We start from the raw sequence: 72,089 nt of genomic DNA, 5'->3' as shown, positions 1-72,089 counted from the left end.
CCTTTTGGCCACGCTTTTAAAGCGTGCCAAAAGAGTATCAGGATATGGCCACGTTTTGTAAGCATAGCCGTAATGTAACCATGTCTCCACGCTTTTAAAACGTCCTTGTTTCTCTCTATGGCCACGCTTTTGAAGTGTGGCAGAAAAAAAAACGTGGTCGTTTCTCTAATCAATTGCCACCCTTACAAAAGTGTGGCCGTTGATCCTTTTCGCCACGCTTTTGAAGCGTGACAAAAAAAAAGTGGCCGAATCTCTAATCTACCGCCACCCTCATAAAAGCGTGGCCATTGACCACTTTTGGCCACGCTTTTGAAGCGTGGCAAGAAAAAAGCGTGGCCATAGGCCTTTTTTCTTATAGTGCCGTTGAAGATCCTCCTTCTCCAACTCAAGCTGATGCCCTTCACACATCTCCTGTGGCACGGAGCCCTGAATTATCTACTCAAGATGCAAGAACCATCCGTTCTCCTTGAAGAATTACAAGTCCAGAAAAACCATTGAACTTCTTCCTCACGTGGTCTAGAACCATCTGCTGAGATACCTGAAATTACCTCCACACCTTCAAACACTGAACTAGCTAAACTTGTAGCAGTTCTAACAGAAATCATTCAAGAAGGGGAAGTGCCTATCTCAACTCCCATTCCTACAGTGCCTTCATCATACAACCTTCCTTATAAACCCAATCAACACATTTTTCAACATCTATCCAATCTTCTGGAACTTTTGACACTTACTCCTTCAGAATGGACCAGTCAATCGAAGCTGAATTCCCTTCTCTCAGATATTTTGAGTTTTTTCCTCGAATTCCAGGTTCCCCTGTACTTTCTCTATAGTGAAGAAGTTTACAAAAATCTCAAATAGCTGCATCACTGTGCAATATAAGTTGCAGGATGCTAGAGAAAAAATAGCTCAAATCAAAACTGAGTTAGGGAAAGTCAATGCAATTCTTCAACCGATGAAAGAATCTTACCAAGAATATGATTTAAGGGTCACTGAAGCCCTCACTGCTCAAGCTTATTATAAAAAACAAGAAGAAGATCTTGAGGCAGAGTTAGCCTGAATTGAGCAAAAATTGGCTAGAATTCGGCAAAAAAACGCTAATTTAACTTCCCCCTTAGCCACCGTTCAACAACAACAACAAAGAATCTTCAATGAGCTTTGTGTTGTAGAGGCCAAACAAGAGAATTGCATCGAACAGCTCAACTAAGCTCAGAGTGAAGAACACAAACAAATAAAAAAAACTAAGCTCAACTAAGCTTCGTTCCATCCGTTTGAAACTTTTACTTATGATAATAACTCTTTTTATGTTCTCTTATATATATTTATATACCTAATCTTAATCTTGCATGCATCGATACTATTTCAAATATTTCTCATTTATCGATTTAATCACATTCCCAGAATCAATATCCTTAATTCGATATGCATTTCTAGAGTACAAATCGATCACTTGAAAAGGTCCTTCCCAAGTATGGGACCATTTGCCAAGAAATCTTGACTTTTTTCCATTGGGAATACCACTTTTAAAACTAACTCACCTATATTGAAACATTTCTCTTTTATTCGATGATTATAGCTTCGAGCAACACCTTCTTTTTGTCAAATCATATTTTCAAGCGCCATCATACGGTCTAAATCCAAATCATTCAATTCCTCATACATTGCATTCCAATAATCATTGACTGGCAACTCATTTTGTTTCAATACTCTCAATATATTGAGATTAATCTCTAGTGGTAAAACTGCACTATGACCATATACTAATTTATAAGGAGAAGTACCTGTTGACCCTCTTACTGAGTTTCGATAAGCCCACAATACCTGACTCAAAGTCTCATGCCAAGTTCCAGGTTTGCTACCAATTTGTTTCTTGATCAAATTAATCAATATTTTGTTTTCTGCCTCGACTTGCCCATTGGTTTGCGCATAATATGGAGTTGAAGTTATCATATTAATATTTATCGAGGCTGCAAAATTATTAATTCACTGACCATTAAACATAGTCTCTTGATCAGTACTCAAAGTTTGGGAAATTCCAAATCGATGAATTATATATTCCTCGATAAAGTCTATCACTTCATTTTGTCCAGCCTATATTAAAGGAACAGCTTCAATCCATTTTGTGAAATAATCAATCGCTACTAGAATGAACTTGTTATCTTTCGACGAAGGAGGATGTATCACCCCAATTAGATCCAGGGCCCATCCTCGGAAAGGCCAAGGTTTGATAATCGAATGCAATTCGGATGCTGGGATATGTTGTACCACTCTATGGACAACTATTTTGAACTCTTTTGACAACTGTTTTGAAACTAACTGAGAATCCCAAGAATTTGAACCTCTAAAGCCCCTTCTGCTACATTATTCAAACAAGGATATTTTAATTCAAACAAAAATTCTGATGGAACTCCTTCTGGTGAAATAATTAAAATCCTAACCCTAGCACCATCTTTATGTTTTGAACCATCAAAATATAATTTTCAATAGTCGATGTGCAGATCAATTATGTTTGCCCCCTGGTCATTCAGATTATCCGAATGATCTACCAGAAAATCTGCAATGACCTGACCTTTTACAGCTTCTGCTGTAATATATTGCAAATCAAACTCTGTTAAGGCTAACATCCATTTTCCTAATCGAGCCCTCAGCATAGGATAAGTTAGCATATATTTAACTAAGTCAGTTTGTGCAATTACCTTCACCGATTTTGCAACCATATAGCACTTTAATTTTGTGCAAGCATAATAAAGAGACAAACACAACTTTCCAATGGGTGAATACCTTGTTTCTATGTCATTTAATACCTGACTACGATGATAAATGGCTCGTTCATGTCTGTTTTCATCATCTTGAGCCAACATACATCCAATTTTATTCGTGGTTGCTGCAATGTACAACTTTAAAGGCTCATGAGGACGAACATTTTCCATTACTGGGGCTTTGGACAAATAAACTTTGATTGATTCAAAAGCTTCTTGATATTCCTTTGTCCATTCGAATTGCGTTTCACTTTTAAGCTTTACCAAGGGTGCAAATACTTGAGTTCGACTCGAGAGATTCGATATAAACCTTCTAAGATAGTTAACTTTTCCAAGGAAAGACTGCACCTCTTTTTTCGATCTAGGAGAGGATAACCCTAGGATTGCATTTTCCTTGTTCTTATCAATAGCAATCCCCGTTTTATGGACAACGAATCTCAAAAAGTTTCCTGATGAAATGCCAAATGCGCATTTTAAAGGATTCATTTTTAATCCCTTTCTCTGCATCGTATTAAAAGCTTTTCTTAAATGGTCCATATGTTGGTCTACTGAATTCGACTTAACCATAACATCATCGATATACACCTCCATAAATTTCCCAATATACAAATGGAAAATAGCATTCATGGCGCGTTGGTATGTAGCACCAGCATTTTTAAAACCAAATGGCATAACCACCCACTCGTACGTCCCTAACGCTCTAGGGCATCAAAAAGTAGTTTTAGACACGTTGACAATGAGAACTATTATTAGTCTAGATTTTCACAAAACAGAATTCCATCGTTGAAAGTATAGTCTATACTAACAATTAATTCTCAAGATCAAATGTTTTAAATTCAAATTATAATAACCGAGATCGAGAGTAATTCAACCTCAGGTCGTTCTCCCTAGGAGTTGCAAGTGTACATTTATTGGCTATGAGAGAATTGGGGATTGTGAATGCAAGAGAGCAAGGGAATGTAAATAGCAAGGAAGTAACTTAGCATGCAAGAAATTAAATGAAAGCAAGTAAAGGCAATGGAAATGGAAATTAAGTGCTAAAAAGGACTCTTGGTAAGAAGTGGGTAATCTAGGTTTCCTAACCTAGTTATGGACCACAAACATGGCAATTGTGTGGAATCAATCCAAATCAATCAATCCTCCTTGAGAAATAGTCAAAGAGTGTAATTGATCTCAATCCATAAGTCCTAGTCAACTCACTAATTACTTAGTGAAAGACTAGCGTCAATGGAAACCAAACCAATTAACTATTCTCACACAATGCGGAATGGACATCCATAACTCAATTCCACCCAAACATCCAATTTCTCAACCAAGAGTGTGAAAACTAAACATGCAAGAAATTAAACATCAAAGCAATAAAAGTCAAAGCACTTAAATGTCAAAGCAAGGAAGATTAAAGTGCAAGAAACCTCTTGGCAAGTAATTGAGAACTAAGGCTACCTATCCTAGTCATTAGCCACAAATATATGATGATTATGAAGAGTTAATCCTACTTAGTCAACCTTACATTGAAGATAAGCCAAATAGGCATAGTTAATTTCAATCCCTAAGTCCTATGTCAACACTAGGGGTCACATAAAGTCAAGGGAAACCAAATTAACTAACTACTCTAATATATCAAACAAGAATGGACATCAATGACTCAAGGGACACCAAAGTCAACAATTCCAAGCTAAGAGTGTAGAAAAACTAAGTGAAAACTAAGCCAAGCATTTTATCAAACACTTGGTGTGCATGAGAATAAAATAATATTAAATTGCAATAAAATAAATTCTAAAACTACCAAAGCAAGAAAGTAGCAATAACAACTAAAGAAAGCCATAAATGAACATAAAACATAAATTGCATAAATTGAAATCAAAGAAATACAAGAGTGTTCATAAAATGGAAAATGACATAAAAGAGGAATTAACAAAAGAGATGAAGATAAAGACAAGAGAAGCATGAAAACGTAAATGAAACTACATCAAAACAAGAATTAAAGTGCTGAAATTAAAAGAAATTAAACTAAACCTAACCTAATTCTAGAGAGAGGGGGGAGCTTCTCTCTCTAGAAACTAAGAGAAAATCATGTAAAAGCTAAACCTAATTGCCCCCCTTCATTCAGCTTCACTTTGGCCTCATATAGCTTCAAAAATGAGTTGGACTGGGTTCTGGAGACCCAAAAATTTCCCCCAGCGATTTGCATTAATGAGCTGACGTAATTCAAGTCACGCGTACGCGTCCCTGTCCAAAATATCATGAGGACTTTTGAGGGTTGTAATGGGGCTTAGGTAAGGGTAGGATTAATATGGTTAAGTGGGCTAATAGATTGGATCTTTGATTAGCTCAAGTATCCCACCTAATCTTATATATCATCCTATATTCATAACAAAACAATCCTAACTACCCCATTTATCCCTTTCTCACATTCACTCATGCATTTTCTTTTTAGTTTAACCACATATGCATCTCTTATTAACATTCTTATTACCATTTCTTTTATTTTCTTTTTTTCTCTTTTTTTTCTTATATATATATATATATATATATATACAAAGTATGTACATCAAACTTTCTTTCTTTATCATATAAGAGAGATGCATATGTTTTGAGTAATGAATGCATGAGTGTTTACCCATTTTACCAAATATTCTCAATGAACACCCAAAGCACTAACTACCAATGATTTCCCACAAATTCTCCCACACTTGATTAACATACATACTCAAACCTAAGCTAATCAAAGATACAATCAATGGACATAATGATTTTTCACTTAGGGTGAATGATGTGCTCATAATAAGAACAAAGGGGAACTAAAGGCTCAAAAAGTGGTTTACAAAGATAGATGCAAGGGTTGACCATATGGGTAGTGAGCTATACAAAGATGGCCTCAATAATACTAAATGCAATCCAAAACAACAAATATAGGACATATAGACTAAAGCAAATCTAAGATCACAATCATAAAAGGAGTTTATAACACACAAGAACAAAATTTGTGATTGAAAATATGCAACCACACACTTTAAGCTCAAATCTCACTTGGTATTTGTTCAAGCTCTTTTCTATGTTCCATAAAAGATGCTTCAAGCAAGTTCAAAAATAAGTTTTCAAATCTAATCAATGGAATGCCCAAAAAGAGATTTCTTAAAAATTCTTTGTTGTTTTACCAAAATTATTTCCTATATGTATGTATGTATGTATGTTGTGATGGATGCAATTTCAAAATCTTTCCTAGTTATATTCCTAATTTTCAACAAGCAAAAATTAACATGAATAATTAGGACAAAATTGAACTAGGCACTATGTTATTCACATCATCCAATCACAACTTCTATCTATAAAATATATACTAAGGAAAAGATGCATAAATGCAACATGCAATAGCTAGATATAAACTATGATATATATACCAAAAGAAAATGCAATGCAACAGTCAAAAATACTCCAAATATATACAAGGATCCTACTAAACAAAATAAAAATAAAGTGCAAAGTGTTTGGGAAAAAGAAAGTTTACACCCCCAAAATGACGAGTCCTCCCCCATACTTAAGCGTTGCACGGTCCTCCGTGCATGAACATGATCTGGGGAGAATGTCTCTCAAGAGCTCCACCTTCAATTGGCGGATGCGGGGGCTCAGGTTGTGTGGAAATCACCAAGTCCAATGTATGCTCGGCATCTCCCTCCTCGGTGTTCTCCTCCTCTCCCGGCTCCTTGCCTCTATGTCTCATCCTCGAAAAGAACAAATAAAGTATAATTAGGAATCATAGGGCAAGTAGCACAAAAAAGGTAAAGGAGAGAGTAAATAAGCATCTAATTGAGGAATTTTACATAGTGGTGTGGTATGATGAAAATGATGGGCCATGTGTGTACCCCATGTGTGCACGGTTAGAATACACACAACGGCCGGTTAAACGACATTCACACCATCAAAAAGTAAGAATGAGTTCCTCAATTAAATGGCCTAAGATGTAAGCAATGGATGAGTAACATTTAAGCACATGCAAACTTAAGCAACAACAATCAATAGTGAATTGAATGTTGGAATTATTGGATATTAAAGTTTTGCAAATGAAAGAGCAAAATTGATAGAATAGCACAACAAACAATAACCAATACAATGATGAAAAGAAAATTACTTATTCACCTTAGGAAAAATCAAATAATCACATGTTTAAGGTGTTTGTTACAAAAAGTGACAAGTCTTGATAGGAATCAAGTCAAGTCAACTCAAACAAATGTAAAGCATTAACAAGAAACAAGGACCTCGTGAGGTGATTATATTGACTTAAAAACCATGATGAATACGCAATTCAATTCAATTCACTAAATTTCATATGCACTTATAAAAGTTTCACCTAATATGTAACAAAAATGTAAATGTGTAAATCTAATTAGGTGATAGTAATTGAAGGTAAAGTACAAGTGCATTGATGAAATTCAATCAAGAAGCAACCCAATCAACATAAATCAAACACTTGTAACTTATTGAATCAACGAACAACTAAACAAAAACTAATATAATTACTAAAATAAAAATGAAATGCAAACAAAATAAAGTAGAGCAAGTAGAGAAGAAGGTAAAAGGGAGAGAAGAGAGGGGTGAAAGGAAGAAGAAGAGAAGAAGTAGAGAGAATGGAAGAAAAGAAGTGTAGTGGTGAGAAAACAGGGGCATGCGTCCGCACAGATATGTGTGCGTACGCACACTAGGCGGAAAAGGGAAGGTGTGCGAGCGCACACTCTATGCGAGCGCTCCAGGCAGAAGAGGAATCAAGACGTGTGCGTGCGCACGGGGCTGTGCGTATGTACAGAAGGACTTTTTTGTGGAAAGGATCACGTGTGCGGGCGCACACAGGTCTGTGCGCATGCACAAGAGCGTAAGAGGCAGGGGTTCACGCGCACAAGTGATGCACGGAAACTTGTCTCTCAACAAAATTTCTCTCGGCAAGTATACCGAATTGTCGTCAAGTAAAAACTTCCAATAGAGTGAGGTCGAATCCACAGGGATTAACGGATTAAACAATCAATGATTAATTGATTATCCTAGTTAGACGAATCAGATTGAAGTGATAAGCAACAAGGAAATGTAAATTACATGAATGTAAAGGAAAAACTATAAAGTGCAGAAAAGTAAAATGGCAAGAAAAGTAAATGTAAGAACTAAAAATAAAATGAACATTGGGATCAAGTTCATTCTCATCTGATCTCCTTGGCAATCTTAAGTGATTGGATCCCAATTCCTTGGCAACCCAATCTCTCTAAGCTTGAACAATTTTCCAATTCCTTGATTTAATTGCTCATGGGAAGAGATGAAGTTTGGTCACTGATTATACCACATGTATTTCTAAATCAAAGTTTTGGTAGGATTATATGTCACTATATCCATCCAAACCCCAATTTGGTCCAACATGAGAAAGCAATTCTAGCATGATCTCCTCATCCCTTTTCCAAGGCTCAGAGGAGATCCAATTATGGAGAGTTTCTTTTCCAAGAAAACTAACCAATTGAATTAAGATCGAAAGCTTTCTAGTAAATCAAGAGAAAAGAAAGAAGAAGAAGAATGAAAACTGTAATTGATCCATCAAATTACAACAGAGCTCTCTAACCCAATGAAAAGAGTTAGTTGTTCATTGCTCTATTCAACAGAGAAGAAAAGAAGTGCAGAAAAATAAAGATGAAGATTAAAACTGAAATTGAGACTTCAACATTCATAATTGAAAAATTACAAACTATAAAATGAACTACTACTAAGGAAAGAAAAAGAAAGAAAAGTGTGTGAGGGGAGGGAGTCCGAAGACCCCAATACAGAATCCCCCCTCCAATCCCGAATTCCATTGAATGTAAAAACTAAGGCCTTTATATAGGCTCTCCTAAATTACAAAATGAAATGAAACTAAAAGTAAATTACAATTAAATAAAAATTTCTATTCTCGATGCTTCTTGTGACCTTGATTGGTTGACACATGTGGGCTTGCTTCCTTGTGGTTGGGTGGTCCTTGAAGAGAAGTGAATCAAGTTGAGGTCCAGGTGCTAATTATTAGTGCTACTGTTAGCGACACTAACGCTACAAGCGTGGCGTGAGTGCTGAAGTTAGTGTGGCTAACGTCACACTTGCTACCCAGTTATTGTTTTTGGGGCTTAAAAGATGCCTCTTGTTTGTACTCCAATTTCATGCCCACTATAGACTATTATATATTGTTGGAAAGATCTAAATGTCAGCTTTCTAACGCACCTAGAATCACCTCGATTGGACTTCTGTAACTCAAATTATGCTCCCTTGAAGGGGACAGGGTCGCTGGCGTAGTCGCTGGCGTTATTGGCCAAAGTGATTGCCAATAACGTTAGCGTTCAGGGGATTAATATTGCCAGGTTCTGGAGCTCAAACTTAATTTCCACCCCATACTATTATATATTTTTGGAAAGCCCTGGATGTCTACTTTCCAACGCCTCTTGAAGCGCATCATTTGGAGCTCTACAACTCAAGTTACATTTCTTGGAAGGTGAAGAGGTCAGCTGGCCTTACTACAGGTTGATACCATGTTCATCTTTGCAGTTTCGGGGCAGGTTTTTTCCCTCAAATTTAGTGTCCACCATGTAGTGCCATATATTCTTGGAAAGCTCTGGAATCCTACTTTCCAATGCCACTGGAATCACCTCATTTGGAGCTTTGTGGTTCAAGTTATTCTTGTTTGAAGAAGGCATGGTCAGGTTGCCGGGTGAGATTTTGCCCACGTTAGTGGCACTAATGTGGCCACTAACGTAGGCCTTCTTTGCTTCGCAAACGTTAGTGGCGTTTACTTTTTCCACTAACTTTCACAGCTGCCTCCTTTTTTCCACGTTAATGCCTACGTTAGTGGCACTAACGTGGGTGTTCTTGGCTTCGCAAATTTAGTGGCGTTCACTTTTTCCACTAACGTTGGAGTTTCCCTTTCCTTCCACGTTAGTTTCCATGTTAATGTAACTAACGTGGAAACTAACGTAGGTCTTCTTGCCCTTCGCTAACGTTAGTGGTGTTTACTTTTACCACTAACGTTCCAAACTTTCCTTCCTTCTACGTTAATGGCCACATTAGTGGTACTAACGTAGCCACTAACGTGGCTCTTCTCTGCTTCTTGTTACCTGAAATCAATCAAACAAAGTGCATCAAAGTCTTGCTCTTAATCATGAGATCATGCATCATCCATTTTATCATTCAATTCATGCATAATTCTCATGAAATCATTCAAAATTCACAATGTTTGCTTAAATCATGGTATGAATGCAATTTCAACCAAATACTTTCTTATTTCCTAAGAAAATGCATAAAACCAACCTAAAGCATACAAAAAAATGGCTAGTAAAACTAGCCAAGATGCCCTGGCATCACAACACCAAATTTAAATCTTGCTTGTCCCCAAGCAAGAAAAGAACTATGCACAAAGAATTCTCTTAATTGGAATGTATTGAAGAATTGCTTATGATGCCTTAGTGGGTGAAGTGAATAAGTGATAGTGGGGTGAACTCTAATTTGTATGCTTATGCAAGGATTCCAGTGCTCATTAGTCCTTACATTTTGGAAGTCTTAGATCTTAGGACTTTCATTCAAATGATATTATGGAATCCTCTTTATAGATTGTCACCTTTGAAGCAGCACTTATTTTCTAGCATTTTTCTTTTCTTTTTGTATCTTCACCTCGACTCTTGGTATCATGTCTCAAAGCTGCTTTTTAAGATAAGCTTTCAATCAATACTCCCAAACCAGTTAGTCTAAGGTATTAGGTGTTGAAGCACCCCTTAGGATATACTTGCTCAAGCCTCTCTCTTTGACACAAATCCACCACAAGCATTTAACTAGGACAATAACTCTTTGAGTTCTTGTTTCTTTCTTTTTCTTCCTAGTAATTGATACTCAGAGCCTTGGGCTTGTTCTTTGTTTTTCTTTTTCTTTTGTTTTCTTTTGTTGCTGCTTCTTGGATCAATAGATGTTTGAGAAATTCCATAATACTTCTTTAAACTTCAATTCTTGTCTATGAGCTCCCATGCAAGTTTTCACAAACATGCAACCTCAATACACAATCATACAATCAGAACCTCCACTCTTCTTAATCTTTTGCTTGCCCCAAGATTTATAGAATTCTTCAACATTTTCCTTTCAAAAGAATGATTTCTTTGTTGCATTCTTAGAGATATTGGGTGCAAGTAAAGTTCAAGATGATAATCATGATATCAGAGCAACATGTTACAAATTAAATATCAACTATGCTTATTTCACAAGGAGTAATCACACATGCATATAAAGAAAATAGAAGACAATCATGCAATTAAAGTGCTGGAAATAAGTAAGAGAAAAAAGGAACTTTACCACCTTGTAGTTCATCTTCATTGTTGTTGTCCTTTTCCTCCTATTCTTCCCCTTCCCATACCAAACTTAGAATGATTGCTTATCCTCAAGCAACAAGTAAAACAGTGGTGATGGGGTTTATGATGGATCATGAATGTCTTAGAATAAAGTGTGAGTATGCATGTGTTTCAGCAAGCAAGATTAAGGATCACAATAAAGGCACAAGAACTAAAAACAAAAACATTGTGATGGCATTAATAAGTGGTGTTGGCATGGTACTTTGCATAAAAGTTAAGTGGCAACACCAAACTTAGTGTGACACTTTCATTTTAGAATGATGCAAATACCCAGTGAAGATTGAAAATCATGTTTTTGCATGGCAACACCAAACTTAGAATGCAATCATATGCCAAATTATTGAAAGTAAACTAAGCAAGGAAACAAAATGTTACCTATGGTTGGGTTGCCTCCCAACAAGCGCTCTTTTAATGTCATTAGCTTGACATGTTGTTCATGACTTTCTTCCTCTTCTTCCAGTTTGTTAAGAGGAATGACCTCAAGAGGAAAGAGGAGCCAGTTAATGCCCCTTGTTTTGAGTGCCTCTCCCCAGCAAGCTTTCTTTTGTTGTTAGCTTGAGTGAACTTGCTTGTTGGGGTAGGGATGAGATAGCTTTTGGTTGAACTTTTCTTCTTCATGGATATTGTCCTTCTTTTCTTGGTCACCATCCTCTTTTTAGTGCTCATGTTGATTGCCTTCACCACCTTGATTTCAGTACTTGGGTGTTGTATGATGGTTGGAGCATCCTCTTCATCAAGAGCTTCTTGAATTGGTGGTTCAATGAACTTATCCTTTATGCAACTCTCTGTTTTATTGGAGTAATGTGGACTCCCTTGATTGACTTCCTCCCTTTCTTCTGCATGATGTTGTATTGAGCCTTTTGGGAGTGAGTTTGCATGTTCCTTTGTCACCCTTAGTAGCCTCTGTGGATATGGAGCTTTGGGCTTATATACTCTCACAACCTCCTCCTTCTTCATATGAATCTCACTTGGTATGGCTGCCTCTTTTTCTTATTCTTTTGATTCCTCCCTTGTTCTTGACCTTTGAATGAACTCCTCTATTTCTAGAGAGAGTGAAGTGGTCTCTCTTTGTGATCTCAGCTCTTCAATGAATTATTCTTCAGAATAGAGTTGTACATTCTGTCTCAATTTTTCTTCATGGTCTCTTTTTGCTATTTTCTCCTCTTTGTTTGTCTTTATCATTTCTTCAAGGAGGAGTTCTATCCTAGCGAGTCTCTCTTCTTCTCTACTTTTTTTTAGTTCTTCAATGATGAGTTCCATCCTAGCAAGTCTATCTAAAGGAGGTTGGGTAGGTTGTAATGGTTGGTCAGGGTTGGCTTGTGAATGGAATTTGTTGTTTTGTGGTTGTGTGTTCTGAAAGTGGTATGACTCTTGTGGGTAGTGGATTGAGTTTTGTGGATGGTGAAATGAATTGTATGGATTTGGGACAGAATTTTGTGCTGAGGTATACTCAAGTGATGAAGAATTTAGGCATGTAAAACTTAGAGGTGAGGTTGGATAATTGAGAGGTGATGGCTCTTGATGAATGGGGTATGAATGAGTGAAATATCTTTGATTTTGATCTTTCCAGCCACAACTTGAGTAGTGATCAATTTCACTAAAATATGGACCATTTTGTGGCTCTGGAAAGTACCCCATTTCATGTTCTTGATACTCCCACCCATCATGAGCATAGTAAAGTGAATCATTCTGTGGTGGTGGAGAGTTTTCCATGAAATTTGATTGACTAAAATATGATGGATGCTCCTTTCTTTCTTGCAAAAAGCTCTGTCTCAAACAATAATCACAAAAAGAAATTAGAATCTCCATTTTAATAAATGAGGGATTCTTAGTGAGGCAATATCACAAACAGTTAGTTAGCAAAAGAAAATAAAGAAACAAAAGAAAATAAAGACAAAAGAAAAGTGTCTAATCTACTAAATCAATCAACCGGTAGTTTGTTAATCACAATTAATCCCCGACAACAGCACCATAAACTTGATGCACGGAAACTTGTCTCTCAACAAAATTTTCCTCGGCAAGTATACCGAATTGTCGTCAAGTAAAAACTCACAATAGAGTGAGATCGAATCTACAGGGATTAACGGATTAAACAATCAATGATTAATTAATTATCCTAGTTAGACGCATCAGATTGAAGTGATAAGCAACAAGGAAATGTAAATTGCATGAATGTAAAGGAAAAACTATAAAGTGCAGAAAAGTAAAATGGCAAGAAAAGTAAATGTAAGAACTAAAAATAAAATGAACATTGGGATCAAGAGATATTGCAATCCTCCAGATCAAGTTCATTCTCATCTCTTCCTCAATCAATGCATTCATTGATCTCCTTGGCAATCTTAAGTGATTGGATCCCAATTCCTTGGCAACCCAATCTCTCTAAGCTTGAACAATTTTCCAATTCCTTGATTTAATTGCTCATAGGAAGAGATGAAGTTTGGTCACTGATTATACCACATGTATTTCCAAATCAAAGTTTTGGTAGGATTATATGTCACTATATCCATCCAAACCCCAATTTGGTCCAACATGAGAAAGCAATTCTAGCATGATCTCCTCATCCCTTTTCCAAGGCTCAGAGGAGATCCAATTATGGAGAGTTTCTTTTCCAAGACAACTAACCAATTGAATTAAGATCGAAAGCTTTCTAGTAAATCAAGAGAAAAGAAAGAAGAAGAAGAATGAAAACTATAATTGATCCATCAAATTACAACAGAGCTCTCTAACCCAATGAAAAGAGTTAGTTGTTCATTGCTCTATTCAACAGAGAAGAAAAGAAGTACAGAAAAATAAAGATGAAGATTAAAACTGAAATTGAGACTTCAACATTCATAATTGGAAAATTACAAACTATAAAATGAACTACTACTAAGGAAAGAAAAAGAAAGAAAAGTGTGTGAGGGGAGGGAGTCCGAAGACCCCAATACAGAATCCCCCCTCCAATCCCAAATTTCATTGAATGTAAAAACTAAGGCCTTTATATAGGCTCTCCTAAATTAAAAAATGAAATGAAACTAAAAGTAAATTACAATTAAATAAAAATTTCTATTCTCGATGCTTCTTGTGACCTTGATTGGTTGACACTTGTGGGCTTGCTTCCTTGTGGTTGGGTGGTCCTTGAAAGAGAAGTGAATCAAGTTGAGGTCTAGGTGCTAATCGTTAGTGCTACCGTTAGCCACACTAACGCTACAAGCGTGGCGTGAGTGCTGAAGTTAGTGTGGCTAACATCACACTTGCTACCCAGTTATTGTTTTTGGGGCTTAAAAGATGCCTCTTGTTTGTACTCCAATTTCATGCCCACTGTAGACTATTATATATTGTTGGAAAGATCTAAATGTCAGCTTTCTAACGCACCTAGAATCACCTCGATTGGACTTCTGTAACTCAAATTATGCTCCCTTGAAGGGGACAGGGTCGCTGGTGTAGTCGCTGGCGTTATTGGCAAAAGTGAGTGCCAATAACGTTAGCGTTCAGGGGATTAATATTGCCAGGTTCTGGAGCTCAAACTTAATTTCCACCCCATACTATTATATATTTTTGGAAAGCCCTGGATGTCTACTTTCCAACGCCTCTTGAAGCGCATCATTTGGAGCTCTACAACTCGAGTTACATTTCTTGGAAGGTGAAGAGGTCAGCTGGCCTTACTACAGGTTGATACCATGTTCATCTTTGCAGTTTCGGGGCAGGTTTTCTCCCTCAAATTTAGTGTCCACCATGTAGTGCTATATATGCTTGGAAAGCTCTGGAAGCCTACTTTTCAATGCCACTGGAATCACCTCATTTGGAGCTTTGTGGTTCAAGTTATTCTTGTTTGAAGAAGGCATGGTCAGGTTGCCGGGTGAGATTTTGCCCACGTTAGTGGCACTAACGTGGCCACTAACGTAGGCCTTCTTTGCTTCGCAAACATTAGTGGCGTTTACTTTTTCCATTAACTTTCACAACTGCCTCCTTTCTTCCACGTTAATGCCTACGTTAGTGGCACTAACGTGGGTGTTCTTGGCTTCGCAAACGTTAGTGGCGTTCACTTTTTCCACTAACGTTGGAGTTTCCCTTTCCTTCCACGTTAGTTTCCACGTTAATGTAACTAAAGTGGAAACTAACGTGGGTCTTCTTGCCCTTCGCTAACGTTAGTGGTGTTTACTTTTACCACTAACGTTCCAAACTTTCCTTCCTTCCACGTTAATGGCCACGTTAGTGGTACTAACGTAGCCACTAACGTGGCTCTTCTCTGCTTCTTGTTACCTAAAATCAATCAAACAAAGTGCATCAAAGTCTTGCTCTTAACCATGAGATCATGCATCATCTATTTTATCATTCAATTTATGCATAATTCTCATGAAATCATTCAAAATTCACAATGTTTGCTTGAATCATGGTATGAATGCAATTTCAACCAAATACTTTCTTATTTCCTAAGAAAATGCATGAAACCAACTTAAAGCATAGAAAAATGGCTAGTAAAACTAGCCAAGATGCCCTGGCATCAACAGGCTGTTTGAACGCTCCCACCAGAGTAGTTGCAATTTGGCGTGCGGATGCACACGTCTATGCGGCCACACAAGAAGCGCGAAAAGGCATGCGTGCGTACACACGAGAAGGTGCGCACGCACAGGTCACAGAAAATAGGGGAACACGCGCGCACAAGGCGTGCTGGCGCTGCGAACAGGGGGTATAAAGGCTTGTGTGCGTACGCACAGTTGGGTGCGTATGCACAGGAAGTGAAAATTTGTTGTTGTGTGCGTGCGCACAAGGCTATTCGCACGCACATGCCCTGTTTTTCCCAAAAAATTTCTTAAAAATTCTAAGGCACCAAGCCTTAGCTCAATCAAAACCCAACACCAAAACATGCAAGAACCTATAAATTCATGATCCAAACTAAAATTAACATATCTACACTCAAAATTAACTAATCCTAAGCTAACCAAAATAAGCAAACATGTAATTAAGCCAAAATATATACAAAGAGAAGAGTTAGAACAATGTTACCAAGCACTTTTATTTAATGTCTTTAAGTTAGACAATTGGGAGAGCCCTTGCTACGGTGGCTTGTGCTTGATTTCCCCCACCAATGCTAGAATGTTCAATGTCCTCCGGGATCCCAATCCTAACCATCAACAAAGACAATCATAAAGTAAGCTATTTACATATTAACATATTTACAATAGCCAAAAACATACACCATTGCAAATTCCTGGCAACGGCGCCAAATTTGACAATGAGAACTATTGTTAGTCTAGATTTTCACAAAATAGAATTCTATCGTCCAACAATAAATTCTCAAGATCAAATATTAAATCCAATACAAAATAACCGAGATTAATTAAACCTTGGGTCGTCTTCCCTAGGAGTTGCAATTAAGTGTACATTTATTGGCTATGAGGGAATTGGGGGTTGTGAATGCAAGAGAGCAAGGGAATGTAAATATCAAGGAAGTAACTTAGCATGCAAAAAATTAAATGAAAGCAAGTAAAGGCAATGGAAATGGAAATTAAGTGCTAAAAAGGACTCTTGGCAAGAAGTGGGTAATCTAGGTTTCCTATCCTAGTTATGGACCATAAACATGGCAATTGTGTGGAATCAATCCAAATCAATCAATCCTCCTTGAGAATTAGTCAAAGAGTGTAATTGATCTCAATCCATAAGTCCTAGTCAACTCACTAATTACTTAGTGAAAGACTAGCGTCAATGGAAATCAAACCAATTAACTATTCTCACACAATGCGGAATGGACATCCACAACTCAATTCCACCCAAACATCCAATTTCTCAACCAAGAGTGTGAAAACTAAACATACAAGAAATTGAACATCAAAGCAATAAAAGTCAAAGCACTTAAATGTCAAAGCAAGGAAGATTAAAATGCAAGAAACCTCTTGGCAAGTAATTGAGAACTAAGGCTACCTATCCTAGTCAACATATGATGATTACGAAGAGTTAATCCTACTTAGTCAACCTTACATCGAAGATAAGTCAAATAGGCATAGTTAATTTCAATCCCTAAGTCCTATGTCAACACTAGGGGTCACATAAAGTCAAGAGAAACCAAATTAACTAACTACTCTAATATATCAAACAAGAATGGACATCAATGACTCAAGGGACACCAAAGTCAACAATTCCAAGCAAAGAGTGTAGAAAAACTAAGTGAAAACTAAGCCAAGCATTTTATCAAACACTTGGTGTGCATGAGAATAAAATAATATTAAATTGTAATAAAATAAATTCTAAAACTACCAAAGCAAGAAAGTAGCAATAACAACTAAAGAAAGCCATAAATGAACATAAAACATAAATTGCATTAATTGAAATCAAAGAAATACAAGAGTGTTCATAAAATGGAAAATGACATAAAAGAGGAATTAACAAAAGAGATGAAGATAAAGACAAGAGAAGCATGAAAACATAAATGAAACTACACTAAAACAAGAATTAAAGTGCTAAAATTAAAGGAATTTAAAATAAACTTAACCTAATTCTAGAGAGAGGGGGAGCTTCTCTCTCTAGAAACTAAGAGAAAAGCATGTAAAAGCTAAACCTAATTGCCCCCCTTCATTCAGCTTCACTTTGGCATCATATAGCTTCCGAAATGAGTTGGATTGGGTTTTGGAGGCCCAAAAATCACCCCCAGCGATTTACATTAATGAGCTGACGTAATTCAGGTCACACGTACACGTGGGTCATGCGTACGCGTCCCTGCGCAAAAATCCATCCACGCGTACGCGTCGCTCGCAAATCCTCCTTGTGCGTACGCACGAGCACTTGTGTGTACGCACGCGTGCTGAAACTTCCAAACTTCATTTCTTCATGGTTTCTTCCCTTTTGCATGGTCTTTTCCTCACTCCTTCAACCCACACTTGCCTTGGAACCATGAAATCACTTAACAAATATATCAAGGCACCAAATGGGATTAAAGTGAATTAAAATTGACTAAATTAAGTGCAAAAGAGCATGTTTTCACATTTAAGCACAATTTAGGAAGAAATCACAAAAGCATGCTATTTAGATGGATAAATGTGGATTTATGTGATGAAATATACTCAAATCAATCCAAAATACATCGTAAACTTTGGACTCATCACACGTCATCTTCCACAATGAAGATCTAGTTATATGCCAAATAACCGTCCATAAAACTTAAAATCTCATTACCTACCGCAGAATCGATTAACATATCTGCTATGGGAATAAAATATTCATCTTTTGGAGTAGCATTATTCAAATCTCAAAAATCAATGCATACTCTTAATTTTCCATTTTTCTTTATTACAATAACAATATTCGAAACCCATTCTACATAACGTAGTACGGTTCGAATAAATTTGGCTTTAATCAAACGTTCAATCTCCTCTTTAATCTTTTGATTAATTTCAGGAGCAAATTGCCGAGGCGTTTGCTTCATAGGTTGAGCATTTGGTTTTAATGCTATTCGATGTTCCACAATAGAACGATCGAGACCAGGCATCTCATGATAGTCTGAAGCAAAACAATCTTTAAATTCATGCAAAAGATTGAATAATTCTGGTCGAAATGAGGCTTCAAGGCCCTTACATATGTAAGTAATTCGAGCATCATCAACAGATCCCAAGTTAATCTCTTCTAAGGGATCCTGTGACTCAAAACCCTTTGTATATTCCTCATCCTTTACTGAATATTTTTCAAAACCCAAGGGTTCCAAATCATAGATACAATCAAAAGACAAATTAACAGATTCATTGGGATTGAAACACACTTGATTATCTATCAACCTAATACTGATATGATTTTCAATATGATGTACTTCTGCTATATCAGCAACAGTTTGATTGACAACATCATTAAAACCACGAAAACAAAAAGAGTTTAAACCATGACTAAATTTGATTGACGGAATCGAATCTATACTATAAATAGAGGAAGATGATGCTACATTCCTAAAGGATTCGACTTTATCAGAAGAATCACTTTTATTTTCAACTGAAGAGAAACTACTTAAATACTCATTTAAAGTTACCAGGTAATTCAAGACTCCTTGTTCATTTCCCATGGAAGAATCATCTTCAACCTACCACTTACTCCAAACAATCCCACCCAGTCGGAGGAAAACCAAGTTGCAGATAACGAAGCTTCATGTTCAAACCTTCTGAAGTCAAATAGCAACCTTCACAATTGAAAGAATTGAGTGCCTTATCAACATTCAAAGGCTTTAGCTTAGGACTATACACCCTGAAATCAATATGTAACTATTCAACGTACAAATTTGAATCAGCCTTGAGTATTTTAGGTTTTCCATCATCTATCCAAAGAAGGACACTTTGATGCACAGTGGACGGTACAACCCCAATTCTGTGGATCTAATCTCGTCCCAGTAAGGCATTATAACTAGACTTCGAAAATACTACCACAAAGACATTGTTTCGATCAGAGGATCCAACCTTTACCCCGAGAGTAACCAATCCCTTAGCAGGGGTCGAAACACCACTGTAATCTGTCACCGAGATGTTGGTAGGAATTAGATCATCAGGGTGTTTCTCCACCTTCATCAACATTCTCTCCACATTCATCAATGAAGACTATTTATTTTGATCCCACTCATGGTTGCTATAATGTGTAGTGGACGCATATGAGACTTCTGCATTTCAGAAGGCCTTTGAAAGTAAATGGGTTCATCTTCATATCGAATAAACAAAAAATCCTCTTCATCATCAACGTCGTAATCCTCCGTTGGATTACCTTCATATTCTCCCAAATACTTAGTTGGGATAATCGATATGGTACTAACCATCTCGTCTTCTCCTTCCTCGAAATACTTCTCATCTAAATCAACAATATTATATTTATCACCTTCAAAAGCAACAACCACAGCTTTACCCTTATCCAACTTTCCTGGAGAAGGAATACCCTTTGGATGAGTTTTTCCATCAACTGGGAACACTACCCGAGAATGCACAGAAGGAGTTGTCCCTTTAGCTTTATTGTCCTGAGACACTTTGGACATCGGATGTCCTCTCCTTCTTCTGCTCCTGTAGTATCCCCTGACTCGGCTACAAAAGTAAGGATATCGACCTCGAGGAGGACCTCTGTGTCCCCACTGTGGATTACGCTTATAGTAAGCATCCCTGTTCTAAAACTCTTGATAGTTTCGAATCCATTGTACACCCATGGCTTGAGAACGGTTTATGGGCGCAACAACATTCCTCTGAGGACCACTAGAGCTTTGTCCCTCTATTCGTCGAACAGACTGTTTCTGACGAGCTTGCTCTTCTCTGTGAGCCAATTCCTTCTTCATCCTTTCCTTCTCAAAAATTGCTACAGCCTCAGCATCAAAAACTGTGTTGCATCGAGGACATAAAGATACGTCCCGATCCTTCAATTTTTGCTGAACTAAGAAATTCAACAACCCATCTCCTGCCCCAGGATGAACAGATTGGACATCCGATTCAACGTTGTCCAAGGCCATATCGAAGTCATAAGACATCCCCACCATATTTACGCCAAAATATGGCTAAGTAAAACTGGCCTCACTATTAAATGGATCAGAATCAACCTTCATCACCTTTTTCCCATCAGCGAACTTCAATCGCCCTTCCATGATAGCCTCTTGTATCAAGTCCCTGAAACAGACACAATTATTAGTCAAATGACTAGTTGCTTGATGGAACCTACAATAATGTCTCCCTTTTAAATCTTTTACTGAAAGCAAAGTTCTGCCTTTAGGTAAAATCAACTGTTTATCTTTAAGCAACACATACAAAATCTGATCAGATTTCGACATATCAAAACTATATCTCTTTTCACTTTTCTATTTTGAATCATTCGACTTCTCACTGTTAGGGATTTTCTTAAGTAAAGAACAAGCATAACGCGGGCCTTTTTTAAGTTTGGCCAAATCAACTTCTGCCTTTAAATTGAACTCCTCATCAGAGGACTCCATTGCTACATAAGAAAATTTCTCTTTTCAAGGAAAAGTTTATTCTTCAACCTCCTTTCATCATTCTTATATTTCTCTTTTTCTTTCCTCAGAATCTCAACCTGCTGAACTCTTTTAGCAAATGAGCCAAGTCGGGTATATAAACATTAAGCAATTTTCAACGTATATAAAATTCTAATCTCGTAACCGCTATTTTTACCACTTCACTTTCAGGGAGAGACACATAACATCTACTCCTATCGTTTTAAAATGAATCATATAATCATTAATGTTTCACCATCTTCACATTTCAAAGCAACTAGATCAGTAACGGCCACATTCATTTCTCCCTGGTAGAATTGGGCATGAAAATTAATTTCTAACTGAGCCCATATTGTTATCGAATTTGGTCTAAGATTTGAAAACCAAGTAAATGCATTCTTCATTAACGAAGATGGAAAAAACTTCTTTTTCAAATTTTCATCATTGGCTAGATTTCCAATCTCGACCAAATATCGAGCAACATATTCAGTAGTCGATTCCCCAACTTCTCCTGCAAACTTTGTAATTATTTTGGGGTTTTTTACTCCTCTTGCCACTTCAGCCATTTGAACATTATGAGAAAAACTGAGACGAAATGGAGTCGATTCATGAATCCTATGTTGAATGCAACCCTATTAAGAACATCTTCCACAATCCTTGTAACCTGATAACATTCACTGACTGGATTAGCATGTAATCGAGCCAAAACATCATCGGCATTTTGACCACAAGGAATTAACTAAGGGTTTTTTCTACCTCTAAAAACATCATTTTCATTTTGAAATAAATTTTCAAATCCCTCATTATTTCCTCTTGCTTCCTGCCTTTCCCCTTCATCATAATCAACAAGTCGAGCAATTCGCTCGACTTGCCTTGCAAGACGATCGAACTTCATTTCGTTATCATCCATCATAGGATTCAGAATTGTGGTCATCTGTTGAGTCAATAAATTGACCAAATCATGATTACTTTCTTCTTACTATTGTCAAATTGCTGCTGTTGAATTAGCAGCATTCGATGTAGAACCCATATTAAAATCTCGAGAATACTTAGAATGTAGTTATGGAATTTGAACATTGTTTATTCCACTTGCACTTCCAAATCAGATTGAAGGGCCAAAACTACTTACTGGTGGCGTATAGCCTGGAGGAAGGCCATAAGGAGGCCAACCAGTAGTTACTTGGGGCTGAATTGGTATTGCACTACCAAGTGGGCGAATATTACGCCAATTATTTCTAGCCTGCACACTAGTAACCGCTACACTTTCACTTACAATAACACCTTCCGAACATGAAGCAACGTCCGAAGGTTGTACCACTACTAGTGCATTGTCATTTGTGGATGAACCACCATTCACATTCGAAACTTCATCTGCCATGTATACAATCCTTCCATTTCTTAATTGCATACAATATGGTCACATAAAATCATTCGACACACTTAACTTCAAACTATCCCACCAGGCGTGCCAATTTGTTTTGTCAATTTTTAGCAAATCAATGGTGGTTCAATATCTAATGATTTAGAAGCAAAACTTACTCCTCTTTGCGAGTACCAGTTTTCTAAAAGTGCATCAAAGACCCTTTAATTAGACAAGATATAAAGAAATCTGAAAATAAAATAAAGACTTTGAAGAATAAATTTGACTGAATTTGAAATAGTTTGCATTGAATTTAAATAAAGCAATAAAATGCCTTCGATTAGATCAAAGGACTTTAAATTTTGAAAATAACAAAACAGAAATATAAATTTGAACAAAGAAATTAAATATTGCTTGAAAGATAAATTTGCAAGAAACGTAAAGTTTACAGAGAATGTAAATGAAAAGTTAAAACAAGTGGAAAGAATCTTACAGAAAATTAACTCGAGACAGACTCAGAAAGTCTCTGGAATATAAGTGTGCGTGAATAAATTTTGAAGTAAAGTTCCAATCCTTGTATCTTTGAACTTTTTTTTATTTATAGCCATTTCCTAACCAATCGAATCAAAGTATAACCCCCACATATCACTACAACATTTTTGGCCTAAGGTAACCCTTATTCAAAGTAACATTTAACAAAAGTTGCCTTAGATAGAAAAAGACAACATTTTTTATGAGTTGTCTTTGAGTAAGGCAAAGATAACAAAATTTTTGGTCACCCACAAAAAGTGTTATCTTTGACATCTAAAACAACACTTAAAAAATATTACAATATAATTTATTTAAGACAATATTTTTAAATAAAAATATAACCTTTTATAAGTGTTATAAAAAATTGAAAAAATAACATTTATAAAAAGTTGCCTAAAATGATTTGTAGTTAAAAATTTTAGAGAAAAATTTTCCATCATATTCCTACCAATTATTTCCCAATTAAATAACTTAGAAAAAAAAGAAAGAAAAGATATGTTTGCTTCAGCTCATCACTTGCTTCAGTTCATCACTACCGTAAGCCCTAACATTTGAAACCAACCCCAATGGCAACACACCCTCCACGATCGCGATGGTGTGGTGCTCCCTTCCACGGGCACCGGCGCGTTGCTCTCCTCTACGAGCGTAGGCGCGGTGCTCTTCTCCACGGGCGCCGGCGTGGTCATCTTCTCCACGCACGCTGCTCCACAGCTCCTCCTCCTCCTGTCTCGGCTCCACGTACGTGGTCATCTTCGAGAAACCCCTCTCCTTCTCCTTCTTCCTCTTCTTCTTCTGTCTCGCCTCCTCCTCTTCGCAAGCTCTGACAACACTACACGCAGCTGTAACCCTCTCCTCCTCCTCTGCATATTGGTAAGAAGCTTCTAAATTTTACTATGGAATGGAATTTTTGAATGCATTGATTCTGAATGAAGAATGGGAATGTTCTGAATTTTAGTATGAAAATAGAATTTCTGAATGCATTGATTCTGAATTTTACTATGGGAATGGAATTTCTGAATGCATTGAATCTAAATTTTTTGGGTTCTTTGATAGTTCTGATTTTGAGGGTTTTATTTCAATTTTTCTGAATTTTTTATGATTCTGATTGTTGCTTCTTAGGGTTTTCTTTTTTAGTTTGCATTTTGATTATGATTTTGCGTCATTTTTTATAAGCATACGTTCGACGTGATTTCTTTCATTGCTTAATGCCTCTGAATATAAAACCATCATTTCTAGTGTGTTTGCTTTCATTGTTGTAATACTTGTCTTTTTAGAAGATTCTGAATAGGTGGCACACATAATTTGATTCAGCAGAGTGAAATTGATAAATTGCTAATGTGTTTTTATGTAGAGGATGGAACATATGCTATGAAAAAGGTCCTCATCAAGAGCAATGAGCAGTTGGAGTTGGTTAGGGAGGAGATTCATGTTTCATCACTGTTCAACCACCCAAATCTGCTCTCGCTTCTCGATCATGCAATCATTTCTGTCAAGGTAAGTAGTTACAGCAATAGTCAACACCCGCTCCTCTCTGAATCATATCAAAAATATGAATTCATCAAAACAAGAAAATGGTCAGTTTATTCAACCTCCATATTTGTTCATTAGCTTTGGCTATGTAATTGGATTTATGTCCTGAAGTTTTAAACATGCTATCTGCTGGGTTTGGAATTCAGCAGTTTTCAGATACTACGTATGAAGGCTGTTGATGCGTGAGCATCTTATCTATCTTTTCCTTGTGAATTTGCACTTGAATTGCTAAGTTAAATCAAAATTTAAATATCTTTTAGCCACTATGGATGCTACTTTAAGTTCTGCACAATTCTATTAATTTCAGGTAGCATCCGGAGGGATTTGACGGAGTTTTGTAGCAGAAAAGGGAGAAAGCGAATGATGCTGTCAATCCTGACCTCCTTGAACTCAAACTGGAATAACTTGAGCTACAGAGGTCTAATTGATGTGATTCTAGCGGCATTAGAAAGTTGACTTCTAGGGCTTTCCAACGATATATAATAGTTCACATTTCTCCACCAGCAACCTCTGCATCCTCTACGTTGAACTTGGTTCCCGCCAAGTTCAGCATGGATTGGAGAACTTCCAGGGAAGAACTTGCTGCCTTCTCCACGCTGAACTTGGGAAAAGCCAAGTTCAGCGTGGATTCAAAGGAACACGCTGAAGCACTTGCTGCCTTCTCTACGTTGAACTTGGAAAAAGCCAAGTTCAGCGTGGAGCTTAATGAATCCAGTGGTCCCCACACTCCTCAACCCTGCACGGATCAATCAAATTAATTTTGATTCAACTTTTATTTTATTTACAATTAGGAAAAGATATTATTTTAGTTCTAGAAAATATATTTTACATTAATTAGGACTAGATATAAAAGGGTAAAGGATCAGCCCTTCGGGCTTTCTCTTCTCTTCTATCTCATTCCGCAATTTACAATTTTTCATAATCCTAGTTTTCTCTCTGAACCATGAGCAACTAAACTTCCACAGTTAAGGTTAGGAGCTCTGTCTATTGTATGGATTGAAACTATTATTTTTCTATTTTAATTCATGTATTGATTTTTAATTCAAGAATTGTTTTCGTTCTTTATCTTATGAATTTGGGTGGAACGGAAGTATGACCCTTGTTCTAATTGAGTTCTTGTATAACTTGGAAAAGCTCTTTACCTGAACAACAGCTTGAAAACAATTTCTCCTAAACTTCTAATTATCTAGACTTAACGGGATACGTGACATATAATCCTTTTATATTTGGGTAATTAGAGTTTCTGTGGCACATAAACTAGAATTGAACTTCATCCTCTAATTGGAATTAAGTGACCAAGGAATTGGCGGTTGATGAAAGTTAGAGTAGACTAAGAAGGTCTAAGGAATTAGGGCTTAGTCATATATAGTTTGGCATGAATTGAATCTTGCATGATTAAAATAGTTAGTAAGAAAAGTCAATCCGGAAAATAGATATCTCTGAAGCCTTAACTGTTTCTCCACATATTATTCTCATCAATTTACTGCTTGCTGTTTTAATTTCTGAATTACTGTTTAATGCTTTTGAATACCAAAACACTCTTTTTTGTTTGTCTGACTAAGCCAATCACTCAACCATTGTTGCTTGATCCATCAATCCTTGTGGGATCGACCCTCACTCACCTGAGGTATTACTTGGTACGACCCGGTGCACTTGCCGGTTAGTTTGTGGTTATAAATTTTGCACCAAGTTTTTGGCGTCGTTGCCGGGGATTGATAGTGATTAACAACTACTAATTGTTTGATTGCTTAGATTAGGCACTTTAGTTTTAATTTTACATAATTGTTGCTTTATTATTTTCAATATATATATTGTTTTATATTTATTAAACAATAAAAGAAAAAAGAAAGAAAACGAAACAGGGGAGGAGGTGCTAACGAAAAAATAAGGAAAATATATATATATATATATATATATATATATATATATATATATATATATATATATATATATATATATATATATATATATGTTTACATTAGTACTAATAAATTTTGTTTTTAGTTTCTGAAATTAAGTTTGGTGTTACCTAGTTAATTTTGTTTTAATTTCTCTATTTAATTTTTTCTTTAAATCTTAGAATTTTTTTATTTATTGAGTAGTAAGTATTTTTAATTTATTATTTTACACAGGTTACTTCGCTAGGAATTCTCTACACTCTGACGTAGAGAGTTCCATCTTTTTCTTGTCCTCTGTCTGTTTATGAGCAGGAACAAGGACAAGGAACCTCTGTTAGATTTTGATCCTGAACCTGAAAGGACTTTGAGGCGGCGTTTGCAACAAGTAAGACTTTACAAGGCTGCAGAATCCACTATGGATCATAATAATAATGTTGTTAATGCCAATGTGGCAAATCCAGTTGAGAATGAGCAACCTAGATGAGTGCTTGGCTCTTACACTGCTCCTACTGCAAATCTTTATGGAAAAAGCATTGTGGTGCCTCCTATAGCTGCAAACAACTTTGAGTTGAAGCCTCAGCTTATCACTCTTATGCAACAAAATTGCCAGTATCATAGACTTCCTCAGGAAGATCTGAATCAATTTATTTCTGATTTTCTGTAGATTTATGATACTGTGAAGACCAATGGAGTAAATCCTGAGGTATACAGACTCATGCTCTTTTCGTTTGCTATGAAGGATAGAGCAAAAATGTGGTTAGATTCTCAACCCAAGGAGAGTCAGGAAACTTGGGACAAGGTTGTCACTGGATTTCTGACTAAATTTTTCCCACCTCAAAAACTTACTAAGCTAAGGGGGAGGTTCAGACTTTCAGACAAAAAGAGGGTGAGACCCTTTATGAAGCTTGGGAGAGATTTAAGCTACTTACTAGGCAATGCCCTTCGGACATGTTCTCTAGATGGACTCAGCTGGATATCTTTTATGAGGGCTTATGTGAAATGTCCAAGATGCGCTTGGATAATTCTGCGGGTGGTTCTTTGCACATGAAGAAGACACCAGAGGAGACTATTGAGCTTATTGAGTTGGTTGCTAACAACCAATACTTATATTCCTCCAACAGAAATCCTTAGCACTCTGAGACCTCTCAGAAGAGAGGCGTGTTAGAAATGGAAGCTGTTAATGCTCTTCTTGCTCAGAACAAGCTTATGTCTCAGCAAATAAGTCTACTTACTCAACAGATTAGTGGAATGCAAGTTTCAGCTGTCAATACTCAGACTGCACCTCAAGAGGTCCCTTATGACATGACAGGTAATTTTGTGTAAAATGATAATTATGATTATGCTCAACCCTCTTCTGAACAGGTCAATTACATGAAAAGTGGTCCTAGAAATCCCAACAATGATCCGTACTCTAAGACGTATAATCAAGGATGGAGAAATCACCCAAATTTTGGGTGGAGAGACTAACCTCAGAGATCTCAGAATTTCAACAATAATTCTCAGGGCAGTTTACAACAGAACAATCACAATAATCGCCAATTTCAGTCTCATCAACAACAACCACCTCAGCAGACAAATTCTAAATCCTAAGAAGATTCTAATTGGGAGATGATGAGGAGTTTTATGCAGGAAACCAGAGCTTCTATTAGAAACTTGGAGGTGCAAATGGGCCAACTGAGCAAGCAATTACCTGAGAGGTCTTCAAATACATTTCCTGGTGATACAGTGGTGAACCCAAGAGAAGATTGCAAGGCTATTCAATTGAGAAGTGGTAAAGTAGCTGGTTCTGAGACCAAGGTCAATGAAGAGCTAGTTGTAAAGGAAGCTCCAGAGGAGAAGAAGAAAAAAGTAGAGCACGCCCCTCCAAAACGTGCAGACAACCCATTTCCAGATTTTCTTGACACATATCCTACACTGCCAAAGGCTCCTGAATACAAACCAAAAATGTCATATCCTCAGAGGCTTCAGAAGGCTTCCAAAGACAAGCAATTTTCTAAATTTTTAGAAGTCTTCAAGAAGCTGCAAATCAATATTCCTTTTACAGAGGCTCTTGAGCAAATGCCTCTTTATGCTAAATTCATGAAAGAATTGTTAAATAACAAGAGGAATTGGAAGGAACAAGAAAAAGTGGTATTAACCAAGGAATGCAGTGCTATTATTCAACATAACCTTCCTGAGAAAATGCAGGATCCAGGGAGCTTTGTGATTCCTTGCACCATTGGAGATGTCACCATTCAGAGAGCTTTATGTGACCTTGGAGCTAGCATCAATCTCATGCCACTTTCAGTGATGAAAAAACTTCAAATTGAGGAGGTAAAACCCACTCGTATTTCTCTTCAACTTGTTGATCTTTCTATTAAATTACCTGTGGGTGTTGTTGAGGATTTACTTGTGAAAGTAGGACCATTTATTATTCCTGCTGATTTTGTTATTTTAGACATGGAAGGGGATGTAAAATCTTCTATTATTCTTGGTAGACCCTTCTTAGCTACAGGTAGAGCTCTAATTGATGTACAAAAGGGTGAATTAACCCTGAGGGTCAATGAAGAACAGGTGGTCCTTAATGTTTTTGAAGCTCTCAAGCACCCTAATGACTCTGAAGGGTGTATGAGAATCGATGTTGTTGAACCACTTGTTCAAGAAGTACTGGAAGCTGAGATACTTGATGATGTTCTAGATCCTATTTCTAAGTATGAATTAGTTGAAGTTGATGATTCACCACCCCAAAAGGAGCTGATGAACACGCCAATAAAGGAGGAGGAAGTCCCCAAGCTTGAGCTCAAACCTTTGCCCCCTTCTCTAAAATATGTGTTCTTGGGTGAAAATAATTCATATCCAGTGATTATTAGCTCTTCCCTGAAGCCTGAAGAGGAAGAGGCGCTTATTTTAGTACCTAGGAGCCATATAACAGCTCTTGGGTGGACCATTAGTGATTTAAAGGGGATTAGTCCAACCAAGTGCATGCACAAGATCCTTCTTGAAGATGATGTTAAACCAGTTGTGCAACGACAAAGGAGACTCAATCTAACCATGAAAGAGGTTGTCCAAAAAGAGGTAATAAAATTATGGGAAGCAGGTATTATTTACCCTATTTCTGATAGTTCTTGGATAAGTCCTGTGCAGGTAGTTCCCAAGAAGGGAGGGATGACAGTGGTCAAGAATGAAAAGAATGAGCTTATTCCTACAAGAACAGTCACAGGATGGAGAATGTGCATAGACTACAGGAGGCTCAACACTGCTACAAGGAAGGATCACTTCCCCTGCCTTTCATTGATCAGATGCTTGAGAGGTTAGCTGGTCATGTTTTTTATTGTTTTCTAGATGGATATTCTGGATATAATCAAATTGCAGTGGACCCTCAAGATCAGGAAAAGACAGCATTCACATGCCCTTTTGGAGTATTTGCTTACAGAAGAATACCATTTGGACTTTGTAATGCTCCAGCAACTTTTCAAAGGTGTATGCTTTCAATTTTTTTAGATATGGTTGAAAGGTTTATTGAGGTATTTATGGATGACTTTTCTGTTTTTGGTAATTCTTTTGAATCATGCCTTAATCATTTATCTTTGGTCTTGAAACGGTGTCAAGAATCAAACCTTGTTTTAAATTGGGAAAAATATCATTTTATGGTTACAGAACGTATTGTTCTTGGACACCGAATTTCAGGTAAGGGGATTGAGGTTGATAGAGCAAAGGTGGAGGTAATTAAAAATTTACCACCACCAGCCAATGTTAAGGCAGTCAGGAGTTTCTTGGGTCATGCAAGATTCTATAGAAGATTTATAAAGGATTTTTCAAAAATTGCTAAGCCACTAAGCAACCTATTGGTTGTTGATGTTCCTTTTGTGTTTGATGCTGAATGCCTGCATGTTTTTAAAACTCTGAAAGCAAACCTTACTTCTGCTTCCATTATAGCTCCCCCTGACTGGGATTTACCACTTGAATTGATGTGTGATGCTAGTGATTTTGGTATAGGAGCTGTTTTAGGACAGAGGCATGGCAAGCTTGTACATGTCATTTACTATGCTAGCCGTGTGTTAAATGATGCTCAAAAGAATTACACAACTACAGAGAAAGAACTATTAGCTATTGTGTATGCTATTGATAAGTTTAGGTCCTATCTAATTGGTTTTAAGGTTATTGTTTATACTGATCATGCTGCTTTGAAGTACCTTCTAACCAAACAGGACTTTAAACAAAGATTAATCTGATGGGTGTTGCTCCTCCAGGAGTTTGACATTGAAATAAAGGACAGGAAAGGGTCAGAAAATCAAGTAGCTGACCATCTCTCCAGAATTGAGCCTGATGCATGAGTACAACCACCCATAGCTGTGACTGAAACATTTCCTGATAAGCAATTGTTCCTTATTCAACAGGCTCCATGGTTTGCAGACATTGCCAATTACAAAGCTATGAATTTTTTTCCAAAGGAGTACAGTAGGCAACAAGTAAAGAAGCTATTGACTGATGCAAAGTACTAGATTTGGGAGGAACTGTACCTTTTTAAAAGGTGCTCAGATGGTATAATCCGGAGATGTGTCCCGGATGAGGAAAAGTAGCAAATTCTTTGGCACTGTCATAGGTCTGATTATGGAGGCCACTTTGGTGGTGAAAGGACAGCTACAAAAGTCCTTCAGAGCGGGTTCTACTGGCCGACTCTCTTCAGGGACTCAAGAGAATTTGTGAAGCACTGTGACAGATGTGAAAAAGCCACGAATCTTCCTGCCAACCATGAGATGCCACAGCAGGGGATTCTTGAGGTTGAGTTGTTTGATGTATGGGGTATTGATTTCATGGGACCTTTTCCACCCTCACATTCAAACAACTATATCCTAGTGGCAGTTGATTAAGTGTCCAAGTGGGTGGAAGCTGTGGCTCTACCCACCAATGATGCCAAGGTGGTGATGAGCTTTCTTCAGAGATATATCTTTAGCCGGTTTGGTGTCCCAAGGACACTCATTTGTGATGGTGGAAGCCACTTCTGTAATAGACAGCTGGACTCACTTCTGCAGAGATATGGAGTCCATCATAAAGTGGCAACCCCCTATAACCCTCAGACAAGTGGACAGGTTGAAGTCTCCAACAGGGAACTCAAGCGGATTCTAGAAAAGACCATCAGTGTTTCAAGAAAGGACTGGTCTAGGAAGCTTGATGATGCTCTCTGGGCATACCGGACAGCTTACAAGACTCCTATTGGCATGTCCCCTTATCATTTGGTCTATGGCAAAGCCTGTCACTTGCTAGTTGAGCTAGAGCATAAAGCTTACTGGGCAATCAGGTATCTGAATCTTGATTCAGAAGCTGCAGGAATTAAGTGAATGCTTCAGTTGAATGAGCTTGATGAATTCAGATATTCAGCCTATGAGAATGCCAAGTTCTATAAGGAGAAAACCAAGTTATTGCATGACAAGAAGATTGCCATCAGAATATTTGAGCCAGGACAGAGAGTGCTTCTGTATAATTCAAGGCTTAAACTCTTTTCCGGGAAGCTGAAATCCCGGTGGTCAAGACCGTTTGTGGTTACCAGAGTTTCACCATATGGCCATGTGGAGATACAGGAAGAGAATTCTGACAGAAAATTTACAGTGAATGGCCAGAGATTGAAACACTATCCTGGAGGCGAGATTGATCGCCAGAGGTCCGCACATCTGCTGAATTAGCAGAACTGACCGTCAAGCTTGTGACGTTAAAGAAGCGCTTATCGGGAGGCAACCTGATGATTTCGTATCTTTAGTTATTTTTCCGTTGAGTTGATTATATTATTTGTTTGATTTTTCTTGAGTTTTTACTATTTTCTGTTGTTTTACTTGTGTTTTGATCATGTAGAAATTTTAAAACAGGAACCGGACACTTAGAAAAATTTTTGAACACTCTGGAGGAGGTTGATCCTGCCAATTCCATGCTGAACTTGGAATTTTCCAAGTTCAGCGTGGTTAGAAACGTGCAAAGAGGGAGTTCCTACTGCCAAGTCCACGCTGAACTTGGAAAATTCCAAGTTCAGTGTGGAAAACACGTATCAAGTGAGAGTTGCCACTGCCATTCCCACGTTGAACTTGGCCTTCTCCAAGTTCAACGTGGGAATATTCAAAAAAAAATTTAAAAAAAATTTCAAAAATTATATTATATAAAAAAAAGAGCAAGGCCCACGCTGAACTTGGGCTGCACCAAGTTCAGCGTGGAGAGTGGAGACACATTCGGGAACATTGGCGCTGAACTTGGTTTTTACCAAGTTCAGCGTGGGAGTTGCATAACACATGCACTATATGCGATGCTGAACTTCTTTTCCCTCAAGTTCAGCGCCAGCTCACCCTTTGCCCCCAAATCCTCGCCAAATCAACCTCAAATCCCACCAAAATCCATCAGATCAATTACCAACACTCCCTGATTCCCTCTCTTTCACGTGATCCCCTGTATTATGCAACTACAGCCCCTTTCCCATCCTTCCTTTAACAAGCCTTTCCCTTTGCCATATATTCCCCTACCCCTTTGGCCATAGCCTCCTCCCTTCCCAACGCACCAAAGACTAGCCTCTCTCCCTCCAAAGCCATCCACCCGAAACTCCCTCTCCCCTAAACCTTCCTATTTAATCCCAGCTTCACGCCTCATCCCGTACACAACAAACCTTCAACCCCCACTTTACTCACTCTCCCAAGGCTTCAGCCCGTAACAACCTCCCTCATCCCAACCCCTGCCCCATTCAATTCCCCATCCCCCCTCTCTTACTGTAACTAGGCCCAGCACCTCATTCTCACTCCATTACCCCCACCCAACCACCCTTCCCCAAAACATAACCTTTGACCACAACACCCTTCCACCCTGTGTCCTAGACCAGCGTCCGTGATCCCCTCCCCAACCCTCCACTACTATATAAAGCCCCCATATGTCCCGTGTCCCCCCTCTATTTCCCTCTTCTTTTTTTATTTTATTTTTCTGTTCTGTGTGCCTTCCTTTTTTTTCGTTCAAAAAAAAAACAAGAACCTGAAAAATATTTTTAGCATTATATGTTATTTTCTGCTATTTAAATTTCTGTATCTCTTACTTCTTCCCCTTTGTATTTCTTTAATTTGCTCGGGGACGAGCAATAGTTTTAAGTTTGGTGTTGCCGCTCCGCTGTTTTATTTGATTTATCTTTATGGCACCTAAGATCATCCAACGATCCAAAAAGAGAAAGGGAAAGGAACTAGCAACCGGTTCTCATGACTCAAGGTGCTTCAAATCTAAGTTACATGAAGAACATTTTTTTGATATCACTGGCAAGAGGCCGGTTTTACCAGAAGTGTAGTTTAAGCTCCAACCGGATGAACTTCCGAAAATTACACATGAGATTCGGAGAATAGGATGGGAAGTTCTGTGTAATCCACAGCCACATGCGGGACAGTTGATGGTGCAAGAATTCTATGGGAACATGTGGATTACCTACAAGAATGTGTCTGGCATAAATGAAAGGAACCACAAAACTTTTGTAAGGGGAAGAACCATTGACTTCAGCCCAGAGATCATCAGATAGGCCCTCCAGATGCCAGAGACCGAACAATCACTTAGTTCCTACAGTGAGAGGATGTACAGAGATCAGCGGTTGTAACAAGTAATCGCCGACATTTGCATTCCAGGTGTACAGTAGATAATGGGGGCGCGAGAGGAACCCGACCATATCAAAGTAGGTGACTTGAAGCCTTTGGCTAGAGGATGGCACCATTTCATTCACCGGTCCATCATGCCCACGAGCAACCGGTCTGAGTGTACTGCGGACTGAGCAATTATGATCCACTGTATTCTATTGGGAGACCCAGTAGAGGTGGCAGACGTTATTGCTGATCAATTTTACCACATCATCACCAACACCAAGGACAATGCCAGATTGGGCTTCCCACATCTCATCTTCCGCCTCTGTGATGCTGCTAGAGTGAAGATAGAGAATGACTTTCCTATCCCAAGCAAGAAGCCCATCACAAAGAAGCAGCTGGAACAGACGAGGGAACATCGGAGGCTCCCCAGAGAACAAGCTAAAGAAGGAGCTGAAGAAGGAGCTGAGGAGGAGCAACCACTGCCACAGGAACAACACTTTCCACCACAAGATTATTTGCAACAGCTTGCAGCCTCCATGGAGCAGATGAGGGTCACCAATGACAGTCATTGGGAGCAATACATGGCATCTGTTGATGAGATGAGAGCCATACAGAATAGCCGATGGGAGCATCTCTATACATCCCTTGATGAGATTAGAGCGGATCAGCACTCTCAGCGGCAGGAGATTCAGCAGCTGAGGTAGGATTACAGCCGTCTGAGAGGACCTTACAGAGCTCAGCCCGAGGAGAGAGACCCCCATCAGGGAAATTGAGGTGGCCTAGTTCCTTTTCATCCTCATTATCATTTTACTATTATTTTTGTGATTAGGTTCCTGTTGACTGTTTATTTTGTTATTGCATGATCAATTACTATTTCAACTCTTAGGGTCTAGTTTTATTTACTGTTCATCTTGTTATTTGAGTTTTATGAAAAAAAAAAGGTGTCTCATGTATTGTTCACTGAGCTTGAAAATCAAAAGAAAAGAAAAAAAATGATGTAATGCATGAAAAGAGTGAGTTTTATATCTAAGATTAGTCATATTTATTTAATTGTGGTGGTGTTATTTGTAACTCTGAATGAATGACATGAACAGAGCATATTTGAAGTTGAATTAAGGGATGTTGATTTATGAGGAACAGGGATTTAAATAATTATTATGACTTCTCTGAAATAAATAAAATTTAATCCTTGAAGCAAAATAAGCATAAAAGCAAAGTCCAAGGCTCTGAGCATCAATGACTAGGGAGTCTGAAATAATCAAAAGCTCAGAGTTATTTTCCTAGTTATATGCTTGTGGTGTTCTTGTTTCAAGTAACCTTTGAGACATAATATTTAGAGTCGTGACCAAATGCATTCAGCAGAGTATGCCAAAGGCTTTGAGCACCACTGCTTGGGAGAAACTGAAAAAGGAATCAGAACTTAGAAAGAGTTTCCCAGTCAAGTGCTTGTGGTGTTTCTGTGTCAAGTAAAACTTGAGACAAAATATTTAAAGTCACGGCTAGGCTCAAGGTGTAAAGCACCAAAGAAAAGAGAATTAAAGTAAATTTTGGTGTGTTCAAGGATTAAACTGAGTATAAAGATCAGAGAATTCATAATATGATCCGGATTCTAATTCCGAATGACACTGCATTCCTCTGATTCAAAGGAGAGTGAGATGCCAAAACTGTTCAGAGTTACAATGAATAAATCCCATTTTTAGAATAGACTTGAGAATGACTAAACTCTCACCTCTCATGCAAATTCACATCTTAATCATGCACTCATTTTGGTTGCTTGAGGACAAGCAACAATTCAAGTTTGGTGTTGTGATGCGTGAGCATCTTATCTATCTTTTCCTTGTGAATTTGCACTTGAATTGCTAAGTTAAATCAAAATTTAAATATATTTTAGCCACTATGGATGCTACTTTTAGTTGTGCACAATTCTATTTATTTCAGATAGCATTCGGAGGGATTTGACGGAGTTTTGTAGCAGAAAAGGGAGAAAGCGAATGATGCTGTCAATCCTAACCTCCTTGCACTCAAACTGGAATAACTTGATCTACAGAGGTCCAATTGATGTGATTCCAGTGGCATTAAAAAGTTAACTTCTAGGACTTTTCGACAATATATAATAGTGCACATTTCTTCACCAGCAACCTCTGCATCCTCCACGTTGAACTTGGTTCCCACCAAGTTCAGCGTGGATTGGAGAACTTCCAGGGAAGAACTTGCTGCCTTCTCCACGCTGAACTTGGGTGGATTCAAAGGAACACGCTGAAGCACTTGCTACCTTCTCCACGTTGAACTTGGAAAAAGCCAAGTTCAGCATGGAGCTTAATGAATCTAATGGTCCCCACACTCCTCAACCTTGCACGGATCAATCAAATTAATTTTGATTCAACTTTTATTTTATTTACAATTAGGAAAAGATATTATTTTAGTTTTAGAAAATATATTTTACATTAATTAGGACTAGATATAAAAGGGAAAAGAATCAGCCCTTCGGGCTTTCTCTTTTCTTCTATCTCATTACGCAATTTACAGTTTTTCAGAATCCTAGTTTTCTCTCTGAACCATGAGCAACTAAACCTCCACTGTTAAGGTTAGGAGCTCTGTCTATTGTATGGATTGATACTATTATTTTTCTATTTTAATTCATGTATTGATTTTTAATTCAAGAATTGTTTTCGTTCTTTATCTTATGAATTTGGGTGGAACGGAAGTATGACCCTTGTTCTAATTGAGTTCTTGTATAACTTGGAAAAGCTCTTTACTTGAACAACAGCTTGAAAACAACTTCTCCTAAACTTCTAATTATCTGGACTTAACGGGATACGTGACATACAATCCTTTTATATTTGGGTAATTAGAGTTTCTGTGGCACATAAACTAGAATTGAATTTCATCCTCTAATTGGAATTAAGTGACCAAGGAATTGGCGGTTGATAAAAGTTAGAGTAGACTAAGAAGGTCTAAGGAATTAGGGCTTAGTCATATATAGTTTTCCATGAATTGAATCTTGCATGATTAAAATAGTTAGTAAGAAAAGTCAATCTGGAAAATAGATATCTCTGAAGCCTTAACTGTTTCTCCACATTATTCTCATCAATTTACTACTTGCTGTTTTAATTTCTGAATTACTGTTTAATGCTTTTGAATACCAAAACACTCTTTTTTGTTTGTCTGACTAAGCCAATCACTCAACCATTGTTGCTTGATCCATCAATCCTCGTGGGATCGACCCTCACTCACCTGAGGTATTACTTGGTACGACCCGGTGCACTTGTCGGTTAGTTTGTGGTTATAAATTCCGTACCAGCTGTTGAATCCAATGCCTTCTATGGGATACCTTCTACGGGCACTTTAACTATGCCTTGACAAAAAAGCATTCAACAGTTAGTATTTGGTGTTTTATTTTAACCGGTTTAAACTGAAAGTAATTCATCTTTCCTATGTGCACTTTGAATGGAAAAAGGATGGGTATCTGGTTTTTCTTGTGGATGCTCAACAAAAATTCTTTTGAGATATGTGATTGCGAAGGGATTAGAATGAGACTCTCAAAGCTTGTCAATGTAATGGGATAGTGATTTGTACTAAGTGAGATCCTGCATATCATGGCAAAGTTGATTCTAGTCTATTATTCAACCTTTTAAAATTGGATTATTTCGATAAGAATTGCTTCTTGCTTATGGTATGATGTCTTTGAAAACATAATATCACTACTAATGGTGCTATTTTACAAGGACCTCTATCCAATTGTGTGGTATGATGTGGCATTGCTAGTGTAGTTTCTTAATTGTTCTAAGTTGATAAGTGATAATTTCACTACATGAAAATGAAAATAATGTGTGAATTGCAACTTAATTGTTCCTTCCATTGTTACAGTTGTTGTGCTTTTATATTTATGTTGAACATGGCCCTTTTGTTGGCAGCCTACTCCACAAAAATCTTGGAACCACAAGACATACTTGTTATTTCCACTTCATTTGGATGGAACACTGCTAGATAATACCAAGACAATGAAAGCCAAGAAGGAATCCTTTCCTACCTCCGATATTCTTCAAATCTTTCAACAGCTAAAAGAACTTTCTTCTGTCATGTAATTGGCTTATTATAACCAGAGATCAGGTATCTCAAGCATCATAGTTGCAATTCAAGATTTTCAGCACACGATACTTTTTTTTTTTGGATAAAAACATATGTTACTTGTTTGGCATCTATTGTATCCTTTTCTGATTGTCATGAATTTCGTATATGTATTTACCTCGTAATTCTTTGGAATAGGTTATTTTCTCTATTAAGAATCAAATTGAAGGATAAATATGGACATCTCTGGCCTATACTACTTTTACACTACTTTTACATTTAGAATCTAAGAAGCAACCTTTCTTTTTCAAAATATAAAAAATAAAAATATTAGTTTGATTCAATATACACTTCTTTATATTCTAGAGTTCTTTAGTACTCTAATCTTACAAAAGTTTAATTTCTTCTGAAATCCTTTTAGCCCTCACAAATCAACTCAACAGCTTTGTTCAGGACTCAAGCATATGCATGGTTTAGGTACTCCATATGCTCATAATGATGTCAAACCTGGTAATGTTCTTATAACACATAGAAAAGGACAACTGCCTCTTGCCATACTCATGGATTTTGGCAGTGCTCGTCCTTCCAGGAAGCACATTAGTTCCAGATCAGAGGTACTCCAGTTGCAGGTGCTTTGTTCAGCCCCTTTTTTTCTCTCAATTTTTTTATAAATGAAATTCATGCATTGTGCTAGCCGCATATTATATTTATTGATTTATTGATGCTTTTGCCCTATTTGTAGTTTGTGAGCTTGTATTTTCTAATATTGTAGAAAGTAGGCTTATATGCATCAGCAGGCTAGTGTGAAATCATTTTGATTTTGTTACACCACATAATAGCTTCTGTTCCATTTGTAAATACTCAATTGCTTATATACATTCTCATTCGGGTTTTATATGTATGGGAGGATTTTGTTTCAATTTCAGTCATCTGACCTTATCTTTTCCTATTTTTTGTCTTCCTATATAGGGTTGGATGAAGTTTTCTGAAGAGATAAAGGCGACTCTTGGCACAATGGTAAAGCACAAAGTTTTCTTGGTTTCAAATGGAAAAACTAGTTTCTTTTTTGTTCAATTTTATCATGAGAAAAATATGTATTTTGTTTACTTATGTGACTTGATAACTTAACAAGTATGTTAATTGACACTTGGAAGACCTTTTTATATATATGCAATATATATTATTAGCTTATTCTCCCTATATTGATTAATTGAGTTTAAATATTTAAATATTGTTAGTGTGTGCTATATATTCTTTAAATGTCATATAAATATAACAAAGATAAAAAATATATTGCTTTAGATATAAAAAAAGAGAACCTAGGAAAAACTCAATGAGGTGTTGCTTTAGGTATTAGAAAAAGACAACTGCAAATAAACTTAGATAAGTGTTATTTTAGGTCTATGAAAAAGGCAACTTAACAAAATTTGGATAAGTGTTGCTTTAGGTATATGAAGAAACAACCAGAAAAAAACTTATACAAGTGTTGCTTTAGGTATATGAAAAGGTAACTAAAAAAAATCTAGACAAGTGTTTCTTTATATATTAGAAAATACAACTCGTATAAAGTGTTGTTATAAAGTTTCATCTTAAGCGTTGAGTTTGGTGCTCTAAGGCAACCTTTTCGTAGAGTTGCTTTTTTTGTAGAAAAGGCAACATTTTTTGAAAGTTGCCATAAAAAGGGTTCCCTTTGATACATAAAAACGTTGTCTTAGACCAAAGATAACGACCGTATAGCCAATCCCCTAAAAAGCGTGTTTTGTCGAAAAACGTTGCTTTTAATCAAAGACAACATTTTTTTTTATTATAGACAATATTTTTAAAGGGTTGCCTCAATTTAAATTTATTGTAAAAAAATATATAACTATTTTCGCCTCTTTTGCTTTATAGTGTAACGTCTAAAATATAATCTTCAAAACTTAAAGTCTTCGATTTACTTCCTTCATCAAAAATAATTATTTTCGACTAACAGATGGTAACCATCAACTAATGATACAAGAGAAAGGTAGGTGGGAGGGTTTAAGAGACAATAATGAGCATATATATCCATATCCAGATGTTGCACGGAGCTGCGTAGGGGACTTTCTGAGAGTACTAAAATCCTAATGAATTGCGGTCAATGTCATCAAATTTCGAAGGAGTGTGAGTGAGTGTCTGAGGTTCTGAGCGCCTCAAATTGTCTCAGCATGCATTCTTCATGATCATTGTCTTCATCTGTCTTTTCTCATAAAGCATTTTCATGAAACTTTTCCATGCATCCATCCCTGTATGACCCTTTCACCCTTGCAAATTATAACAAGGACACGTGACATCACCTGCACAGTAAATTCTCTGTCTATCAAAATGTCCTGTAATTTCTTCATAACAAAATTTCAGGCTACAAAAATATATAAACCCATTACATATTTTTTTAAATTGGTCCGTACTACCTTTTTATAAACAAATAAAAAAATCTGACTCCTCTTTTCATTATTTTGTAATTTGGTTTTTATTTATTTTATTTATTTATATCTAACGTGAAATCCATTAATCAGTACTCTATCTTTTTGATTGGTTCCTCTCACCTGCAAAACTCCATAAATACCACTTGTCTCCATGATATGGCCCAAGCCCCAATGCTTATGATCCGAATTTTCAGGAAGATGTTTCTTGAATTTCAACGGTTATAATATTTGTATGTACGTTTTGAAATATATATATGAACTCTTAAAAATTTATACTTAAGATATATTAGTTCTTAAAAAAAGTATACCGATAAAATTTTATAAAATAGAATTATCTTAAAAATTTTATTGATGCATTTTTTTTCAGTAATACAACACAAATTTTTGAACATTAATTTATAAAAAAATTTGGCATAACTTCTCATAAAATTATATATATATATATATATATGAAAAAGTTTAGGAAACTAGCATTTTTATTAAAATCTTGTCAGTACTTAATTAATAAAAGAAAAGTGAGTAATCCCATATCATTAGATGAAATCTCACACCATTAAAAATATTAATGATGACTAATTGATGGCTACAAATCACAAAATTTACTGACCTTTAGCATTCCTCTATATATATATATATATATATATATATATATATATATATATATCCACCTTTACGGTTCACACAAATCCAACAAACTTTAATCATGAATTAAAACTTACAATCTACTATAATATATCCAAAATAACCTAATCAATTAACTAATTAGTTGAGTTTCTAACTAATTAAGTGTGTTAATTTGTTCATAATCAAACCAATAACCTAATCAACAACACCTCAAAACATGTTTTAATTAGAATAAAAACAAAAATCAAAATCAAATAACGAACACAAAATTATGATAACAAATCAAAACCAAACTTATAATAACAAATCAGAATCAAATAAAAGAACACAATTATAATAACAAATCAGAATCAAAATAACGAACATAAAACTATAATAATAAATCAGAACCAAAATTATAATAACTTATAATAACAAATCAAGATCAAGTAATGAACACAAAATTATGATAACAAATCAAAATCAAATTTATCAAAACAAAATCAGAATCAAATAACGAACACAATTATAATTGTAAATCAGAACCAAAATAACAAACACAAAAGTATAATAACAAATTAGAACTATAATAACAAATCAGAATCAAATAACGAACACAAAATTATAATAATAAATCAGATTCAAACTTATAATAACAAATCAGAATCAAATAACAAACACAATTATAATAACAAATTAGAACCAAAATAACAAACACAAAAGGAAAGTTTAGAAGCATTACCTGAGCACCAACGCCAAAAAGAATAGGGCAGCAGAAGCGGCGGCAACAGCAACGGCAGAATTCGACAGCAGCAGAATCTGACAGCAGTAACCGTGATGAATAGTACCGACGAAGAGGAGGCTGCTAGCCGGTGTCGGAGGAGGCTGTCAGAGAGATGAGAGGGGTAGAGAGAGAGTGGGAGGTGAGAGGCTTAAAGAGAGAGAGAGAAATTCAAATGAGGAGAAAGAGGGTTCATGATTCGAATTTAGGACACAATTACCGTCGAATTTACCGGCGCATAAATTTGACGGTAACATGTTGCGGGATATCAAAACGCAGTGTTCCACTAAGTAGATTTATCATCGGAATTTTTCGACGGTAAATTCGTCCCTAAACTTCGCACCAATTTCTCCCGTTTTTCCTCTAATTATTACCGGTGAATTTACTATCAGAAATGAGAATATACTGATAATATTTTGACACTACGAATTCCACGCCTAAACCGTAGGTAAATCCATCGGAAAGACGCTGCTACTCAGCGATGCTAAATCCAATAATATTCAACGTTTTTCTTTTTTAGTGAGCAGATGTGAACACACTACTTTTAAATTAGTCTCTATGAACGTCTTAATTTGAAGTAACTTACCCATGTTTGTTATCTTAAAAACTTTATTGGTACTTTTTTCTTTAAGGATTAATCTGTCTGAAATATAAATTCTCAAAGATTTATTTATCGCTTTACTCTTAATTTAATAGCTGATTTTTTGTATATATGGAATATAATTTGATAGTGAAAAGGACAAATCAATGACTCACTTTTTGGTCGGCGGACATTTAAGTCCTTGAGGATTTAAAAAATATTTAAGTTCCTGACTTTATCAAAATTTGGACATATCAACCCCTAAGTCTAATTTTTCTAATTTTAAAAACTCTCTTACGTGTGCATCTATATCAACTAGGTCAGTACAATGGGAGTTACGTTTGATTTTTCCGTTGAATTTGATAAACCCAAATGAACAAAAAGGATCAATATGTCCATATTTTAAAAAGGTCAAGGAGTTATATGTATTTTCAAATTCTCGAAGACTTAAATATCTACGGATCAAAAAGCTCAAGAAGCTATTTATCATTTTCTATATTATTGTATCACCTCTGAATTTTCGTCCATGTACTCTTATTTCTATGTTCAACTTTTTTTCACCTTTGAATAATACTAGTTAGATTTCTAATTTTAAGAGAAATGCCAATATAATGATATATAGACACAAACAGAATATATAAACACCTCACTCACTATTTTTGGATACTGAAATAGTTTCTAAATGGTGGTGCAAGTGATGGCTATGGTATAGGGTGGCAGCAGGAGGAGCATGAATGAAGTGTTGGGCGTGCTATAAGTTTGTTTGTAAGAGCATATCATTAGGGGGGTCTTAGCGCACATGGACTGTTACAATCACACCACCTGGAGATAGCAACTACAGAGAGTCACAAAGTCTTGGACTTATGTGTTTATTGAAAACAACGAATTATTAGGGTAGACATTTCGGTTCTTATTTTTCTATTTAATTTTAGGTTATTATTACGGTTCCTACAATTAAGTTGTTTAACACAAACATAAAAAAAAATAAGATTTATTTATCATTTCTTTTTTATTACTAAAAATTGGTCATGCTTAAATAGATTCGACAAGAATTTAGAAGGCATCACAAATTTTTTTTTAATCTTAATTCATTTAAACTAATTCATAGAAAACTACTCTATATCACAAGGTTCGAAGAACTTTATCAGTCATCACCTATTATCACATGATATTTTATTTGGTAAATTCACACAGACTACAGAGAATATTATTTTTCAGATTAGAGAATGCATGGGATAGAAATATATTCCAAATAAATTAAACTTGACGAGTATATTAATCAAGCTTACAAGTATGCATATTCAATCATCAAAGCTCCAAGATATATAACGATCTATACGCTTATATATCTATAGTTTAACTATTTTTTAGGACCTGATATCAGAACTTCTGATAAAAGAATCTAACGGTTGATTTTCCGTTTAATTATTCACAGTGGTCGGGTCCTCTCCGTTGTCGCGACGTGCAGTGCTTCCAGCTACCGTGGCTCCCCTCCTTGCGTTGCGCAGCCGCACCGAACGCCACAACTCCTTCTGTCCCAACGTGTGGCGCCTCTGCCCACTGCAGCTCCCTCCCTTGCGCCGTTCCGCTTAGCCAACCACCGCAGCTCTCTCCTCGCGTCGCGCATCCCCGCCAATTTTCTACCGACGCACTTCCTTTTCCTCGCGATTCGCACGACGCATACCACCTCATCACCCTCCTTTCCCTCGCGATTCACACGACTGCTGACCACCGCAACGCCCTGTATTAATGTGTTTTTTTCTTTTTTAAATTTTTAACTGTTTTTTTAATGTTTCTTTCTAAGTAAATGGATGTTTCTTTTGTAGAATTTTACATATGTTTTTTTCATATTTTTTTATGTGAGTTATTGGACGCTTCTTTTTTAGGTTTTGTGATTATTTTTTTTTTCAGGATGCATTCCTTGTTTTTTAATGATTTTTGTAACTGTTTTTCTGAATTTTCTGATTTTTTTTCAGGATGCATTCCTCTTTTCCGTTTCTTTTTTAGATTTCGATATTTTTAGGGTGCGTTCATGTTTTTTGTATTAGTTTTTTATTTTTTTTTCAATTAAATGGATGTTTAATTTTTTTTACATGGTATCAAATGTGTTTTTAGTAAATAGATGGCTTTTTATGTGAGTTATTAAATATTTTTTTTTATATTTTGGAATTTTTTTTTTGGAAGAAGACGATGCACGTTTTTTAAAATTTAATTTTTTTTAAAATTTAAAAAAGTGACTAAATTAGTTGATATTCTAATTGGTTTACCTAACAAAATTGAAAATTGTTTATTTGGTGCATAGGTCAGACTACAAAACCTTTTGTTTGATATTTAATTTCTCCCTCAAATACATCATGAAAAACAATTCCCATATATGAATGAATATGATCGCATGCTAATATAGATTAATTAGTTCTAAACCATGCTCGCTCTAGGTATTCCTTTCTTATTAATTGTTATTACTTAACGGCACAACAGATAGAAACCTCTTTTTTTTTTTAAGACTTGGTTTACACTACTATATGATTGACTTTTGCTAATATTTAAAAAATATTACCAAATTATATTAAAATGTTACTTATATATATTAATAACATTTTAACAAATATTAAATATATCCTATGTTACTAAAGAGTTTTACTAACATTTTTCTAAAGATTTAATTACATTTAGTAAAAATATTACAAAAGATATTCTATAGTAATATTTTGAGAAATGTTACCATAGATATTTCTTGGTAACACTTAGAAAAATGTTACAATAGATGGTTTTTGTAACACTTAAAAAAATGTTACCATAGATATTTTTTGTAACACTTAAAAAATATTACAATAGATATTTTATGTAACATTTAGAAAATATTACCATAGATATTTTTTATAATACTTAGAAAAATGTTACCGTAGATATTTTTTGTAACACTTAAAAAATGTTACAAAAGATCTTTAGTAATTTTTTTTAGTTATATTATACTATTTTTTATTTTATATTATACACAATATAAATATACTAAAATTAATTACTACAACATAAAATATTTCATTAAATTCACAAATTCACAAAATAAAATTTTTATAGACTTTTTTATTAATCAATAATTATTGTACAAGTTTGCTTCGTGATGCAAATAAAATGAGAAAAAAATACTTATAACACTTAAACTCTATGAAAAATATCATGAAACAGAACAGTATTACTAAAGAAGAAATAACATGAGCACAGATTTGTCCTATAACGCTATCAAATTAGTATGAAATGAAGAATAAGAAGTCTTTATTTCATACCTTTTTTTCCAGCATTTCTCCTTAACTTTTTGTCCTGCAGAAAGAACAAACTCAAAAGGAAGAGGGGCTAATGATGACCAAAGTTCATACTTTGAAATTGCAACATCTGCACAGATGTCTATAATTCATAGAAAATGTTACACAAGATAAAATTTAGCAATAATGACTTATTAAAATCAACTAATTCATATTTATGCTAGAATAATAGATAAACACCCAAAACATTGTGTATGCTAACACATATACTATGACCAAAGATTAATATATTGAACAATTGATATTAAAATGGCTTCTATGTCATGTCAGGAATGGATGCCATAATCCCACATCCCCAGAAGAAAATAATTAAAAATAAAGCTAAACCAAACAACAGCTTACCATATTTTGCAACTAAACCCCAATACCGAGCAAGCCAGCACTTCTTAAGAACAACTTCCTCCTAAAAAGACAGCAATTTATCAGTAAGTTTCCTAAATAACTAGCATATTCCAACGGAATTCTACAACAGGGGAATTACATACCATTTTTTCTGAGTTAATATCATTCTGTGTCATTGCCCGAAGAGCTTTCACTTCAGATTCAGCTCTATTTAGCTGGCTCGCAGCAGCTGCCACTTCAACTTTTGCATTCTGTTGGAGAAGAAATCATTTCAACATATAACAAGATTTTTTACAGCAGTTTAATTTGAAAGATACACATGACATCAATTTAACTATTGTAGAATTTTTGACATTATTAATAAGTTTATGACCGGACAAATACATGATGTAATTTTGTTCATAAAAATTGCATTTAGTATGTATTTAATAATTCATTTTCCATAAACTTATTAATTTACTCTTTCAAGGACCAAAATTATATCATATTTATCCTTCTGGTAGAACTAAACTGGTATAAGAAAGAGATAAAATGCATTTCTTTCAAGAAAATTAATGTTAAAAATCTTTCAACGACTAAATTAAAGTTACATGAAGTTTTGAGAAGATTTATAGTTAGTTTAGTAAGAGGAAGAAAAATGATGATTTATTTTAAGAAGGGTTAAGCAATATTATACTAATTCAATCTAGGGAAACACCATTAGGTATGAAAAGCCGCATCTCCAATTTCTCTCTGAATCAAACTTGGGTTAATAATAATTGCCTTTGCTAATTTTTCTCGTTAATCCATGTTCTCTCAGGCAACAAAATCAATTAACATGTACAAGAACAAGAAACACTACGATAGGTACACTTTAGTCTCTACTATCTTGCAATTGAAAATGTAAAATAACTAACTAACAAACTTGTAATTACTAATAATGGTTATAATAGAATTTCTCTAATTAAGTTACATGATTGAAAACTCACTTCGCATATTTGCATAATCAAATTGAAGAATCACTTCTAAGAAAATTAGATAATAACCTTTAAATTTGACAGTAATGCGAACTCCACGAAAAAAATATATAGAGAAAAAAATGAAGTTTTCAAAGAGTAATAATAAAACCATTATTAAAAAAAATAGATAAATAAATAAAGGAAAATAATCATAGAGATAACTTCAGCAAAGATAGAATTTACCCAGCACGCAAGTCATTTAGTCACCTCATCACAGTAGGAACTCCCAAATATATTAAATAATTTCCTTGCGCCACCAGGAAATGGTCGGTGGTAGTTGGGCATGACAACCACTTCTTCTAGCTGCTGTAGGATACTAGGTTCACTAGGTGCACAATGCTGCCCAGAAATACCCTTTCCCAGCACTTCTTTACAAACTGAAAGGCTGGAGAGGAGCATTGAGGCATGAATTATTGGGAACGGGTCAATAAATAGTAGTTTCACCAATTACATATATGCCTACTTTTATTGTTGAACAAGACTGATCCGACTGTTTAAATTTTTAATTAACTAGTAGTTGTGTTTACAAAATTAGGGAAATAAAATCATGAACTTAAATTAATCAGATGAAACAGAGGTTAACTATCCTAAAGGAACTATAATATAGCACGTAGAAAAGTAATCCAATATTTCTCGCAGTTGCAGTACTTTCCATAATCAAGTATGATATTGCTGATATTTAAAATTACATTATAAGCAAGAAATACTAAGCATATTCTTATATTACAAAGTTAAGAAACTAATAAACCAGTGAAACTAACAAGAAGGATATATAGTCTAGTGTAAAACTTGGAATCTTAATATTAACAGATTACCGATGGAACAGTCAATGTCAGTGTAGCCAGCTTTACATTCACAAACTCCATTTGAGAGATAGATGCCATTGTCATTGTAGTGGCTGGGGAAGGAATCTGGAATAAGTCAACAATTGTTAACAGAGGGAAGAGTAAAACAACAATCATTAACTAATAATAAGTATGTGGAAATACAACATAACATAAGAGCTCACGTTTACTACAATCATGACCATGAAATCCAAGAAGTAATTGTAGCGTCCTTCAACAAAATCTCCATTGAAGTTACACGCATTGGGACATTGCCCAGACACAGCCACTGGGGCTGTGTTACAGAGCTCATGGTATGCAGGGCAGATTAATTCACCTATGGGAGAATACAATGAAGGATGATAAGTTTTCAATGCAATGGGAATCTAACATCAATGTGTAAGCAAACAGAATGGTAATATTCTCTATTAAAGCCAGGAAACTGAATGGGTCCACCAGCCCGAGGACACACTTTCCAGATACCATCAACAGCAACCTGTATGTAGCATATAAAGCTTTATTCAAGACTTCCGCAATAAAGGGAAAGAAGGCAAGAGTAACATACACTTAATAATGAGAACATTTCACTTATCATTCAAACAACCATACCTTCTGGTTCGATCTCATCATTTTAATAAGATATATAGTGACATAAAGTTCTGTGAGGCATTTCTTCAAACACCTTAAATGCACTTCCAAAAGAATAAAGAACTTCCATTAAAAAAACTCGTACTAAAAAAAATTGGATTCATCATCATTCATCAAACACAACATATGCATTCCTTGGCATAACAATGAAAATTCATTAACTATAATTTTTTAGCTATAATTGGAAAGCCAAATGAATAAACAAATTCAGCAAAAACTAAGAGAAGTTACTTGTGTTGTTGAAGTTTCTCTTTTTCGATCTGCAATAAGAAACTCCATTGCATGATATTGATGAATCGCTTAAGGCACAATCAGGTAAGAGAACTAGCATGAAAGACTTGTGAACCTATCAAATCAATCTTTTCATTTCCAAAATGATTGAAATGAGTAGTGAAGCATGAGATTAACAAAAGGCACAATTTTCAGAAGACATGGATTCAATTCAACGAGATTAACTTTAGACATAAGAACACAAGCATAAAATAATAGATTATGTGCTACGTACCTTAAGAGTTTCCAATTCAGATCCTAGAGTAGAGAACTCACGTTGACGGTGACGATGGCACGATGAAGGCTTCGATGACAGTGGCGGAAGAGAGATCGAAGAGTCAGAGCAAGAGATTGAAGAGGATTAAAAGGCGGATTCAAAACTTCAGAGCAGAACACGTGATTGTGGTTTCTATCTTGAGGAGAGATCGAAGAGGCAGAGTAAGAAATTGAGGAGGATGGAGACGAGATTTCACCTTTCAAAGCACTGAGAGTGAGAGTCAGATGTGGTTTTGATTTTGAAAACTAACTGAGAATAGAATAGCTGAATAGGTAACACTTTTTGTAACTTTTTAAAAAAATAAATATATTTGCTAACATTTGAGTATAAATGTTACTTAAAATTTAATTTTATGATAACTACTAACATTTTAACAAATGTTAACATATAAATGTTACTAAAAATCTAAAACGTAGTAGTGTTAATGGTCATCATTTCTACTATGTAATAAGTGCATTTAAATTTAAAAGTTGGTTGAAGCTATCTCAAATTAAAATTTTTGACAAAATAATTAACTTTTGACATTTGAGTTAGTCAAATTTTGCGACTAATAAACTTTCTAATAGTATATATGTTTATCAATTTAATGTGGTATAAGCAATACAAGTTGAAATATTGAATTATCCATCATTATCTTTTGACCATGTAACTAATCTTTTAAAAAATTCATATTTCAATCTAAACTAATTTTGACATTGTGATCGATTTTTAAAATTTCATATTTTCTCTAATCAAAACCAAATTATTTAAATTTATTTTTTTGCACTGTATATATTTTTTTAATAAAGAATGACTGTGATACTTTTTTTGGCTAAATAATTTTAATATGAAATTTAGAGGTGAGCTTTATCTAAAAATAAAAATTTTTAGTGTATATACAGGTGGGTGGACGTTGTAGGGGTGCAGCCACAACATGCAGCTAACGTGCTAATTCAGCACGCAGGCAACGAGTTGGACACATGTCCAAATCTCATGCAACACGGATAGTGCGTGTTGCCACGTGTTGACAATTCCTTCAACACGCATAATGCGTGATTCATACGTGTCACCAATGGCATGTAACATGCAACCTACGTACTGTACACATGGCAGACGCTAGTTGGATGGCATTGCAACACATGACCTGCAAGGTGTGTCTTCTGCCTATAAAAATAAGAGCTTGCAACCATTTTGCTTCATTGTGAGAGAAGTATTTTCCTCTAAGGTCAGTACGATGGAGGGCACTACAAATATAATTGTTTATCACAACAGTGAGGTCGTACGAAATACGTACGTATGAGGGGGTGAGATTTGCGTGCAAGAATATGTTTTCTTTTGTGGTTCCGTGCATTATAACGTTCGCGGAACTACAATACGGGCTCTATCAAAGCATAGAGGCTGATACTTTAAAGAGGGTGACCAACATTCTTTACAGGAGTCCAGTTGTCGTATTTGGCGACCTGATATAGTTTGAGGTTATGCCAATCGTCGACGAAATAAGTATTCAGCAGATGTTTCATATTCAGCAGCAAACTCAGGTGTAACGCCTGAGGATTGAGTTATTTGCTGAGTTTGAGCATATAGCTGCAGATGAGGTTTAACATGACACAAATGTGCAAGATGACAGAGTTGGGGCGTACTTGGGAATGAACAATGATAGCGATGAGGAGTTTGAAGCTACTTACGAAGTCGATGATGAGGACGAGGACGACGATGGGGGAGGTGAGGCAGTGCCAAAAACTTTAGCGGCTCCAGCCGCAGTTAGTCACTGATAGACGTTTGTTAGTCACTGATAGACGTTCCACCTTTTATGCGTAGCTTGGATCTTGATGCCATGCATGCATCGGAATTTTTCGAATATGCAAACATAGGTACGTGAGCAGTTGGTAGTATGTTTACTTGATTTTCTTTTAGCGGATCGATGAGCGACAAATTTGTTTTCTTGTTGGTGTTGCTGATTCTGAGAATGGAGAGTTTAGAATCAAAGTGGAGTACGCTTCAAGAAAATCAGTCGTTGCGGCAATTCGGAGTTATACTATCTCCAGAGGTGTCGATTATTCGAGCCACAGACGTTCTATGCAAAGTGCAAGGACTTATGAACGTGGGTGCGACTGGTTTATATGAGCCAGCTTGATACATAAGAAAGCATGTTGGGAGATTCGGAGGTACAACGGGAGGCACACCTGTTCCATGGGAACAATCTGATAGGATCACTCCAAGTTAGACTTGAATTTGATTGCTGAGGCTATGAAGCCATTGGATGAATTCGACCCATCCATAAAGGTCAAATCTGTAATTGCGGAGGTTCAGGCAAGATTCAACTACACTATTAGTTACCGGAAGGCTTGGATGGAAAAGCAGAAGTCGATAGCCAAGGTTTTCAGCGGATGGAAAGAATCTTACCAAGCTTTGCCGTTGTGGTTCTTGGCAATGGTTCAGAAGATTCCCAGTTCACAAGTCCAAATAGAAATACGACCCCTGTATAACAGGAATCAAGAGGTGGACGGTGTTAGGATACTTCATAGGGTATTCTGAAGTTTCAATCCATCCATAAGAGCTTTCAAATATTGTAAGCCGCTGGTTCAGGTTGAAGGGACCTACCTATACGAAAAATATAAAGGTTTTCTTTTGGTTATAGTTGTGAAAGATGGGAATCAAAATATTGTACTGATTGCTTTTGCCATTTTAGAGGGTGAGACTGCTGATGCGTGGCACTTTTTTTCTCAGTAATTTACGAACACATATTGTAAGAAAGGATGACATGGGTATAATCTCCGATCGTCATGAGTCAATCCGGGCCGCAGTAAATCATAGCGGAGGTGATTGGAAACCTCCGCGAGCATGGTGGATGTTTTGTATTCGATACACTGGTAGCAACTTCTTAAGGGAATTCAAGGTCCATACTTGCAAAAGCTTGTGGTCAACATTAGGTATTCAAGGACAGTGGAGGAGTACAAAGTCAACTACAGGAGGTTGCAAGAATGAGGCGAGGCATATGTTCGTTGGTGTGACAACATCGAACGTCCCTAGTGGGTGTTGGCATTTGACGAGGGACATCGATGGGGTCACATGACGAAGAACCTTGTCGAATGCATTAATTTGGTGTTGAAGGGTGCTCGAAATCTTCCTATATTGGCGCTAGTCCGAGCAACATATTATCGGTTGAATGAGTTGTTTATGCGGAAGAGTATTGAGGCTTACCAGCACAAGCGTGCTGGATTTACTTTCTTTGAGTTTGCCACTCAGCGGATAGAGGCAAACATGCACCGTGCAGGTAACATCGTCGTGCACTGGTTTGATAGAAGAAACTTGGTGTTTGAGGTTCGCGAAATACCTAGCGAAAAAGTGTTAGTTGTTGATCTTGCGCGACGGAGGTGTGAGTGTGGGCATTTTCAGGTGGAGCGACTTCCATGTCGACATGTTATTGCGTGCTGTGCTAACCAGCAACTGGATTGGCAGGTGTATGTCAGCGATGTATACAAGATGTCAGAGATTTGGAAGGTCTACAAAGTTTTTTGTCCCGTTTAGCAACACGGAGACATGGCCTAATTATCTGGGACCGACTATGGTTGCGAATCCGGCATTGAGACGAAAGTCAAAAGGTCGTCCCAAATTGACTCGCTATCTGAATGAAATGGATTCACGGAAAATGCGTTGTCCCCAAGTTTGCCGTCTTTGCAGGAATCAGGATCATAGTCGCAGACTCGCAGTAGATGTCCTCAACGTGCTGGACCAAGTGGGGTTGGTGGCAGTGGTGGCTCGTAGGGTTTTGTTTCTAGTGGTGGTTTGTAGGGTCATAGTCGTAGTATTTTTAATATCTATATAATTTGAGTCAATGTATTTCAATTCTGAGTTTCAGTGTCGTTATTTTCAGTTAATGTAGTTCAATTTTGGATTTTGATATCTATGTAATTTTCAGTGTTGTTCAATTTTCAGTTAAGCATTCAATTCTAAGTTTGATTCAAACTATAATTTAATACAACAAATAAAACGATGAAAGAACGATGAAGTAAACAAGAAATACAACGATGAAGTAAACAAACTACGAGGATTTTGGAAACTAAAACGAGAAATACAATGATGGAGTAAACAAAGTTTGACTAAACGGAAAACTAATACAACAAATACAAAGTTCGACTATCCCTTCTTCTTGAAAATGTTCATCGCCATGTTCGCTATCCCTTTAACACTTGACAGTGTAAACCTGGTTGGTGGACGGACATCTGTATGTAGGTTGTACTGATGGCCCCGACCAACTACCTGTCCCTCTGTCAGAGTAGACCCACCTGCCTCTGCCTGTCCTTCTACTGGACCTGACCCAACTGTCAGGGTGGAAGGACTAAGGATATACTTGCCAGCAATCTCCTGTGTCGGCTCATTCAAGTCCAGACCGATCGAAGCTTGTCTTGATGCATTCATACGAGACCGGTCAATCCCTATATGTGACTCAATGCATACACTGGCTCAACTATCAAGTATGGCCGGTGGATGGTGTCGATGAGCCGAACCGTCGACCGATGCTCGGTGGGATTGCGAATACTACTGTGGTGGGATGGCTGGGATGTAAGCATCATGAAGAACAAGACCACTACTCTCAAAGAATTGACAGATGATATCGTAGTCCCCCGGTGTATTTACCTGTGGTGAGAATGGGGGAATGTCTACGAGCTCGAATCCAAGATTGCTGTGTTGGTTGTGACGTGATCTGCGATGAGATTGATGGCTATGATGTGAGCTGTGGTGGGTTGACTGCCCATGATTCGAGATGTTGTGCTGAGGAAGATGTGGACGATGATAAAGAAACAGCTGAAACACTGCATAAGGCTGTGCTGGCTGCTGGGGTGGATACTATGGTGGCTGCTGCGGTGGATACTGGTATGGCTGCTATGGTGGATACTGGGGTGACTGCTGCGGTGGCTGCTGAGGAATGACATCCGACAGCCTAAGGTACATATCGTATGCTCCAATGTACCAACTCCGGTAATCGACAGACGAAGTGATGTTAACAATTGGTTGCAGACCCCGATCTCGCAGACAACTGTTGCGGCGATTACCCATTTTTGTATCCATTCGTCATGAATCACGCGCCAGTCATGGTGCTGAACTCCCCGAAGTGTATAGAAATATGTGTCAACTGGTATGGCTTGTGATGCCAGAGGGGGAACTATGCATATTTGTACTGGAAAATCACTCAATCCACAGGAATCCATTCGATACACTTGAATGACACCAATGGCCTCACCGTGTCATAGACATCAAGGTGTGTATGTAGTTCGGCAAGAATGATGATGCCGACATACGACCTCTATACAAATTGCAAAATATTCCGAGGGGCATTAGATTATTAACAATATCGTAAATTATAACAGAAAACCTCAAAACCCATACTCACCTCTTCTATAAAGTTGATTGCGTATCTAATAGACTCTTGAGTCATAGCCATCCATTTTCGGGTCCGTAGATGATGACTCCATCTACAACATAGAACATTATTCACATAGTTTGAATTACATCTTAATTGTAAACCATAAATAGCATACAAGTAAAATTCCAATAATATGATAACGGTTACCTGCGTGCCATCGGTATCTCAGCCGGCTCAAGCTGGTGTCGGGGAATGGGTACCATCCAAGGCATACGCTCCCACGCCCAATCAAACAACAATTAAAGTGGGTCATCCATCTCCTTACAATCATACCGTGATACACGACACAGTGACCTGTAAAGGTGCGCGAGACAAGCTGACCCCCAACTGTAACTGCTGATCTGATCAAAATTTTGGAGCAGTGGTAGATATTTCGCGGAGGCATATGCCGTCGACTTATCCGCAAAGAGGGTGGTACCCAGCAGACAAAAGATGTGACACCTAACATAGCGCATAACAGACTCCCTGGTGTCCAAAGGCTGTGTGTCTCTAATATGACAAACCCATGAAAGATTTATGTAGCTATTGGAGGAACTGCTCAATTGGGATTCATTGCCGAATATTGCGAGGCTGTGGGTGACCAAGAAGTCGTGACTACTATCGGTCCAACTAGTCACAACCTCTCCGTCAATCGGTACGCTGAATATGTATAACACGTCCTCAAGTGTCACTGTAACCTCACCCACTGGCATTACAAACGTATGTGTCTCCCGCCGCCACCATTCAACAAGAGTAGCTAGCATCGCGGAATGCTCTCTGATCACTCCAACTCTCGGAAGTTGGTAGAATCCAGTGGTTCATAAGGCTTGTTTAACATCCGGATGGCACGTCTCCGGTTGGTCAAGCTTATGGGGCAGAAGATTCCTATTAGCTTGGTAAAGTCCAACCACAAAAAAAATTAATTTAATAAATAGCAAAAAAAAAATAAATTAATAACAAAAAATAAAATAATAATTACAAAAATTTAAATTTATTATATTCACATTCATCTTTTTTATTAATTTCATTAATAAAGTCATTTTATTAATTGAAACATAACATAAAGTAAAAATAACATTAATTAAATAAATAATAAAATAATAACAACATACTAACAACACAAAAAAAAAGAAAAAAAAAGCCTAACATTAATTTCGAAAAAAAAATAGCTTAACATTGATTTCGAAAATACCCTATCAATTCACTACAACTTCTCATAATAATATTTATTCAAATAATTATACTAATAATAATACAATTTAAATGCAAGTACTAAATTATTTCCGATTAATAATAACATCATAATAGAATATCCAGTAAAAGAAATTAACAAATTTATCTTATTAAATAACTTCAATAAAAAAATTTCTAAATTTATTAAATTACTACAACTGTTAATAATAATATTAATTCAAATAATTACACTAATAAAATACAATTTAAATACAAAATTTTATATTATTTTCGATTAGTTGTATTATTTTCGATTGATAGTAATATCATAATAAAACTGCTGATAACAATATTAATCCAAATAATTACACTAATAATAATACAACTTAAATACAAAATTTTAAATTAACAAAAATACTAAACTTATATAATTAGGCTGTCCCAAATAATTAACAACATGATCTTCTGGAGACATATAATTACGTACCATTTTTTCAATTAACACACTAATTAATCTCACTCTCACTCTCAAAAAATATCATCTCTTCCCTCTCAGTAACTATCAAAATCCTCCGTCCATAACTCTCTCAACCCTCTCACCAAATCTTCCTTTCATGCAGCGAATGAACACCCCACCTCCTTTTAAAGCCTTTAACGAACCCATTCTTTGGCTTTCCAGGAATATGATGGTCGCGTGCATGGAGACCACCCTGCCAAGTGGGCAATACATAGGGTGTGTGGTGCTAGGGAAGTGACACGTGGCTGCGACGCATGGTTTCAGATTCCGTGCTACTACAACATGTGGGTTTCGTGTTGCATGCATGCTCGAAACGTGGCTTGGAATCTCTGCGATGGGGACATGGGAAACAAGCAAGGAATCACTGCACAGTCAATACGCAGGTTGCGTGGTGCATGGAGGCTCGACAAGTGGCAAATCTCTGCGCATCTCTGCTTTGAATATTTGCAAAAGCTGATGTTTTTTGAAAAATTAACACGTTTAATGCGTTTTAAAATTGTGTTGTCTAACATTCTACATTTTTGCAAAATACCTCAAAAACTACTATTAAAAAAAATCATCCATCTCTTTTTATATATAAAATAATTTCTGATTTTTTTTTAGTATTTGTATTTTATTTATTGTAAAAGAAAATTTTTTTAGGCTCGAGATATATGCCTCATAAGATTTCAGTTGTCAATGTTGAATTGACAATTGCTATTTGTACATTGTCTTTTCAATGATTATGTAGCAATATAAACCAGCATATGTGTTCATATATATAGAATATAAAAATATTCATTCATGCATGCATGTAAATTATGTAGAATTACACGCTAATTTGAAAGCTATTTATCATACATGTTTGTTATTGCTCGTAAGTGAACTGTATTATATTTTTAGGGTTTCGATCTTATTTCACCTACAAAGTGGATTTGAGAATATTATATTATGGAAAACTTTTCACGTATACCAGCCACTTTAATGATATCTTGGTGAACCATGTACGGATTTGGTGACGAGTATGAATGTTGTCGTGTTGCGGGAAGTGCAATAATGGCAAAAATGTGCATGAAAGGATAGCATAATGACGACTAAGGGCACTTCCGAGTGAGGGGCACATTTTTTTGTAAATGGAAAAAAATATGGTGTAACACCGTAAAATGGAGGCATGGCAAAAATATTTACTGCTATGGTGTTAGAGAAAATCGTAATCTGTGTTTTAGATTTTTAAATTTTTTTATTATTTCTGAAATTTACTAAATGCAGGCAACGGATATTTTTTTTGTTAGCCCAAAACGTAGGTTGCGTCTAGGAATGGGTTTTTTGTTTTTTTTTTTGGGAAACCCCAAAACAGTAGGTTGCGTTTTACTTTGGTCAGAAAATTTTTTTGGAAGCTACAAAACGTAGCCTGCAATTTGAATTAAAAAAATTATTTTTAACAAAAGCCTTGCCTGTAAATACGAAGCGAGACTCATGCTAGTGTCATCACTTCACTTCTATTCCTATTTCTCTTTCTTCCATATTTGAATGATACGTAGTGTGTTTTTTTGGCATTTAATAGTGTCAAAAAAGTCAGATTAGGTGAGGTTGAAGTCATGGAAGGTATTGCAAATATGCGAGTGTATTTTAAAGGTGAGATTATACCAAACACACACGACGGAGTGACTTTCGTATGTGAATGTCCGTTTTCATTTGATATTCCATGTACCATGAGTTTTGTAGAGTTGCAAAATGGTCTTTGTGAGAACATATAAAGTCACATTTCGAAAAGGGTGAGCAATATTTTGTACAGAAATCATGTACAAGTATTTGGTGGAATGATACAGTTTCAACAAATGTCCACCACTAACGACGCATGCATGTAGCGGATGTTCTATATTTATCAACAAACCTGATTTCACGTGCTGATGATAGAGCTGTACGTTGAGTTTGAACAGCATGCGGGGATGGATACGGTTGGTGACGATGTCAACGCTGATGGACTCGGGGATTTAGACTGGGAAGAAGATAACAATGACACTGAAAAGGAGTTTGAAGCCAACTATTAAGTCGATGACGAAAATGATGACAGAGACTTGGCATGCAGTCTGGCGGTACAGAATAAGGCGGATGCGATTGTAAGCCAGCACCCCTTTGGCATTCCATCTTTTATGCGGACTTTGAATCTCGAAGCCATGCATGCCCCAGAATTTTCTGAGTATGAGGATATCGGTATGTTATCTTATGGTTATTAACTAAAGTTACCACTACCATTAATTTTATTTGCCTTGTACTAACAGTGGTTCCTTCATCGTAGGTGGAGGCAATGTTGCGGCGGAAGATGGCGAGTTTAGGGTCGGAATGGAATTTGGTTCCAAGGAGTCGGTGATATCTGCAATCAAAAGCTACACTATCTCTAGAGGAGTTGATTACACTGTGTATGAGTCTGAACCACAGACATTCTATGCAAAATGCAAGGGTTATGGTGAATCCCGTACTGCTGTGTGTACTACTCGTAATACACTGGGAGAGGATGAAAGTCAATAATCTCCTTGCCTAACTGCAATGTGTTATAGCGGTCAGATCTCCACCTATTAACCCATTGACTGTAAATCTCTCCCCAGTCATGGTTCTGTACTCCTATCAACCGCTTGCAATGATCATGACCAAGGTCGAACGCCGGACCTGGTGGAAGCTGTTGCATCCCGAACGGTCGTCTAACTCGGTCTGTCGGGTGCCATTCTATGCACTCAAATGACACTAGTGGCGACTGGGTGGAGCACATAAACAAATTGGCAGCGAGGTCATCCGGAACCCCCACTCCCATATACGGCCGCCATATAAACTGCACATTAGTTTCCAAGAGGCCGATTAGAAAAATTATTCTTCTGAATAAAAACATTGGACATTAATGGTTACAACTTACATCGTCAACTACCATGTCGTCGAGTCCTCGCCTAAAATGCGCAGTAGGCCTCCGTATATATCTTGTATGTCGGCGCCAATGAGTCCACCTAACAAAAAACAGAATAATAATAATAAGAATAACAAATTAATAATAATAATAATAATAAAAATAATAATAATAATAATAATAATAATAATAATAATAATAATAATAATAATAATAATAATAATAATAATAAACAATACCGTTGCGCAAGTGGAATACCAACATCGCCGAGCTGATCGCGGGGTATAGGTGCCAGGAGCGGTATACGCTCCCATGCCCAAACAAAAAGCAGTATCAGTAGGCTATCCATCTCTTTATAGTTGTATTGTGATGCACGACACAACGATCTGTATAGATGTGCCAAACTGGCTGCCCCCCAACTGTATGCTGAAATCCGGTGAAAATTCACAAGTAGCGGTAGAAACTTCGAGTTCAATGAAGTGGTCAACTTATCCGGAAACACAACTGTTCCGAGCACGCAGAAAATGTGCGCTCGGACGTACCGCTCAATAGACTCTTGAGTGTCACACGGCTCGGTGTCTCTGTCCCGCCGGACCCATGCAAGATTAACCTTCCCCAACACGTGATCTTGCGGACCGGGCTTCCGACCAAAATATGCAATGCAGTTCTCCATAAACCCTAAACCCTAAACCCTAATATAGCTCATATCTTCCAGTGTCACCGTCACTTCACCGACCGGAAGATAAAATGTGTGAGTTTCCGGCCTTTAGCATTCCACCAAGGCACTCAATAGTGCAGAATGACCTCTCATTTCGCCTACTCGTGAAACGTGTTGAAACCCAATCAATGCCAGTGCCGCTGTAACTACCTCGTTAAAGGTCTCTGTCAGATCTAGTTTTTTAGGCAATAAATTTCTGATAGCCTGTACTTAAAAAATATAATAATCATAATAATCACAACAACATTACTCATGATAGTAATTATTATAACAAGGTTACTAATAATAACAATAATATTAACAATATAATAATGATATAATAAAAATAATAACAACAATACAAATAATAATAATAATAATAATAATAATAATAATAATAATAATAATAATAATAATAATAATAATAATAATAAAATAATTATTTAATTAACTCTACAGTATTCTATTCTATTGTTATTATCATAACATAACAGTAAACAATAAATTATTAAGAATTAATAAAAAATTATTAAACAATATTCTTTTTTTTAATTTATTATTACACAAATCACATAAAAATTAATAATAAATTATTAAAAATAATAAAAACCTTTTAAACAGTTTTATTTTTATAATTTATTACACAGTACGGTTAATATCATAAAAATTAATAATAAATTATTAAAAATAATCAAAACTTATTAAAAATAATACAAATTATTAGAAAATAATAATAATAATAATAATAATAATAATAATAATAATAATTATTATTATTATTATAATAAGGTTACTAATGACAATAATAACAGTAATAATAATAACGGTCAAAGTTGGGAGACATGCCGGCGTGCAAGGAGCAAGGACACGTTTCGAGATTTCGTTCCCCTCCCCTGCCAAACGCAAGTTGCGTTTTGTAGATGTTTTACTTTTTTGTCTCAGTTAAAACGTAACCTGCATTTTGCAAGTTACTGACTTCATCAGGTCCACATTTGTGGATTACACAACGAGCCACAATATACTTGCACACCACCATTTTAACTTCTATTAATAAATTAATTTCTGCAAGTGAGGACTAGAAAATTTAAAAAATAGAGACAAAAATACGTGTACTAAAATAATTATTAATTATATAAAGATATAAAAATTAAAAAGAATTAGTGAATATTTTTATTTTTAAAATAATATTTATTATATATAATTATATAAAAAAAATTTATTTCTAAAATTTGGATTTAAATATTTTAATTAAATTATAAATAACTTGTTATTCTAACTAATTTTATTTTTATTTACTTTTATACACATTTAATAATATAGACTAAATCAATTAGCACGTTAACGCATAATGATATACTAGTGTTTATAATTTGAAACTATAATTATATATAAATATAAAAAAATTAAATCTATATATGAAAATTATGTTTATATAAATAATAAAAACTTAATTTACATTTTTTTATTTTTAAAATAATTAAATTTGTTATATATTTTTAATTTAATTTTGATATAATGTCAGATGAAAGATTTCATGCATTTGTTTAATTATGTATTGTAATTAAAATATTTTTTCATTACATTTCTAAAACTAAAAAAATATTCTAAATTCGTAAATTAATCAATTTATTTAAAAATTTATATTCAAGTGCATATAATAGAGTAAAAGATAAAAAAAAGTAATACAGATGAATAAATTGAGAATAAAATAAAATATATAAAGCCATGAATAGAATGAAAAATTAGATTAATACCTAAACTATAATAATTTGAATTAAAATTAACAATTAAAAATATTAAAAAGAGAAACAATAAAATTGGAAGATACATAGAGAGCTATATAAAAGAAGAAATGCTTATGAAGGGGGATGGTGGTCAATTGTAGTTTGTTTTAGCTGATGAAGGGCGAGAATTTGGGAGAATTGTCATTGGTGGGCAAAATTTTTGAATGTAAGGGAACAAAACAAGTATGAAGTGATAGTGGATAAATTGGTAGGTTTAATTGGGGTTTATGGTTTTGTGTTGGAAAAGGCAGTGGGTCAATCGCTGTTTAGGAACTAACTAAGGAGGGACAACTAGTTGATGTAGTGGCATTCGAGTGAGATGCAGTGCAGGATCATCCATCTTTTTGGAACCTATTGTGACGCACATAACAACAGAAGGTAAGTTTGGATACCAAATTCATGTTAACATAAAGTAGTGTTTACTTTTCTGTTGGTCTTAGAGATTACTGAATAAATGCGTGAACTTAGACAGATGACAGTGACCTAAAATTTATGATATTTTCATTATATGCAGAGAGAAATAGCATCCTGCAGCCGTGTAGAAGAGGAAAAAAATGATTAGAATGTGACTAGTATGGATAATTGGATTTACTGCGATGGTGTGGCTCTGGAAGAGCAGGTGCTTAGGTTGAAGTGGTTTGGCTGTATATTATTTTGTACTTTATATTTTGTGTGAATGTGATAGTGTGTTTAGTTGTAAAGTGAGTGAACATTGTATGGTTTTGTTATTGGATTTTATTTAAATGAACATTAGTTTTTGGGTAATCATGTTAAAGGGATACAAATGTTGTTGATCACATCATGTTGTTGCATTAGGAAATTAAGACAAAAATTTGAATTAGGTTTGATGAATGTGAACCTTGAAAGGTTAAAATCTTATTTTAGTTAGGAGGTTTAGGTGGGTTACTTAGTTTGCCAAATTAAGGTCTTAGGTGACATCTGATATGTCGCGTTGAGGATCGGCCACACATAGGGGACGTGGATCAAAGTGTTTTAAAGTTTCATGATTTTTTTAATATTTTACCTGTCCGATGTAGTCCTCATGGTTTGTATTCGTGTTGTTTGTTTTTATAGGAAGCTTTGTATGACATTGGAATTAAAGCAAAAGAAATTTTTGGTGAGTGTGAAGGCAAGGAAGATCAGATTTGTGATGGGTTGAAGGGATCCAAGGTCTCGTAGCAAAGGATACCCTTTAAATGGAGTTTTATATGCCAGAGGAAGAAGTATGTTTTTATAAAAACTATAGCCAATTGAAGGGATTTGGAACAAGGCAGGGAAAGAAGGTACCAAACAGTTCAAGAGAGATTGTTAAATATACATTCATGTGCAAATCGTGATAAGAAATGACTGGAGATTGCTGATCTAAAGAGAGAGCACGAAGTAGTCACTCGTTGTGGGTGCCTTGCTAAGATGAGAATTAAGTGAAAAGATGGGAGTGACAAGTGGTATCTCTCCCATTTTGTAGACGAGCACAATCATGAGCTTGCTGCTAGAAAGTACATGATGACTGAAAATTCACTATATCACTACAATGAATCCCTCTTGGCAAGTATACCAAATTATCGTCAAGTAATAACTCACAAGAGTGAGGTCAAATCCCACAGAGATTGATTGATTGAACAACTTTAGTTAATGGGTGATTTAGTCAAGCTAATCAAGAATAATTGTAGAGTGTAGAATTCTAAATAGCAGAATTGTAAATGACTTAAAGATAAAGGAAAGCAATAAAGTACAGAAATATAAAGAACATGAAAGTAAATTATAGAATGTAAATGACTAAATTGTAAATGGAGAATGGGTTGATAGCAGCAATTAAAGAAAGCTATAAAGAATAGAAAAGATAAGGATGGGAAAGATTCATTGGAGTTGGGAGATGTTGCTTTCTTTGGATCAAATTCAGATTATCTCATCTTCAATCATGCAACTCATTGACCTCTTGGCAATCATGAGTGATTGAGCCCCAATTCCTTGGTGATTCAATCTCTCAAATCTTGATAATCAGCCAATTCCTTGGTTTAATTGCTCATGAAGAGAGATAAGCTTAGTCCCTGATTTTACCACACATTCTGATAGATCCAAGTAATTGGGTAGATTTCATGTCACCATATCCAATCCCAAAACCCAGATCTACTCAATGTGAGAAGGAATTTCAAGCATGATTTCATGTTTCTTCTTCCAAGGTTCCCATGAAACCCAAATTGCATTCAATCTCTTTTACAAGATAATTGAACACTAAGCATGAAGAACGAAATTCCTTCTAGCAAATCAAAAAAAGATGTAGAGAAGAAAAAATTCACTATCATTTAATCCATCAAGTACAACAGAGCTCTGATGAGCGGATATTTTATACGCTTTTTGGGGTTAATTTCATATAGTTTTTAGTATGATTTAGTTAGTTTTTAGTATATTTTCATTAGTTTTTAGGAAAAATTCATATTTTTGGACTTTACTATGAGTTTGTGTATTTTTCTGTAATTTCAGATATTTTCTGGCTGAAATTGAGGGAGCTGAGCAAAAATCTGATTCAGGCTGAAAAAGGACTGCTGATGCTGTTGGATTCTGACCTCTCAGCACTCGGAATGGATTTTTTGGAGCTACAGGAGTCCAATTGGCGCGCTTCTAATTGCGTTGGAAAGTAGACATCCAGGGCTTTCCAGCAATATATAATAGTCTATACTTTTCTCAAGGATAGACGACGTAAACTGGCGTTCAACGCCAGTTCCATGTTGCAGTCTGGCGTCCAGCGCCAGAAACAAGTTACAAGTTGGAGTTCAACACCAGAAACAGGTTACAACCTGGCGTTGAACGCCCAAAACAGCCCAGGCACGTGAGAAGCTTAAGTCTCAGCCCCAGCAAACACCAAGTGGGCCCCAGAAGTGGATTTCTGCACTATCTATCATAGTTTACTCATTTTCTGTAAACCTAGGTTATTAGTTTAGTATTTAAACAACTTTTAGAGATTTATTTTGCACCTCATGACATTTTTAGATCTGAACTTTGTACTCTTTGATAGTATGAGTCTCTAAACTCCATTGTTGCGGGTGAGGAGCTCTGCTGTGTTTCGATGAATTAACGCAACTATTTCTGTTTTCTATTCAAACACGCTTGTTTCTATCTAAGATGTTTATTCGCACTTCAATATGATGGATGTGATGATCCGTGACACTCATCATCATCCTCAACCTATGAATGCATGCTTGACAACCACCTCCATTCTACCTTCGATTGAATGAATATCTCTTGGATTCCTTAATCAGAATCTTCGTGGCATAAGCTACAATCCATTGGCAGCATTCTTGAGAATCCGGAAAGTCTAAACCTTGTCTGTGGTATTCTAAGTAGGATTCAGGGATTGAATGACTGTAATGAGCTTCAAACTCACAAGGGCTGGGCATAGTGACAGACGCAAAAGGATCAATGGATCCTATTCCAGCATGAGTGGGAACCGACAGATGATTAGCCGTGCGGTGACAGCGCACCTGGACCTTTTTTACTGAGAGGACGGATGGTAGCCATTGACAACGGTGATCCACCAACACACAGCTTGCCATAGGAGGAACCTTGCGTGCGTGAAGAAGAAGACAGGGAGAAAGCAGAGATTCAGAAGACAAAGCATCTCCAAAACTCCAACATATTCTCCATTACTGCATAACAAGTATCTATTTCATGCTCTCTTATTTTTCGCAATTCAAACTGATAAATATAATTGATATCCTGACTAAGAGTTACAAGATAACCATAGATTGCTTCAAACCAACAATCTCCGTGGGATCGACCCTTACTCACGTAAGGTATTACTTGGACGACCCAGTGCACTTGCTGGTTAGTGGTACGAGTTGTGAAAAGTGTGATTCACAATTCGTGCACCAAGTTTTTGGCGTCGTTGCCGGGGATTGTTCGAGTTTGAACAACTGACGGTTTATTTTGTTGCTTAGATTAGGAAAAAATTTTCTTTTAAAATCCTTATTTTCTCTTTTTAAATTTTTCAAAAATTTTATAAACTAATAATTGAATTTTTCTGTTTGAGTTTAGTTTTATATTTTAATTTTGGTGTCAATTGCATATTTTATATCTTCCTTTAAATTTTTGAATTTGTGCTCTTTGTTTTTCCTGGATTTTCAAGTTGTTCTTGTTTATTTTTCTTGTTTGATCTTTAGTTTTTATTGTTCTGTTTCTTTTCTTGTTTTTCGTGTGCCTTTTCAAAACATTAGTTTTAAAAAAAAATTATTCTTAGTTATTAAAAATACTTCTTCAAAACAAGTGTTACATTTACTGCCCAATTGGCTAGAGCGTTGGTCTATGTTCTTGGTAATTGGGTATCTTCTTTTTAAATTCTTTTTTCAAAAATAATTTTTTTCATTAAATCTTGTGCCAAACTTTAAGTTTGGTGTTTTCTTGTTGATTTTTCTTTGGTTTTTGAAAATTTTATTTTGGTTTTCTAAAAATTTTAAGTTTGGTGTTCTACCTTCATGTTCTTGTTGTTCTTGTGATTCTTCAAAGTGTTCTTGAGTCTTCCTTGTGTTTTGATCTTAAAATTTTTAAGTTTGGTGTTCCTTGGTGTTTTCCCTCCAAAATTTTCGAAAACAAGGAGCATTAGATCTAAAAATTTTAAGTTGTGTGTCTTTTGTGTGTTTTTCTCTTTCATCATAAAATTCAAAAAAAAATATCTTTTCTTCATTCCACTCATAATTTTCGAAAAATTAGCATTAAATTAGTCATCAAATTTAAAAATCATATCTTTTTCAAATCATATCTTTTCCAATCATATCTTTTTCAAAACTTTCTAACAAATTTTTTCTTTCTCTCTCTTCATTTTTCGAAAATCTTCACCCATTTTTATTTATTTTATTTTATTTTAATTTATTTTATTTTCGAAATAAATAAATAAATAAATAAAAATATTTTTTTCTCTATTCTACATCATCTCCCTTTCTCCATCATGGATCTAAGTGGAAATGAACAGTCCAGAAGGACTTTGGGGTCATATGCTAACCCCACTACTGCTTCATATGGGAGTAGTATCATTATACCCTCCATTGGAGTCAGTAGCTTTGAGTTGAATCCTCAGCTCATTATCATGGTGCAGCAAAGTTGCCAGTATTCCGGTCTTCCACAGGAAGAACCTACAGAGTTTTTGGCACAGTTTTTACAAATTGCTGACACAGTCCATGATAAGGAAGTAGATCAGGATGTCTACAGACTATTACTGTTTCTATTTGTTGTAAAAGACCAAGCTAAGAGGTGGTTAAATAACCAACCTAAGGCTAGCATAAGGACATGGAAACAGCTGTCAGAAAAATTCCTGAATCAATATTTCCCTCCAAAAAGGATGACACAGCTAAGGTTGGACATCCAAGGCTTTAAACAAGGAGATAATGAATCTCTTTATGATGCCTGGGAGAGATACAGAGAGATGCTAAGAAAATGCCCCTTTGAAATATTTTCAGAGTGGGTTCAGTTAGACATCTTCTATTATGGGCTTGCAGAAAGAGCTCAGATTTCTCTAGATTACTCAGCTGGTGGATCTATCCACATGAGAAAGACAATTGAAGAAGCTCAAGAGCTCATTGATACAGTTGCTAGAAATCAGCATCTGTACCTAAGCAGTGAACCTTCCATGAAAGAAGAGGCTAGAACAGTGACTGCTGAACTGAGTCCTGCAGAACAAGCTACTGAATTCAATCAACAATTGGATTTTTTAACAAAACAGTTAGCCGAATTCAAGGAGAGACTACAAGAGACAAGAATGGTTAATATAAATATGGAAGTACAATTAAAGCAAACAAAGCAGCAGCTGTCAAAACAAATAACAGAAGAGTGCCAAACAGTTCAATTGAGAAGTGGGAAAACATTAGATGCCCCACCTCAAGGTAGCAGGAAGCCAAGAAATGAGCAAACTACCCAAAATCCATCTGAGGACAGTAAGAGCCCGAAGAGGAATAATTCTGGCAATCAAACGCCAGAAATTGGGTGGAAAGCTGGCGTTGAACGCCCAAACCATGCTTAGTCCTGGCGTTCAACGCCAAAAACAAGCAAGGAATTGGCGTTGAATGCCCAAAAAAAGCACAGTTCTGGCGTTCAGACGCCAGGAACAGGTGAGGAGTTGGCGTCCAACGTCACTCCAGCTTCTAACCCTGGCATTCAAATGCCAGTGAGGGATCAAACATACACAAGTGCTGATAACAACCCCTCTAAAAAGGCTTCTCCAACCACCTCTGTAGGAAATAAACCTGCAGCAACTAAGGTTGAGGAATATAAAGCCAAGATACCTTATCCTCAAAAACTCCGCTAAGAGGAGCAGGATAAGCAATTTGCTCGCTTTGCAGATTATCTCAGGACTCTTGAAATAAAGATTCTGTTTGCAGAGGCACTTGAGCAAATACCTTCTTATGCCAAGTTCATGAAAGAGATCTTGAGTCATAAGAAGGATTGGAGAGAAACTGAAAGAGTTCTCCTCACTGAAGAATGCAGTGCAGTCATTCTGAAAAGCTTTCCTAAAAAGCTTAAAGACCCTGGGAGCTTTCTGATACCATGCATATTAGAAGGTAATTGCACCAAGACAGCTTTATGTGATCTTGGGGCAAGCATCAACCTAATACCTGCATCCACCATCAGAAAACTTGGTTTACCTGAAGAAGTTAAACCAACCCAGATATGTCTCCAACTTGCTGATGGCTCCATTAAATACCCATCAGGCATGATTGAGGACATGATTGTTAGGGTTGGGCCATTCGCCTTTCCCACTGACTTTGTAGTACTGGAAATGGAGGAGCACAAGAGTGCTACTCTCATCCTAGGAAGACCCTTCCTAGCAACTGGACGAATTCTCATTGATGTCCAACAGGGGGAAATAACCCTGAGAGTCAATGAGGATGAGTTTAAGTTGAATGCTGTCAAGGCCATGCAGCATCCAAACACACCAAAAGACTGCATGAAAGTTGATCTTATTGACTCTTTGGTAGAGGAGATCAACATGGCTGAGAGTCTCGAATCAGAGTTGGAAGACATCTTTAAGAATGTTCAGCCTGATTTGGAGGATTTAGAAGAATTGAAAGAACTTCTGAAACTTCCTCAGGAAGAGGAAACACCTCCTAAACCTGAGCTCAAGCCATTACCACCATCCCTGAAATATGCATTTCTGGGAGAAGGTGACACTTTTCCAGTAATCATAAGCTCTGCTTTAAATCCACAGGAAGAGGAAGCACTAATTCAAGTGCTAAGGACACACAAGACAGCTCTTGGGTGGTCCATAAGTGACCTTAAGGGCATAAGCCCAGCTAGATGCATGCACAAGATCTTATTGGAGGACAATGCTAAGCCAGTGGTTCAACCATAGAGGCGGCTTAATCCAGCCATGAAGGAAGTGGTGCAGAAAGAGGTCACCAAATTACTAGAGGCTGGGATTATTTATCCTATTTCTGATAGCCCCTGGGTGAGCCCTGTCCAAGTTGTCCCCAAAAAGGGAGGCATGACAGTGGTTCATAATGAAAAAAATGAATTGGTTCCTACAAGAACAGTTACAGGGTGGCGCATGTGTATTGACTATAGAAGGCTCAATACAGCCACCAGAAAGGACCATTTTCCTTTACCATTCATAGACCAGATGCTAGAAAGACTAGCAGGTCATGATTATTACTGCTTTTTGAATGGCTATTCAGGCTACAACCAAATTGCAGTAGATTCCCAAGATCAAGAGAAAACAGCATTCACATGTCCATCTGGAGTGTTTGCTTACAGAAGGATGCCATTTGGGCTGTGTAATGCACCTGCAACCTTTCAGAGATGCATGCTCTCTATTTTTTCTGATATGGTGAAAAAATTTCTGGAAGTCTTCATGGATAACTTCTCAGTATATGGAGACTCATTTAGCTCCTGTCTTGATCACCTGATACTGGTTCTGAAAAGATGCCAAGAGACCAACCTGGTTTTAAATTGGAAAAAATGTCACTTTATGGTGACTGAAGAAATTGTCCTTGGGCATAAAATTTCGAACAAGAGAATAGAGGTGGATCAAGCTAAAGTGGAAGTAATTGAAAAATTACCACCACCTGCTAGTGTTAAGGCAATCAGAAGCTTTCTGGGGCATGCAGGATTCTACAGGAGGTTTATAAAGGATTTTTCAAAAATCGCAAAACCCCTGAGCAATCTGCTAGCTGCTGACACGCCATTTGTGTTTGACATAGAGTGTCTGCAGGCGTTTGAAACTCTGAAAGCTAAGCTGGTCACAGCACCAGTTATTTCTGCACCAGACTGGACATTACCATTTGAACTAATGTGTGATGCCAGTGACCATGCCATTGGTGCAGTACTGGGACAGAGGCATGACAAACTTCTGCATGTCATTTATTATGCTAGTCGCGTTTTAAATGATGCCCAGAAAAACTACACAACCACAGAAAAAGAATTGCTTGCAGTGGTTTATGCCATTGACAAGTTTAGATCATACTTAGTAGGATCCAAAGTGATTGTGTACACTGACCATGCTGCTCTTAAATATCTACTCACAAAGCAGGATTCAAAACCCAGGCTCATAAGATGGGTGTTGCTTCTGCAGGAGTTTGACATAGAAATAAGAGACAGAAAAAGGACAGAAAACCAAGTGGCTGACCATCTGTCCCGGATAGAGCCAGTAGAAGGGGCATCCTCTCCCTCTATTGAGATCTCTGAAACTTTTCCGGATGAGCATTTGTTTGCCATTCAAGAAACACCATGGTTTACAGACATTGCAAACTATAAAGCTGCAAGGTTCATACCCAAGGAGTACAGCAGGCAACAAAAGAAAAAATTAATTACTGATGCAAAGTACTACTTGTGGGATGAACCCTATCTCTTTAAGAGATGTACAGACGGAATAATCCGTAGGTGTGTGCCTAGAGAAGAAGCACAGAGGATCTTATGGCATTGCTATGGATCACAATATGGAGGCCATTTTGGAGGTGAGCGAACAGCCACCAAGGTCCTCCAATGTGGCTTCTCCTGGCCTACACTCTACAGAGATTCCCGAGAGTTTGTACGTAACTGTGACAGTTGCCAGAGAGCTAGTAATTTGCCTCATAGTTACGCCATGCCTCAACAAGGAATCTTGGAGATTGAGTTGTTTGATGTATGGGGTATTGATTTCATGGGGCCTTTCCCACCATCATACTCAAACACTTATATTCTGGTGGCAGTTGACTATGTATCAAAATGGGTAGAGGCCATTGCCACACCCACCAATGATACTAAAACAGTGCTGAAGTTCCTCCAGAAATATATCTTCAGCAGGTTTGGTGTCCCTAGGGTACTAATCAGTGATGGGGGCACTCACTTCTGCAACAAACAGCTTTACTCTGCCATGGTCCGGTATGGGATTCGCCACAAGGTGGCGACTCCATATCATCCACAGACAAATGGGCAAGCTGAAGTTTTTAACAGAGAACTAAAAAGGATTCTGGAACGGACTGTAAGTACCCGTAGAAAGGATTGGACACGGAGCTTTGATGATGCTCTATGGGCTTACAGAGCAGCATTCAAGACTCCTATAGGGACCTCTCCGTACCAACTAGTGTATGGTAAGGCTTGTCACCTGCCCGTGGAACTGGAGCATAAGGCCTACTGGAAAACCAGATTCCTAAACTTTGATGCCAAATTAGCTGGAGAAAAAAGATTGCTCCAGCTGAATGAGCTAGAGGAATTCAGATTCACTGCTTTCGAAAATGCCAAGCTTTATAAAGAGAAATCAAAAGGTGGCATGACAGAAAGCTGTCATCTAGAATCTTTGAACCAGGACAAAAGGTTCTGCTGTTTAACTCTAGGCTCAGGCTATTTCCCGGGAAACTGAAATCCCGGTGGAGGGGACCATATATGATTACAAGTCTATCACTATATGGTTATGTGGAGCTTCAAGACATTGATTCTGATAAGAAGTTCATTGTTAATGGACAGAGAATCAAGCACTATCTTGAAGGCAATGTTAAGCAAGAGTGCTCAAGGCTGAAGCTAAATTAAAAGCTCAGCAAGGTCCAGCTAAAGACAATAAAGAAGCGCTTGCTGGGAGGCAACCCAGCCATTGGCAACACTTTTTCTGTTATTTTGCCCTATTCTTGATTTTATTTATTTATTTTTAAAGCATATAAGTTCAATGTTAATAAGGTAAAGAGTCAATTGTATAGGTTCACAGGGTTACAGAAGGATTCAGCACATAAAACAGAGAAAAAAAAAGGCTCACTGGCAAGAAAACGCCAGTAAGAGGCACAATTGGGCGTTCAACGCCCAAAAGAAGCATCCACTGGGCGTTGAACGCCAGTAAGGATAGCCATCTGGGCGTTAAACGCCAGAAAGAAGCATCTTCTGGGCGTTGAACGCCAGAAAGAAGCACCTTCTGGGCGTTTAACGCCGGATTTACAGCTGAACGCCCAGTGACAAAGGAGTTCCTGGCGTTCAACGCCAGAAAGAAGCAACAGCTGGGCGTTGAACGCCCAGGAGAAGCAGCATTTGGGCGTTAAACGCCCAAAACATGCAGCATTTGGGCGTTTAATGCCAGGATGGTGGGGAGGAGGTAAATTCGTTTT

The 72,089-nt window shown here is 36.5% G+C and overlaps 4 protein-coding genes and 1 pseudogene across 16 annotated transcripts; 2 read left to right on the top strand and 3 right to left on the bottom strand.

Moving 5' to 3' along the window:
• The window catches only part of LOC112748470 (cation/calcium exchanger 5-like), a 3,758-nt pseudogene extending 1,811 nt beyond the window's left edge, over positions 1 to 1,947 (bottom strand).
• Positions 1,948 to 24,297: 22,350 nt separating this feature from the next.
• Positions 24,298 to 38,825, top strand: LOC112748471 (uncharacterized). Its single transcript, XM_025796703.1, has 4 exons — positions 24,298 to 24,456; positions 37,870 to 38,031; positions 38,467 to 38,652; positions 38,796 to 38,825. The coding sequence occupies exons 1-4, from the start codon at positions 24,298 to 24,300 to the stop codon at positions 38,823 to 38,825; spliced, it is 537 nt and encodes a 178-aa protein (XP_025652488.1).
• Positions 38,826 to 39,929: 1,104 nt separating this feature from the next.
• LOC112750331 (coiled-coil domain-containing protein SCD2) lies at positions 39,930 to 49,376 on the bottom strand. 13 transcript variants are annotated; one of them, XM_072216341.1, is made up of 10 exons: positions 49,069 to 49,376; positions 48,795 to 48,922; positions 48,525 to 48,607; positions 48,101 to 48,411; positions 47,907 to 48,002; positions 47,275 to 47,476; positions 46,237 to 46,344; positions 46,094 to 46,154; positions 45,716 to 45,833; positions 43,651 to 44,152 (listed from the first exon to the last, which is right to left on the bottom strand). In XM_072216341.1, exons 7-10 carry the CDS (start codon positions 46,267 to 46,269, stop codon positions 43,909 to 43,911), a joined length of 456 nt encoding a protein of 151 aa, XP_072072442.1. In that variant the 5' UTR covers positions 46,270 to 46,344; positions 47,275 to 47,476; positions 47,907 to 48,002; positions 48,101 to 48,411; positions 48,525 to 48,607; positions 48,795 to 48,922; positions 49,069 to 49,376; the 3' UTR covers positions 43,651 to 43,908. The 13 variants fall into 13 exon arrangements, 10 of the variants coding, with proteins under 10 accessions (XP_072072439.1, XP_072072441.1, XP_072072444.1 ...); XM_072216338.1 differs by lacking the exons at positions 43,651 to 44,152; positions 48,525 to 48,607; positions 48,795 to 48,922 and adding exons at positions 39,930 to 40,338; positions 41,813 to 41,955 and having other exon boundaries at positions 47,299 to 47,476; positions 49,069 to 49,330; XM_072216340.1 differs by lacking the exons at positions 43,651 to 44,152; positions 48,525 to 48,607; positions 48,795 to 48,922 and adding exons at positions 39,930 to 40,338; positions 41,813 to 41,955 and having other exon boundaries at positions 45,716 to 45,749; positions 47,299 to 47,476; positions 49,069 to 49,330.
• Positions 49,377 to 52,158: 2,782 nt separating this feature from the next.
• LOC114925346 (uncharacterized) lies at positions 52,159 to 52,617 on the top strand. The gene has a single exon (XM_029292941.1). The coding sequence runs from the start codon at positions 52,159 to 52,161 to the stop codon at positions 52,615 to 52,617; it is 459 nt and encodes a 152-aa protein (XP_029148774.1).
• A 6,036-nt stretch (positions 52,618 to 58,653) lies between these two features.
• Positions 58,654 to 59,731, bottom strand: LOC140179232 (serine/threonine-protein phosphatase 7 long form homolog). The gene is made up of 3 exons (XM_072217904.1): positions 59,298 to 59,731; positions 59,071 to 59,158; positions 58,654 to 58,989 (listed from the first exon to the last, which is right to left on the bottom strand). Exons 1-3 carry the CDS (start codon positions 59,729 to 59,731, stop codon positions 58,654 to 58,656), a joined length of 858 nt encoding a protein of 285 aa, XP_072074005.1.
• Positions 59,732 to 72,089: the final 12,358 nt, after the last annotated feature.

The sequence above is a fragment of the Arachis hypogaea genome, chromosome 15 (assembly GCF_003086295.3).
Source record: "Arachis hypogaea cultivar Tifrunner chromosome 15, arahy.Tifrunner.gnm2.J5K5, whole genome shotgun sequence".
Classification (NCBI taxonomy): Eukaryota; Viridiplantae; Streptophyta; class Magnoliopsida; order Fabales; family Fabaceae; genus Arachis; species Arachis hypogaea.
Note: the sequence above shows the minus strand (reverse complement) of the source record. Positions and strands in the feature narration are given on the sequence as shown.

Excerpts from the sequence above, each read along its gene's own strand:
- LOC112748471 (XM_025796703.1), top strand. The coding sequence starts at position 24,298 with ATGTGTTTTTATGTAGAGGATGGAACATATGCTATGAAAAAGGTCCTC. Across the intron at positions 24,457-37,869 it reads ATGCAATCATTTCTGTCAAG|CCTACTCCACAAAAATCTTG; the intron begins GTAAGTAGTTAC and ends TTTTGTTGGCAG. Across the intron at positions 38,032-38,466 it reads AGCTAAAAGAACTTTCTTCT|CTTTGTTCAGGACTCAAGCA; the intron begins GTCATGTAATTG and ends TCAACTCAACAG.
- LOC112750331 (XM_025799014.3), bottom strand. The coding sequence starts at position 47,376 with ATGCCCAACTACCACCGACCATTTCCTGGTGGCGCAAGGAAATTATTT. Across the intron at positions 45,834-46,093 it reads GGGTTTAGTTGCAAAATATG|ACATCTGTGCAGATGTTGCA; the intron begins GTAAGCTGTTGT and ends TATGAATTATAG. Across the intron at positions 44,153-45,715 it reads GAGAAATGCTGGAAAAAAAG|TCGTGTGAATCGCGAGGGAA; the intron begins GTATGAAATAAA and ends GGTGGTCAGCAG.
- LOC114925346 (XM_029292941.1), top strand. The coding sequence starts at position 52,159 with ATGACGAAGAACCTTGTCGAATGCATTAATTTGGTGTTGAAGGGTGCT.
- LOC140179232 (XM_072217904.1), bottom strand. The coding sequence starts at position 59,731 with ATGGAGAACTGCATTGCATATTTTGGTCGGAAGCCCGGTCCGCAAGAT. Across the intron at positions 59,159-59,297 it reads GGTATTCCACTTGCGCAACG|GTGGACTCATTGGCGCCGAC; the intron begins GTATTGTTTATT and ends GTTTTTTGTTAG. Across the intron at positions 58,990-59,070 it reads ACGACATGGTAGTTGACGAT|TTTATATGGCGGCCGTATAT; the intron begins GTAAGTTGTAAC and ends ACTAATGTGCAG.